Here is a 72,089-nt window from a genome sequence, read left to right as displayed (position 1 = left end):
CTAAAGAAGACAACAGACATCCGGATAATAACAACACAATAATCGGTTTTAAATTGTCGTGTTTACCCATTTTATTCATTCTCATTATTAAACAACAATAAATAAATATTGTAACAATAACGAAATATCCAATTGTATTCAATGAGTGTCTTTATCTTTATTCTTAACTCACTCAATTCTAGAGACTTTTGCTACTTTTCAAAATTGGAAAAAAAAATGTATTAAAAATGAACATGTGCATAGACAGTTTTATTCAACTATCATTAAAAGTACAAATTTACAACATTAGATTTGATATTACTCCTATAATTTGTCTCATAAAAAATGTAATAAATAGGCATGGGGTAAATGTAACCCGGTAAAAACTACGGATATAGTCGGTGTTAGGGTTGAGTGAGTTAAGACTGACCGGTGAACTTTTGATGACTTTACCGCTGGCCGTTTAGTTGGGGGGGGGGGGGGGGCATTTATTTATACTTTTAGATTGATTTGATTTGATATTTTAATTGAAGAATGAATAATTATACGAAACTTCACGCGTCATTTTCTTTTCTTTTTTTTTAACTTTATAAGTTTTCCCTAAATTGAATTCTTAACTTTATTTTGAATCAACATCAAATTTAAGTTTGGTCCCGATGAAATAGATAATAACAATACCCCAAAGAGAAATTTTTGGGGAAATCATCTTCAACTCAATACTTTAAAATTGGAAAATGCTGATAGAAAGCTTGAAAAAACCCTATTTGCGTTTAGTTGTTTTAACATAAACGGTCTACCTCGACGTTGATTATTTGCAGGTCTGATAACCCAATTCCTTATGGGCCCATTGTTGTAATGGAAATCTCAAAAAATGACGCAAAATTTTGTCCATTACAACAATGTTAAACTCAGCCCATTGTGGATTCGGATGACAGACTTGCATACATGTCTACCTCCATAATATTTTTTAATTAAACAAAAAGCACGCTCAACTTGGAAAATATCTAGTATGAACAAAAAAGAATACAAACAAAAAACAACTCATTAAACTCAGCAATTAAAATCATCAAAACGGAATTCTTGTGCGGCCCGGTGTCATTTATCCACGACCTGTACTTGTCTTTGGCTGAGAGCAATTAGGCTACAGAAATTATAATTTTGACTTGGCATAATAATATGATCTCTACAGTTTACAACAAACTGCTTAGTTTTTGACCACAGTCGTGAGCATGAGGTTTTGATTTGTACTTTTAAAAGTTGAATGGTGCCTGCAACGCTCTTTTGTTTTTGGTTTGTTTTTGTTGTAAATTTTTTATTTTTTTATTTGAGTTTTTCTTTTGCTTGTTGTGGGTTGTTTTTAAAAAAATATACTTTCGTTTGTTTTGTTTGTTTGTTTGTTTTTTTGGTGGGAGGTTGTTTACTTTTGTTTTGGTTTTTGTTGTCTTTTTTTTAAATGGTGTTTTGTGTTTATGTTATTAAAAATTTTACGGTATTAGCTCATAATTACATAACGGAGAGATTATTTACAATGAAATAAATATATCCCAAAACTAACTCTATAAATGTGACTGTTACCCTCTCGGCAAATGACTCCAGCAAGGGTCAGGACAAGACCAAGTAATCCCTTTCCAAGACAAAGACAGAGAGCAACTCAGAAAACAGATATTGGGGAATAGAAGACATAGCAAGTGGCTTTCTGTCCACCATGGGATGTCGAAAGACACCACCCAGTTACTCGTATAATCTCTCACCACACTCGAGTGTAAAACGAGAACCTAGTCGGTAGCAACGTTGTCTGTCTAAAAAATATAACAGTTCCTTACAGGTGTCAAATCTTCTTCTATATTTTGTTAGATGTTGCGTCTGGGATGTCAAAAGACCCCACCCAGTAACTCATATAATCTCTCACCACACTCGAGTGTAAAACGAGAACCTAGTCGGTAGCAGCAACGTTGTCTGTCTAAAAAAATATTACAACAGCTCCTTACAGGCGTCATACTTCGTGGGACCCCTTGTAAAGCGCTTTGAGACAACAAATGGATATAGTTCAAAATATCAAGCTCAAGCTTTGTCTAAAACGATAGTGAAATCAATGGATTGATGACCCGTATAAAATGGAAATCATAAAAAATAACTTTAAGCAGACAAAACAATTTTGTATCACATACTTTATTCATCCTTAAAATCGTATTTCTCACATATTATCGTTTATAATATATTGGTATCGATACCAAACGTGTGATGGCGATATGTTTATTTGGTTTTTGTGGTGGGGAAAAAAATGGGGGGGGGGGGGGGGGGCATTTGCAACATTCTTAGATCATTTCAACGCCAATAGAAAGGACGGAATGAGATCTAGCTGGGAAAAAAAGTAGGACAAATGGTACGGTACTTTTGTTTGTTTTTAGGGGTTTTACGACGCTAGCGATACTTGTAGGTCATTTCAGCGCTAGTAAAATGGAAGCTTGTCGGGGAAAGTTTGTAGATTAGAAGTTTAAAAACACCACAGAAAAATTCAGACAGAGAGGATTAGTTCAAATAGGGAACAGATCATTCCACGACAATTCAAACAATGTGCCTATTTTGATGTTAGCTAAAAGTCTCACTCAGGCACAAGCAAAGTATCCCGTTGTGAAGGATACATGGGAATGTTTACAAAGTACAATAAATCATTTTAAAACACTATTATAGTACATAACAGAGATAAGCTCTCTTTGTTTTTCTTTTTAATGGGTTTACAGCGCTTGCAACAGATTTAGGTCATATCAGCGCCAGTAAAAAGGAAGAAAATTGGACAGTGAAAGGAATCTAGATGTACAATATAAAGGACTGGAGGAAAAAAAGCACGACAAAGGGGAGTGGTTCAAATAGGGAACATATGTAGATTCCACGAGCACACGGTAATTGTACTTAGTTTGAGATCACCTAAATGTCTTACTCAAATATCAGAGCAAGATCCCATTAAGAGGAATACACTCATATGCTTACATCATACATTCAAAATAACATAACAATACATAACAGAAAATGTTTTTTTTTTTGTTTTTTTTTTTTTTTAAAGGGTTTTACGGCGCTTGCAACACATGTAGGTTATATCAGCGCCAGTAAAAAGGAAGATAATGGGATGGTAAAAAGTTCTAGAATTACAATTAAAGCACCCAGGAAAACGTAAGACATAGGGGAACTGGGAACAATATGGATCAGATATAGATTCCAAGAGCATACCACCAATTACTTAGTTTGAGGTCACCTATAAGTCTCATCCGGACACAAGTACAAAATCCAACAAAGAGGAATACACTTAAATGCTTACATTATACATTAAAAATAACAAATATAATAATACATAACAGAGAGATGATTAACAAGGAAAAAATATCATCTCCCAAAACAATAACTATGCATTTGACTGTTTCCCTCCCAGTCAGGACTCCGACGAGGGCCAGGAAAAAAACAAGTAATCTCATTCCAAGACAAAGACAGAAAGCATGTTGGAAAACAGATATAAGGGGATAGAAGACACAGTATGTACCTCCCTGCCCACTATGGGAGGTCAGTAACAGAAAAATTATTTACAAGAAAAAAAAAAAATAATTAAAAAAAAATAAAAAAAAAAAAAAAATATATATATATATATATATATATATATATATATATATATATATATATATATATATATATATATATATATATATATATATATATATATATATATATAATCTCCCAAAACAATAACTATGCATTTGACTGTTTCCCTCCCAGCCAAGCACTACGGCCAGGGCAAAACCAAGTAATCTCATTCCAAGACAAAGACAGAAAGCAAATTGGAAAACAGATGTAGGGGGATAGAATGCACAGTAAGTGCCACCCTTCCCACTATGATAGGCCAGGAACCCCACTCAGAGAGATATGATTTACAAGGGTAAAATATCATTTTTTTAAAAAAAGATACTATACATTTGAATGTCTCCCTCCCAGCTTAGGATCCCCACAAGATCCAGGATAAAATAACCGAGCAATCTCATTGAGATTCTCAATCATCCAAGACAGAAAGCAAAATGGAAAAGGAAAACAGATATGGGGGATAGAAGACACAGCAAGTTACCTCTCTGCCCACCATGGAAGGTCAGAAGACCTCATTCAGGACAAAGGCGACGAATTAATATGATACAAGGGAATCCGCATAAACTCAACATTCTTAGAGTCAACTTCTGCTTAAAGGCAACACATTTTGTTGGTCCCAAATTTTCTATTCTTTATCTAAGCGTGTTCCCTGTCCAGAGAAAGAACAAAACCTAGTAACCCCATTTTTTTAAAAGGGTTTTACGGCACTTGCAATACATTTAGGTGTAATATCAGCACTAGTAAAAAGGAAGAAAATTTGATAGTAAAAACATTCTAGATGTACAATTAAAAGAACTTGAGGAAAAAAAGTAAGACATAGGGGGAAAATTGTGCAAATAGGGAACAGATGTAGATTCCAAGAGCACACTTTCAGTGTACTTACTTTGAGATCACCTAAAAGTCTCACCCAGACACAAACACAAGATCCCATTAAGAGGAATACACGCAAAGGTTTACAAATCATATGTTAAAAATAATAAATAAACAACAGTGCATAACAGAGAGATGGTTTGGTTTTGTTTTTAAGGGTTTTACGGCGCTTGCAACACATTACGGTTATATCAGCACCAGTAAAAAGGACGAAAATTGGATAGTAACAAGTTCTAGAATTACAATTAAAGCACACAAGAAAAGGTAAGACAAAGGGGAATTGGTTCAAATAGGAAACAGATGAAGATTCCAAGAGCACACTATAAAAGTACTTAGTTTGAGATCACCTAAATGTCTCACCCTGACACAAGCACAGGTCTCCACTAAGAGGAATACACTCAAATGTTTACAAATCATATATAATACGTAAACAAAACATAATAAAGGACATAAGAGAGAGATGATTTACAAGGAAAAAAATATCATCTCCATACATTTGACTGTTTGACTGTCTCCTTCCCAGCTAGAGTATCCAGGGCCTGGACAAAACCAAGAAGTCTCATTCCAAGACAAAGACAGAAAGCAAATTGGAAATCAGATTTTTGGGGATAGAAGACATAGCAAGTACCTCCCTGCCCACTATGGGAGAACAGAGAGATGATTTACTGGAAAAAATATCATCTCCCAAAACTATAAATATACAATCGACTGTTTCCCTCCCAACCAAGGACTCCGGCCAGGGTCAGGACAAAACTAAATAATCTCATTCCAAGACAAAAACAGAAAGCAATTGGAAAATAGATACAGCGGGATAGAAGACACAGCAAGTACCTGCCTCCCTGCCCACTATCATGGGAGGGTGGGAACGCAACCCAGTAACCCCATTCTAAGACAGAGACAGAAAGCATGCTGGAAAACAAGTGATCTTCGTGTCCAATATGGGAGGTCAACAGACCCCACCCAGAGATGGTCACTGTCATCTTGTTTCAAAATATGTGCGGAATAAAGAAAAATTAAAAACAAACAAAATTAAAATCCAGGCAAAACTTTTATCTCTTAAATGGAATTGCAAAGCTTGTATATATTTCCCCAGTGCCGTTGATGATGACGATGACAATGATGATGATGATGATGATGATGATGATGATGATGATGATGATGATGATGATGATGATGATGATGATGATGATGATGATGATAAAAAGGATTTTGTTTGATTTTTTTAGAAAAATCATGATTCCATAACAATCCCGAGATTCTTTGAAGCGTTCATCACGCAATGAAAAATAACCACCTGAAAAATCATGTCAATAACATTGTACAAAAACAGATTAATTCAACTTATGAGATCATCAATATCGCTAAGATGAAAAGATCTATCAGTTATTGCAATGGTAATTCAACAATCGGATAAATTTACAGGCATTGCTCAACAACAATAAGTGATACAAAGAAAGTGGTAACAAGATTACATCCGTGTATAAGAACAACAATAACAAAAAACATTGTTACAGCAATTAGGCATAGCCTTTGAAAACTCATAGCCTAACCCAAAATAATATTAAGTCCCTATTTCCAGATGACAGCGACACCAAAAGAAAGTAAATAATAATAAGTTGTTTTCTAGAGTTCAACTAAATGGGACCATTTGGAATTCGATTCCTTGAAAACTACTTAAGTCGACTCCCTTTTCATTTTCTTTTGGTGATCGTTGTCTTGCATTGTGAAATAATTTCTAGGAAAGTGTTTTGTTGTTTTTAAGGGTTTTACGGCGCTTGCAACACATTAAGGTCATATCAGCACCAGTAAAAAGGAAGAAAATAGGATAGTAAAAAGTTCTAGAATTACAAATAAAGCACAAAAGAAAAGGTAAGACAAAGGGGAACTGGTTCAAATAGGAAACAGATGTAGATTCCAAGAGCACACTGTCAAAGTACATAGTTTGAGATCACCTAGAAGTCTCATCCACACAAGCACAGTCCCAACTAAGAGGAATACACTCAAATGTTTACCAATCATATAATATAATATGTAAACTAAACATAATACAATGCATAACAGAGAGATGATTTACAAGGAAAAAAATATCATCTCCCAAAACTATAACTATACATTCGACTGTTTCCCTCCCAGCCAAGGAACTCCGGCAAGGATCAGGACAAAAACTAAGTAATCTCATTTCAAGACAATGACAGGAAACAATTGGAAAACGGGTATGGGGGGATAGAAGACACAGCATGTATCTCCCTGCCCACTATGGGAGGTCAGGATCCCCACCCAGCAGGAAAGTGTCAGGCTATGAGTTAACAATGATTTCGGTCCCTCTAGCCCAATCTGGTATTATGTCAGATTGTTTTTGTTTTTTTGTTGTTTTTTTGTGTGTGTGTGCTTTAGGGTTTTACGGAGCTAGTCATTTATTTCCATGCTAGAATAAAGAAAGATGATGGAATAAACAAAAGATTTAAACATGGGTGAACGTCCAATGCTGTCTGTATCTTAATATAATATATAATAATAATAAAATAATAATCATAATTGCCTGACTCTATTTGTAAGTTCATTTTAATTTAAGGTGGCGGTACTTGTTTTTAAGTTAGCCTTTCAGGTAAACTGGCTTGACCAGGCAAATTGATCCCTTTAAACTTTCACCCCTCACCCGTGGATTTAAACTAGCATACAAACACTTATGAAAAGGTAAGACAAATGGTAGAAATGAAGTAGATCCAAAAGCAATCTATTCTTGTGTCTCGTTTGAAGCCTCCCTGCCCACTATGGGAGGTCAGGAACCTCACCCAGACATCACAACATAATACCAGATTTTGGTCACATTTCAATAAAAATTTGAAATTATGGAATCATAAATACTCTATACAAATTTCATACCAAACAAGAGTCAAGTTATCAACTTTTACAAGGAAATGAAACAATTAGCAATAACAGCATATAAATGTTTAAACACCTCTACCGTCCACAGGTAAAACCTAGTAACTGGTCCAAAGACACTTATGAGCTCAAAGAAGTTAACTTGCTGGGTTTTATTTCTGTTCAACCATTGCACACAAACAGCACAGTAATAAAAGTGATTGGAGATAACAGTTGTAACGCCTAGTAAATGAAAGTAAAGTGGTAAAACCTATAGAGATTGTGTTTTTATGTTTTAAGGGTTTTACGGCGCTTGCAACACATTTAGGTTATATCAGCGCCAGTAAAAAGGAAGAAAATGTGATAGTAAAAAGTTCTAGAATTACAATTTAGGCACCCAAGAAAAAGTAAGACATAGGGGAACTGGGAACAAATAGGGATCAGATGTAGATTCCAAGAGCATACCATCAATGTACTTAGTCTGATATCACCTGTAAGTCTCACCCAGACACAAGCACAAGATCCAACAAAGAGGAATACACTCAAATGCTTACATTTCATTATACATTAAAAATAACAAATTTAATAATACATAACAGAGAGATGATTTACAAAGAAAAAAAATATCATCTCCCACAACAATAACTACGCATTTGACTGTTTCCCTCCCAGCCAAGGACTCTAGCCAGGGTCGGGACAAAACCAAGCAATCTCACACCAAGACAAAGACAGAAAAGCATGTTGGAAAACAGATATAAGGGGATAGAAGACATGGTATGTACCTCCCTGCCCACTGTGGAGGTAGGGCCTATAGAGATTCAAACACTAGGTTTTACCTTTGTTTTTAAGGCAAATTTCCTCATGATACACCATCATACCAATCATGTACAGACTGTATAAGATATAATATCAAATATTCTCTTTAAAAAAAAAATAATAAATAAGATGAGAATATGAAAATATGATGAGTGGATAAAATATTTGTCAAATTTAAAAAGCTTTGAAGTCTGAGATATTTCCTCCCATGGCATTTCAACTTGTTTGAGTTACAGGTAATGCCTTAAAATATTTCCAAATCTACTGAGATTTTACCAATACGCTATATTGTGGAGTTCTCTCAAGTTCAAACTCATTTTTTTTAAATTAAAGAGTTACTGGGTTTTACCTTTGGGTGGTAGTTTTGTTTGTTTTTGTTTTTACGGGTTTTATGGCGCTCGCAACACATTTAGGTCATATCAGCACCAGTAAAAAGGAAGAAAATTGGAAAGTGAAAAGATTCTATATGTACAATAAAAACGGACTCGAGGAAAAATGTAAGACAAAGGGGAGTGGTTCAAATAGGGAACATATGTAGATTCCAAGAGCACACTATCAGTGTACTTCGTTTGAGATCACCTAAAATGTCTCACCTATACACTAGCACAAGATCCCACTAAGGGGAATACACTCAAATGCTTATATCATACATTCAAAATAACAAACCTAATAATACATAACAGAGAGATGATTACAATGAAAAAAATATCATCTCACAAAACTATGCATGACTGTTTCCCTCCCAGCCAAGCACTACAGCCAGGGCCAGGGCAAAACCAAATAATCTCATTCCAAGACAAAGACAGAAAGCAAATTGGAAAACAGATACAGGTGGATAGAAGACACAGTAAGTACCTCTCTGTCCACTATGGGAAGTCAGGAACCCCACCCAGTACTGAGATTTTTTTTTTTTTGTTTGTTGCTTTAGGTCTCTTCCAACACAATTGAGGTTATATGAGAGACCGCTGAAACAAAAAAACAAGCAATCTAACAAAAATAGTACAAATGTAAATCAAAATCATAACCTAAAGATATCATAAGCTAAATTATAAATAACCAAGAACAAACAGGCAGATTTACAGAAAGAAAAATATCCCCTGTCAAAAATACAATCACAAACCAAAGAAGCAGGATAGGCTAGTAAAGAGAAGAAGAAACGACATCACTATCGGATCGTACACCCATGCGAACATCATAGGTATATGATTCAAGGGTGATGCTCCCATCCAACCTACTGAGATTTTACCAATGCATTTATTGTGGAGGTCTCTCAAGTTCACCATAATACATTTCTGAATAAAATTCTTTTTTTTTTTTACTTAAAGAGTTACTAGGTTTTACTTTTGGACGGTAGACACTGCTCACTCCACGGTCATTAACATGCGACTGATGACTAGATATGACAAGTGTCTAGTTCTGAGCATCTTAAAGCATTTAATAACAAATCTGGTATGTACATCACAGGGATTTTTCTTTGGTCTCAACATTCATTTATGAACCATTTTATAATTTCTAGCTTCATTACAAAGTCGCATGAAACCAAAGTGAAAAATTAATAACCACAACAGTTGAATTTCCCATGATACACCATCAAGTGCAGACTGTATAATATATAATATCAAATATTCTCTTTTAAAAAAAACAAAAAAAACAACAAAACATGAAAAATAAGATGATATGAGTGGATAAAATATTTGTAAAATTTAAAAAGCTTTGAAGCCTGAGATATTTCCTCCCATGGCATTTCAACTGAGACATGCCATAGACAAAAGCAAAAATAAGCTCCCACGAGCAGTGCGGTATTGTTAATATAAATGTCTCTTTTTTTATAATGAATTCTCTTTTTTTTTAACATTTTGTCAAAATTGCGGGGAATTTAAAAGAAGACATAAGACTTGGAAGCACACAAACAAATGGACATATAATCACACAAAGACACATGCACACACATGGTGCTGACACACACACACACACACACACACACACACACACACACATGTGACAAATGACATGTTATATGAGTTATTAAATTATATTATATTAAAAATACATGTACACACTATATTGTATACAATGTGATACCAATGGCACATCCATAGTTATCTCTGCTTTAAAGGCACATCCTCATAGCTACACACATAAACGTTGTTGGTGTGTATCAACTGCCTTTCATTTAAAACATCATAAATTAATAGATTAAATATCTCCTTCTGCTCATTTTATGAATCAAAAGTAATGGTTAGTTCACACTAAATATCAAGCAAAAATTCAAAACATTAATACTTGTTTACACTGTAAATTACATACCTGTAAAAGCGTCTTAATGAAGCATCTGCTGTGCATATTTTGTTGAATTTTTTTAAAATATGCATTATTAATTTAAAATCAACATTGATAGCAGAGAAAAATGTAGAGCCAGATAATAAAGCAAAAATTTAACTTGCTAAGTAAGCGATATGTTTAGGATTTTTAAATGTAATTTTATGAATATTATATGAACATAAAAGTGAACTTTTATATAAGCAATATCCACTAAAAGTGCTCAAAGCACTTTACAATGGGTCCCTGACCAACAGCAACACATAACATATAGAACAAAGCATGACGCCTGTTAGACAATATTACAATTTTTTCAGACAGAGACAATGCTGTTAACAGCCAGGTACTCATTTTGGACCTGAGTACAGTGAGAGAATAAGAGTAAAGAGCCTTTTACAAGGACAAAACTATGCGCCGAGCAGGACCTTCCAATCCGAAAGCGAGTGTCATACCACAAGTTCACATAGCTGCACAGGCTAATATAAGCTAAAGCATGTTCTGTATGGTTAAAAGAGTTTAATATTGGTCAAAGTGTTATTAGTTTAAAATCAAAGGAAGCTCAGAAGCTTTAGCAAGCACTTTGAGCAAATTTAGTGATATTGCGCAAAATGAAAGCTCAGTTTTTTTTTAAATTCTATTTGTAATTTTCAATTTATTTCTTTTTAGGACCATTAAATTTTATACTCCTTACGAGCAAATGTTCTTTTACAGAGTGCGCTGTGCCCATAACACAGAAATGGCAAGGAAAATATATCAATGCTGGAGGTACAAAAATCACCGGATGGAAAAAACAAACATCTAAAGACCAACCTGACTCATCATTTATATGATAAGACATTATTTCTCTCTATTTATATAGCCACAAAATTTCCTTAAGTTTGTGCTGAACTTATCTAGATATTAACTCACTCAAGCCTAACACCAACTATATCTGTATTTGCACGGGTTACTTTTACCCCATGACTATTTATTACATTTTTCTGAGACAAATGAGAGGTGTAGTATCAAAGCTAATGTTTTAATTTCTACATGTTAATGGTAGTTGAATAAAACTATCTATGCAAAATGCTCATTTTTATACATTTTTTTCCAGTTTTGAAAAATAGCAAAAATCTCTAGGATTGAGTGAGTTAATGACCCTTTCGCTATTAAAATCATTAACCCTAACAGGACTTTTGAATCACGCAAATGAGTCTTTGACACAAGCGATGATAGATTGAGTACCTATCGGAAAGTTTGCCTCACTGTTTCCAAACTGGATAGACATGGTGGGTTTTTCAGAGCATTGACAAAGTTAGCAGTTTGTTATTGGTTTGAATTAAAATTCCAAATTTTGTTGTACGATGTACAGATAACCATTTGTATATATCTCTATTCAGTTTTTCACAATTCAAGATACAAATCCTGACAGGACTTCTAAATCACCACCCTGTATAATCAAAGAATCCATGACTTGAGAAAAATTCAGTCACAAATTGAAAGTTTCAAAGTTTCAAAAACTTAAAGTTTCAAAATATATTCGCTGAACATATACCCTTCCCTTCCCCCCCCCCCCCCCCCCCCCCCTCCCCCCCCCCCCCTTCCGTCCTCCTCCATTTCTTACTTTGGAAATCTGTTGACATCAAGATTGTTTAATTCCTCAATAACCCTCATTTATGTTTGACCCTCCCCACCCCTCTCCCCAATTCTGATACTCTCTTCCATCCCACCTCCCCCTTATAATGTAAGCAACAACAAAATTTCATATTTTATTTCCCACCTCTACCCCAAAAAGCTATAAACATAATACAAGTCTCAAATATTCCCTCTCTTTCATGATAATGTTTAAATAAAATGCATTTATATATATATTTCAACAGATCGATAACAGATTTTTAAATATCTCAATTGATGAGCATTGTAAAATAATTTCAAGTATATATAATAAATATACACTATATATCATACAATATTTAAGTAATACTATCAAAGCTTTGTATATGGACTTTTAGGTATCAACAAATCTTTAAGAAATAAAAAAAAATAGTGCACAATCATTCCAGTATTCTTATAGAACTTAAAAATTAAAACAACATAAAAACCTAGCTGTACACGTGGGCGTGTAAATTATTCAGACTCTTTTTCGTCGTTTCATAGGCCAAAAACAACGCACCAGTAGCTGGGAATGTTCTCATGACTGTTGCTCCAAGACCTGTATACAACTTTTTGGGACCTATGGAAAGAAAGATAAAGTTAACTTTTAAAAGTGTGTTGTTTTGGGGGTTTTTTTAAAATATCACAGTTTGCAAATGGAAGCTTGTAACCAAACAAAACAATAAATCTCAAATAAAACTGAAATTGAAAAGGACACTCTTCTCTTAAACTTTTCATCAAAAGTCTTCTTGATTAGTAAGTTATAACCTCAAGCTACAGGTAGATCAATATAACATTCCATTCTTACGATCCAGATCATGCATTCATAATTACAGAATACAATATTATATGAAACAGAACTAAAATTAAAATGGTAACAAAATGCATACTACGTAATAATCACATGCTTGTTTGTTTTTGTTTTGAAAGGTCTGTGACACATTTACGTCATACCAGTAAAAAGGAAGAAAAATGGGAGGGTAAAAAGTTTAAGAATTACAATTAGAGTGCCCAAGAAAAAGTAAGACAAAGGGGAATTAGTTCAAATAGGAAACAGATGTAGATTCCAAGAGCACGCTATCAGTGTACTTAGAGATCACTTAAACACCTTATCCTGACACAAGCATAGATCCCCGCTGAGAGGAATTCACTCAAATGTTTACAAATATATGTAATACAAAAAACAATACAGTGCATAACAGAGAGATGATTTACAAGATAACAAATATCACCTCCCAGAAGTCTAACTATACATTTGACTGTTTCCTTCACAGCTAGGGTACCCAGCCAGGACCAGGACAAAACCAAGTAATCTCATTCCAGGACAAAGATAGAAAGCATGTTGGAAAACAGATATACGGGGAAAGAAAACACAGTAAGTGCCTCCCTGCCCACTATGGGAGGTCAGGACCCAACCAGAATCACATTCTTAACAGGATGTAAATTTACAAGTAAAAAAATAGTACAATCTCCTACAAGCACGTGCACATCTTCATATCTCCTAGCAAGGACCCTTACCAGGGTGTAAAATTTATATAGTCTTATATCAGAATAACTGAAATTTATGTAGAATACCTACATTTGAATACAATGGACCTGCATATGTATTGAACATGATTGTGCTATGAATATTCTTACTCTCAATGAGTAAAGCCTATTAACTCTCTACTAACTGACCTTTTTCCAGGTTCACCCCGAGATTTTATACCCAATACCCACCCAACATAACAACAACTGATTTTTTTTTTTAAACTATTAACTCAAAAAGAATAAGTACATGATAGACATAATTTTCTTCAGAAAAACAAGCTGCACCACACAGCATTAAGTTCTTATAACTATAACAAAAAGATTTCTTCAATTTTGTGATGTACTAAAGAAATATGCATGAGAACAAATGTGACGATTTTCCTATAGCTGGTAAGGGGAGGGTTAAAAGTACAGTAATATTTGCTTGTTGCCAAATAGCTGCTGGGTAGATAGAGGGTCGGATAAATAAATATTAACACAAAATCTAACTGGTCCCGTTGCTTATTATCAAAACTCCTTGAGGACCACAAGCAAACAAATTGTTTTACAACTGTTTCAAATCATAATTTTTCCCATAATGTAGAAGATAGTTGGGTTTGAGTTTATAGTATCTTTACTGCCTTCTTGGTGAAATGAGTAAGATATTGATGTCCAAGTTACAAGGCACTTACTGATCTCTTGTTAAACATTGTGAGAGATGTAAAATATTATGGTTGATTAGTTTTATCTTTTAAATAATAAATCTAGCCTCTGAAATAGTTGAGATAAAGAGTTCAATGTGAGTGATACATGGTGTTGATTCATCAAATGGATACCAACACGACAATAACTCATGCTTTGCTGGATTATTTTGCAACTGACCTTCAGTCCGCAATATTTTCATGAAAGTCTCCCTGAATGTGGGTTCAACACCAGACACAGAGTAGACTTGTATTCTTGACTTGACAACGTCAGCAGGGAAGATGGCCACCCAGAGAGACACACCCCCTATGCCCCCACATACAACAGTCCTCAGGGATCCTGGAAACACAAGGAAGATACTAATACAAAATCTACAATGAACTATCAAAAAATTAGAAAAATTTTGACACTATGAGATAGTGATGAGCTATGATAAGTTTGATGATCAAAACATGATTGCTTGTAAGTGTATCACTAGGGTTGGGCAAATCTGGGTCGAAATTTCAATTCCAGTGATTTCTATGGCCAAATAGTGTGTAGAATAGGAATTTGGAAAAATTTTTTGAAAAAAATGATTCTTTAGGTTGGTTCAGAGCATTTTTTTGCAAAATGGCCGATTTTTTAGGCCAATTTTGATTTTTTTAGATAATGCCTTTAAAAGACGCTTTTTATGCTAAATGTAAAGAACAGGTGAAGCCAAACACAGAAAACAAAAAAACAAAATTAAAATCGGTTCAAAATTTCAGTTTTTATTGACTCATCATAATTTCCAAGATGGCCGCCGTTTTTAACAATTTCTTAAATAAATTTTTTTCCCCTTAACCAAATGTACAAGTGTGACACATGTCTTAACCTGTTTTTGAAAGGAGAATACGATTCTGGTGATATAAAATAGAAAATGAGTGATTTGGGTCTTTAAAATGAACAATTTCTGTCTTTTCTAAGAAAAAAGGGGAAAAGAATAGGGTCAAAGGTCAAGTCAAGGTCACCCATCGTCATCTTGATTGTCTACTTCAAATTTGTTACAGAATAACATTTGTTCCATTTATATTACTCAGTCCATTTTTTAAATCACTCAAGGGAGGCAACTCTAATTACTCAAAATTACATTTCAAAATGTGTAAACAATGTCTTGTTGACTTTCAGATGAATGAAAATCAGCCATCAAGATGAGTGCCGTAACTACAAGAAATGAAGCAAAAAAGGATTTGTTTGGAAAAACATTTAAAGAACTTTATGAGTTCACACCAACTGCAAGCTTACCCGCTGGCCATATTGTTATTGGTCGAATGTTGGCATTATGCAAAACTACCAAAGGTATCAAATCATACAGCCGTGCTGATGCCAGTAAAATAGTAATAGTAGCAAATGAGTTAAGAAGAGACTGGATTACAAAGAATGTCTACCCTATGAAAGAGCCTGCAGTTGCACAAAGAATCCAGAAAGATTATGAAAAATTTAACGCCTTAAGAAAATATGAAAATTCAAAGAAGATCAAGACTGAGAAATGGTGTGAAAATGCTGAAAACTTCAGAGATTCACTAACAAAAAATGCATATGACATACGATGTAATGATGCATCTTTCCAAAAGCAAATGGAAGAAGACTTTGGAGTAAAGATGACACAAGAAGATATTGATTTTCACCAAGATAAATGTTTTGGGAGTTATAAGTTAATGTGTACCAACACTGTACCCAAAGACTGGGAGAGAATGAAAAAGAGAAAGCAGTCCAGAGAGGACTCAGTTTAAAAGAAACGCTTCAAACAGTGTGAAGATTAGAATGAACAGAAAGAAATAAATAGAAATGAGTTACTAAATTCAGTGATAGGTGAGAGTATTGACTCTGGGAACCTTAATCTTCATTCAAAGAGAAGACTCTTTACAGACCCAACAAAAGTAAACGCATCCTCATCAAAACATACCTTTGAACATATGAGTATGAATAGAGAAAAAAATTCTCAAGATTCTCCCATAACATTTCCGAAGGTTAAAATAAGAAACACCTTTAAAGCATTAAATGAAAGTGTGATACGATGTCTTGTTCAGTGTCAAAGTGAGAGCACATGTTCAACAATGGAAGTTTGCAAAATAATGGTGAATGTTGCTAACATTGTATTTCATCAGGATTGGGAAATGCCAGAAAATAAGCATGAAGATGAATGTACCGAAAATGATAAAGATGATGAAACTTACTCATCAAGTGAAGAGGAGGAGCAGCAGGAGGGGGGTGAGAGGGATCAGAATGAGAAAAAGAAGCGAAAGTGTAAGAAAGATCTTGCTTTCTCTCTACCAAGTCGAAGAACAATAATGAGATACCTAGAAGATGCATCCTATATGAGTCTCAAGTATGTAGCTCAACAACTTTTGAACAATGAAGAATCTGTTGTTACTGTGGCAGCTGGTCATAAAACATATGACATTAAAACAGACCATATAACCATGAAAGGTAATTGTCAACCCAAAAAAACTCGCACAACTGGGTATATTGAAAATCTTAGTCATACTGGGGATGATGGAGCGGCTGCCTATAATCATAAGTTAAAGTGTCTTTCCATTTTAGCTGATTGTTCTGTGGAGGACTTAAAGAGCCATATAGATTTTTGGATGTCAGACAGAGGTTCTGATTTGGATGTTCTTTTGGAAAACTTAGGTGTGGATGATGAGAAAAGACTGAAATGCTGTGCTCATATAATTTTGTGTATAGACAATGCAATAGATAAGATTTTCAAAAACACAGAGCAAATGGTAGGCATCCAAAAAATCCTGCAACTCTCTGCTGGTGAGGAGATTTTCAAATCACCTGGTTCTTCCATACACACGCTTGGGTTAATTGCCATTGCAAAATTGCTCTCTCCAAGTCACGCCTCACATACTGTCTCACTGTACAATGAATACAAGTTATGGCTAGAATCTAATAAGATTGAACTTTCTAACACATTCAAAGGCTTTGTTAGTAACAGGTTTGGTCGTATTGCTGAACTTGCAAAGATTTTTATCAGCCACCATGACTACATTAAAGACTTTTTTGAGGCTGTCGTAGATGTTAACAGCAACAAGCTTGTTCTAGCCGTGGCCACATTTATACAAAACGAATGGTTCACTGCATGTGCCAGAATATATGTGAAAGTTGGAGAGCTCATTATATTTCCCTTAATGGAGTTTCTAGGCATTGACAAAAAGGGTCAAAAGAATGTAGAGAGAAGTTGGTCATCTGCAAAGACCTTCTTTGATCAGAAACTCTTTGTCTTAAAAGATATACAGTGTACAATTGAAGAAACAAGCCCAAATGGTATAGAGAAGTTAGAAGCTGCATGTTTAGGAGAAGTGATTGAATCTGTGGAGAGACAAATCAATATGGTTCTTTATTTTAGAAACGAGGAGAACAGCAATGTTGATACCATCAAGTTGGGAAGTGCACCACTGACAAATTTAGGATGCGAGTCAGAATTTTCCAAATTTGACCACAGGGTGAAAGTCGCAGGAGGAAGCACGTCAGTACAAACTCATTCAAAGAAGAACATTGTTGTGACAAATGGACTTCTAATAGACTCCTCATTCAAAGATTTGCCTGAACATGGAAAAAGACAAGAGTGGTATTGGGCCAGATGTTCTAAACAGCCTTCTGAAGTTCGAAAACTTGAAAAAGACTTTGTAGAAACAGTAAAGGCAACCAAAAAAATTGCCCTCATTAAGAAAGAAAAATTGAAGTTAGAAAAAACTAGGAAAACTTTGAATACTCTTGAGCAGTGCAAAAAACATGGTGGACCAATCACCCCTGGCTGCATTGAACTTCTTGAGCAATTGAATAACACCCAACTGATCTTGGAGATTGGATATTTGCGGCTCACTACTAGTCCACATATTCGCCAGATGAGGCGTGTAAAACAAAATGGAAAGTACATAATGCAAAAATTCACAAAAAATGAACTGTGTACATCCATAAGAAATGCAATTGCACCAGTAAATGAAGTAAATGAAGATGTTGAGTCATTGCTGAATTCTGTTTTCTAAAAAATAATCTGATGACCGTTTAATGCATTAGTTGGTTGTAAATGTTAAATCCCAAAGAAACAGTTTCAATTAAATAAAACTAAAGCTTGTTTTCCTTCTGTTCAATTGTTATTTTTTTGTTAGAGTGAATTTATATTGGATGTATGTTTTAATTACATAAGTTATGTGTCTCAAACTTTCTGACTTCATGCAGTTCTTGGAGAATTCAAGTTTTTTTTTAAAAAATATAGTCATTTTTTTTCTCTTTTCAGCCAGTGGAATGGCTCTAAACCAATATTGTAGCGTGCAATTTATAAAAATAATGTGATATTTGGTTTTCTTGACCCCAAAAACATATAGTTTGCCACAAAAATCAAGTTTCTAACCCTAATACTTTTTCTGTTATAGACCTTTTTCTACTTTCGGCCTTGAAAATGGCGGCCATTTTGAAAAAATGCTCTGAACCAACCTAAAAAAAATTTTTTTTCAAAAAAACTCACCAGATTCATAATCTACACTAAATTTGGCCATAGAAAACACAGGAAAATTTTGAAAAACTGAGAAAAAGTGCATATTTGCCCAACCCTAGTATCACACACCCTGAAAGATAAAGAGTAAATAATCTTTACAATAACTTCAGGATGTACAAGATCATGAACGCTCTTTCTTCATGTTTAGAGGAAGTGTATGGCCATTGCTGTGCTTTACAGTCATTTCAAAACCATCCATTCTTACAGAAACATGGAATACCTAAAACATTCTTCCAGGCACCCATATCAAAAGCTAAGCTGCCCGCTGAGCTTTTGCTTGAACTTACCTGCCTCTCCCACTTCACTTCTACTGTTCTACAAGTCCAGAGTGACCTACCTCTGTTACTCTTACCAGGATGAGTCTATCTTATAGTGTTTAGTGGGGCAATCCATTCTTGTTAATTCGTAAAACATGCTCAAGTCATTCCTATACGGGCCAGTATGAAGGCACTCTCCCATACTGAAACAAAGAAATTTTTACAACCCATGCTGTATAATCTGAGCAATCTTAATGGAACAACTCGTTTATCTTCTGTTTTATTTTTCCAACTCTCAGCCAGCACTTGGAGCTCTAAATCATTCAAGCCATGAGATGGAGTCAGTGGTTAAGTGGTAACGAAGTCAAACATTGCTGAGAGTGGTTTACTCCATTTGACCAAAATGTAAAGGATAACCTGTCTACTGACAGCGGCAGAATTTGTAAGATTGCTTATACAAACAGGATGCCTAAGTGGTGATTTGAACTATATGAGATGGAAAATTGATTCCCTGTTGCTTTCTGGTGGAGTAAACGTCTGGAAATAATCGTGGAAATAATCAACTATTCAATAAGTTGAACTCACCAATTTCATCCTTGGTTTTTCCCTCAGGTGTCAAAAGGTATCGAGAAATCTCATACCCTCCAAAGAAGACAAAATATCCAGGCATTTCTCTGAGGAAGGTGGCAGTTAGACCCTTGTACAAACCCCTAACCCCTTCTGTCTGGAGAATCTCTTTTGTCAAACCAAATGGTCCTCTAGATTAAAAGAAAATCATCAAATTTTATTTTAGATGCTAACCATAATAATAGAATAAAAAAGGAAAAAAAAAGAAAAATTGAAGTCAACCGGGTAAGGGTAGACAGTAAAAATGCGGTTCGTACATTTTTTAATGTTATTTTCTTTATAAAGACAAAATGGAATTTGTGTGTAATAATTGTAATTTTCATTAATTTTTTAATCTTAGAAAATGACAATGAGATGGATGAGAACAATTTGTCCTAGTTGTGGGCAACAATAGTTTTAAATGAGGTCCCAAATTTAGCTTCATTTTGCATTAAATGTAATTGGCGGTTGGAAGCAAACACACACAATGTAAGAAGGATGGTCAGTGGATAAATTAGAAGAATATCAGAGGAAGAATATCCTTGATTGAGACTGTGATTTGACAGAATTTTTTTCAGGCCCCTCTTACTAACATTATACTGACTGGACAGTTAAGTCCAATTATGATCTAGTGTAAAATACTATGTGATAGATCCAAATCCAGACACAGGGGATATAAATCAATGTTTATGATCTATTCCAGAAAAAAAAAAAGCTATTCTATAGATTGAACGGTTCTAAATATATTTTATATTTATGAATGATTTCACAACTGGACATAATCGCACAAGAAGTCAAAACACTATAACTTTATTTCTTACTTGATTTCCTTTATAACTTAAAGTATCGTGACAGTATAATTTCTCCATTTATCTCTATCTGCAAACAGTTTCTTTTTTATAGATAAAATCTCTCCTCTTCAAAAAAAAATAAAAAAATTTATTAAAATAATCTCATTTGACATTTGTCCGTATGTCGCCTTTAGTAGTACCTACTAAAATGCCAACAAAAATCTCATGAAAATGTGAAACTCACATCTTGAGCCTCTCTAGCCCACCCTCCAGCTGGCCTTTGGTTGCCATTTCCCGCATGGCCTGCAGGCGACACTTGATTAGTTCTGTAGGGCAGAGTGTGAAGGAGGAGAAGAAGGCAGCCATACCTCCAGACACAGCATTTTCCAAAGGGTTTAGATTTTCTACAGGTTTACCTCCTCTCACTTTTGAAACCTGAAAGTAAAAAAGGAGAATTATCCTAGAGTAGTGTTCAATGTTTCTCTCTTTCTTATCTTTACCTCTCCCATTGAAAATTGGAGAGCAGGCACTGGTGCAAGATAAAAAAAAATATGATAGGAGTTTATGATAAATGCCAGAAGAAGAAAAAAAATTATCCCAAAAAGTCAGCTTAGCTTTCCTGGCCAGCCAGCTGTTAGAAGTAGAAGACCTGAAATTTAATCCTAGTTGGGTCAACAACATTTTCTCTTTGAACGTTTATCAATGGGTTGTCTGCCACAAATCTTTTCAGATTGTTATCTTGTAGTAGTGCCTGCTCTCCACTTTCATGAGGAATTGGGTTACACTCTAGAATTATCACCAAATGGCAAATTTTTTGCACAGGATCCCCCCAAAAAAGGTGTTTTTTTGAGCATTTATACAGCGCAATATCCACTAAACATGCTCAAAGCGCTTTACAAGGGGTTCCTAACCAACAGCAACACTTAACATGTAGCACAAGACACAACGACTGATAGGCGATATTACAATGTTTTTTCCGACAGGTTAATGACCAGGTACTCATTTTACACCTGAGTGCGGTGAAAGAATGTGAGTAAAGGACTCAGTGATGTATTGATCAGAGCAGAACTCAAACTCAGGACCTTCAGATTCAAAGGCGAGAGTCATACCACTAGACCAAATAGCCGCAAAAAGAAATAAAAAAATAGTATTTTACTTACCAGTTTCTGGCAAACACCATAGAATAGAAACAAGACAGCATTTTCAGAAATGTTGGCAGCAAGAGATGGAACTGTTCCAGCATATAAACCTCTGACCAGTCCATCCTGTTTGAAAGTTTGTCCAAAACAGTGGAATGTGTTACGGTACAGGTTGGGAAATGTCTGCATCTTCACCTTCACTGTGTCCAACGGCTGCCCCACGTACACACTGGAAATGCCTCCTATTAGAAACAAATTTCAAACAGAAAATGAATCGCTATACTGAACAATTACAGAGTAGTACAGGATCATTTCTTGTAACAAAATCAATTGATACAAAGCATGGTCAGTGAAAGGATGGGTGACAAGTGACAATGACCAAAAAACTCTGGCCTCAGCAATGTATACTTGGGTAAAGAACCTTTTGTACATTATCTCAATCGACTCAGCTGTGAACTAGTAATTAACTAAAGAGAGATATTAAAAAGAAAGATAATACAAAAATAATGCCGAACAGGCAAATTGAACTCTTCACTGTGAAATGTGTTGGTCCATTTAGTTTCCAGGGTGAATAGATAAGTATTGTGATGTGCAATGAAACTTGTGAAACCATAGAAATATAGCTTTGTTACCAATTTGTATGTTTTAAACTAGAATTACAAATTAGGTATTTTGTTACCAGCCATGAACTTGTTCTGAAGCAACCATCTTGTCGACCACCTTTCTTGAGTGAAAACTTGTTGAAAAACATCTAAGTGTGCCATTTTACCTAGAGTCTGGTGCCAGCATTTCACACTCATATTTTCAAAATAATAGAAGCATACTATCATGTACTCATCTTTGTCTTTACATCTCGGTAGGTTTTTCATTTATGTTTTGTTGTTTTTTTGTTTGTTTGTTCTTAACATAACATATGGTATAGGGCAAAATAGGATAAAATCCCTTGAATGCCCTTAATATTAATAGTAATGCCATAAATCTATTGATTAAAGATTATAATAATGATACACAGGTAAAGATAGTATTTCAATTTAAATGTACTCATGTAAATGCGGTGTACAAACATATATCTTTAACCGTGACATGCAAAGCCAACACACACACACACACACACACACACACACACATATAGAAAATAACCATAATAATATAGCAATGCATAATATATACATACAAAAGCACTGTCAACAGTAGTGCAAAAAAGTATTATTCGTCATATATAAATCTTGTTTTGTTGTTTTTTGTTTTGTTTTGTTTGTTTTGTTGTTTTTTTTGTGTTTTTTTTGGGGGGGTGGGGTGGGGGTTTGGTCGGAGGGTGTTTGTGTTTGTGGAAGGGTAAAATAGAGTATCACATGTGTTTGTCTATCAGCATATATTTTAGTTTATATAAAAACAAAACAAACAATTAACCCAGACTTGCGATCTGCACCTCAAGTGATGAAAAATGTTAATAAATGAGCTAACGGAATTCATTGAGTTATGAAAAAATTCTTTAAAATTTTCCATTAAATAATTTTGAGAAAAAAATTCAGAGAGTCGGTGGAGCATGTACTTGTAATGATAATATTAAACCTTGGACCAGACCGGCTGTATCATGCACCAAGACAAATGCATAGATAGTTATAAAATTTTTTTTTTAATTGAGCTTTTTATATAGCGCAATATCCACTAAACATGCTCAAAATGCTTTACAAAGGATCCCTGATCAACAGCAACACACAATATGTAGAACAAGACATGACACCTATTAGGCAATATTAAACTTTCTTCCGACAGAGACAAAGGACAGTATGCAATTGCTCCTTTACATTCACAGAAATGAGGATTGAGTCTGCTTTCATAAACCTTACGGTCATGTGGGACTTCTTACCCATTGTTCCACCGGTGAAATCTATCACAGCATCCACAGCAGTAGATCTTGTCACTTTTTTCGTTACAGCTTCTGTGAATTCAAGAGGGGCCTCCATTCTGAATTGCAAACGAAAAATCAAAAACATTAAATAATTAGAGCATTTCTTTTTCCTATAATTAGCTTTCAATCACCAATTAAATGTATCATAATAATGATAATAACAATGAACATAAAGAACATCATTATTATTATTATTTTTATTATCATTATTATTATTATTATTATTATTATTATTATTAGTAGTAGTAGTAGTAGTAGTAGTAGTAGTAGTAGTAGTAGTAGTAGTAGTAGTAGTAGTAGTAGTAGTAGTATTAGTAGTAGTAGTAGTAGTAGTAGTAGTAGTAGTAGTGTTATTATTATTAGTGTTATTATTATTATTATTATTATTATTATTATTATTATTATTATTATTATTATTATCATTATTATTATTAGTGTTGTTATTATTATTATTATTATTATTATTATTATTATTATTATTATTATTATTATTATTATTATTATTATTATTATTATTATTATTATTATTATTATTATTAATACTATTGCAATCGAATCTGTCATAACAGAACCCTCTATAAGATTGGAATACCATCTTAGAAAGACGCCTTCCCTTCATCTATTTTGACTCTCCATATAACAGGACTTGTCAAATGCAAAATCGAACATCAAAACTCAACTCCCATTTTTAGCAAATCTCTCTGAATGATGAAACATCTTTTCTTCAGCTCAACATCATTGATCACTATATATGAAACGCTAAAAATATCTTAAGTTCACCATTTTTCTCTCAATATAAAAGAGATTCTCAAGTAAGCGGGAGAAAGACTCTACTTCCTGATATCGGACCCACAATTTCACACCTCTAAGCTGTGCCCCGTCTAATCCTGCACATACCAAATAAAGCTTTATAATCCTGGCCTGTGAGTTTTGTCACTGTTTCTCAGCTGTTCAAAAACTGTAAGAGTGCAGCTATTACTCATTACATCTCACCCTCTTTGTTCCGCCACTATGGCATATTTCTTTTCAACTCGTGAGTCAAGCTTCTGAAAGTTTTCAACTAATCACAAGCATTTAAATCAGTCGTCCAAAACTATTGTTATGCATAAAACCTGACACCTTTACAAGTCATATTTGTGGGTGAAAACTAGTAATAAATATCATTGAATTAAGAAAAATTTGAAAATCACACTGTTGAACTGATACAGCCATATGAAAACAGAATGAATGGCTCTCACCTATAGAAAATCAGAAAAATGTGCAAACTAGGCACAAGATTTTATACTTATACGGAATGCAGTTGAGGCAGAAGCATGATGGTTTATGGGAACATCAAAATATGAACTCTCACGCAAACTCAACATTACTGGCAGACAAAGAACAAAAGGAATTTGAACCCTTAGTGCAGGAGCTCTCATTGGATATGGAGGAATGATAACAATAATAAGTTACATCATTACATCACCGGCAATGTGGTGTAGTGGATAAAGCATTCACAAAAATATGCCATAGAATAAGATCCAGAATCGAAGGTTGTAGGTTCAAGCCCCCGTGCCGGCACCAATTTTTGAAAGTAGAAAGGCACCTAGGTGTTGTCCAGCCCCTTTTGTAACAAAAGAAGTAAAGGATTGAAAGACTCTCTGCTTTAGGTTTACTTGAGTTTCTTCTTCATCAAGTGCTGTGCATTTTATGACCCTTCAAGAAGAAATCATGTTTTCTCTGTACCCAATCTGTTCCACGGGTTGGACAGTGTTGTTATTAATTCATTTATTTGTCATACCATTTGCTCTCTCTCTCTCTCTCTCTCTCTCTCTCTCTCTCTCTCTCTCTCTCTCTCTCTCTCTCTCTCTCTCTCTCTCTCTCTCTCTCTTCTCCTCCACATCCCTCATTATTTGTCTAGAACATCCAAAGTGGTAACCCAGTTTCCGGGTAAATAAAGCAAGGCAGGGACGGTGGGGCATTTTAAGACCCCAAATCAACAACTATTATTATTCCAATAAAGTAAAGATAAATACCACAAACATATAAGGGGACATGTGAAATTTGTGTAGAGTTTAGTGAGAGTAGAGTAAACGTAAAATCTTAATTTCAATAACATAAAGCAATTTTTTTTTAACAATAAAAAACGTTTTCGTCCATGGAAACAGATTGTCGATCTTTTTTTTTTTCTCATTATAATTATAAATCTATCATAACTTTACATTATTATTGTTGGGGTAATCATGTTTTTAAAATAAGACATCCTTTTTTTTTGTTTGTTTTGGAACAAACTAGTCATATTCATCTATTATGACATAATTATGACATAATTTATGTACCTTACAAAATGCCTTTATGCTTAGTGCCAGGATTTGGATAAGTCTTGGTCAACTTTGGGATGTGGAGAAGAATAAAGAGCGTGGCGTAGTTTATGTCAAGCTGTTTCAGGTTCAGATAATGTTTAGATGTTTCACACGACAGAGTTCAACTGCCTATAGTAACGCCAATCACTGTAACAAAGTTGATTGAAATTTTCCTTCCGGGGGAAAAATATGATTCTAAGAAAATTTATGAGATTCCAGTACACGAGAAATGAAAACGCGAGAAAATGAAATAATGGAGCTCCTCCTTTCAGTTTCTTTTTTGCCCTCGGGAATGGAGATTAGAGATTAGAGAATAGCTTGTCAATGTAGTTGTCTCCCTTCGTGACCAGTGACCTTTACTTCCATCAAGCCAATGAGATTCGTGTAAAAATGACACACCTTCGTTGACTAACCTTGACCAAAATATACAGACAAGATATGAAGTGAGTAGAAAAGTGCCAGAAGACAATAGAGAATAAAAATTTTTCGCGGCGGTGGTGGGGTTTGAACCTGCGACCTTATTGGTACGACAACTCCGCCTGGCAGGTGAGAGCGTGGCTCTACCGTGTGAGCCATCCACGAACACAAAAACACTCGTCCCAAACCCAAGTCATTTCTAGATCCCTCTCTCACCCACTTCTTGAGACCGCGGATTCGTTCGCACACCACCATCGCGAAGTAATTTTGACCAGCAGTTAAGCTCAACAGCCAATATTCTCAACACAAACATATAACATAGAAACGATTGAGACATTGAGTATGCTCCGGTGTATGGGGTGAATTTTTAATTCAGAAAAGTGAGTGGAGCAGGCACTTATGTTGGTAACAACAAGATATGAAGTGAGTAGAAAAGTGCCAGAAGACAATAGAGAATAAAAATTTTTTTTTAGAGGGATCTAGAAATGACTTGGGTTTGGGACGAGTGTTTTTGTGTTCGTGGATGGCTCACACGGTAGAGCCACGCTCTCACCTGCCAGGCGGAGTTGTCGTACCAATAAGGTCGCAGGTTCAAACCCCACCACCGCCGCGAAAAATTTTTATTCTCTATTGTCTTCTGGCACTTTTCTACTCACTTCATATCTTGTTGTTACCAACATAAGTGCCTGCTCCAAAATATACAGAGTAATTCGAATTATTATAATCTTTGCCTTGACTTCTAAATAACACCTTTCGCTTGAATGGTCGAAAGGTATTCAAACCTCATAATATGTCTGTATTATTGATATACTCCTTATGAAAGACAAGCAAGCATTTTTTTAAAGGATTCTGTGAAACATTAATGCGGGAGAAACTACACAGGTTCTACTTATAAATTTGCGGCTAAAAAGACGATAACAACACTTGAGCTTAAGCTATATATATATAGAGAGAGAGAACTGGTCATGACGCCTGTGAGGGGACATTGCATTTTTTTTCGACAGAGACAATCTCTTAACGGCCAGGTATACTTTACACCTGGGTACGGTGAGATAATGTGAGTAGTGAGCCTTTTCCAAGGACTCAACTATGGCCGAGCCAGGACCTTCCGATCGTCCGAAAGCGAGTGCCATACCACTAAACCACATAGCCGCACAACACGACCTTTTTGGAAAGATATTTTTCATCCAAACCCAGAAGTTATTGGGTAGCTGAATCCAATGTGTACTTTTTGCAAGTCTGATAAGCTCATTGTGGTAATGGAAATGCCATTACCAGGGGCGGTTGGTCACATTGTATTTAAGGCGGCACAAATCCGAAATACAGAATCAAATTTTATTGGTCTAGTTAATTTAACTAAATTTGACCTACTTTGTATGAGTGTGTGTGTGTGTGTGTGTGTGTGTGTGTGTTGTAGTTTTGAAGTTGAAATTGAAGTTTTTTGTTTGGTTGACATGCTAAAAATATAGGGCGGCACAAAACAACTTCGCTCTATTGACACCGACCGCCAGTGTCCATTACAACAATGTTATTCAAGACCATAATTTGTGTACAGAGTTATCAGACTTGCAAAATATTATGGGCACCTGTGTTTGAGCCAGTACAAAGCAATTTTTATAACATGAGTTTCTATAAAGCGCAATATCTACGTTTTGTGCTCAGAACGCTTTGAAAAGGATCCCAATACTTATAATTTCTAACCCCGCCCCCTCCAGAATAAATAGATAAATAAATAATGTTTATTACTTTATTCTTTTGTTACTATGTTAATAACATAATTTTGTATGATAGTAACAATAGGGCTAGACGACGTGTAAATGCACACCTTGAGGTTAGAGAATGGGTTTGAGATAACTACTGACCATGATTAAGCTTGACACCTAGGATTGTCACCATTGTCTACTGATAGTGATATAAGAAGTCACTGATTGTCACCCATGTGACTCAGATGTCATATTATCAGCTCACCTTGATCCACAAATTACACCCTAGTCTGTGCCTTGATCTAAGGGGAGACATATTATTTTTTGGGAATTTCCTTTTTTTTTTAAATAGGAGCCACACAGACGATATATACCAAGTTGGAATGGATTGAATCAGAAAGCTCTTGTTAGTTCACATTGGATTGACTGTTGGTTCCATGGGGAAGGCGCGGACATATTAGTGCACTTTGCATTTCAGAACCGCTTATAAATTAATTAATTCATTTACTTATTTATCGACGGGTTTGTTTGTTTTTTTTGGGGTTTTTTTTTTTTGAACTGTTCTATTTAGGATTTGTTTATTTATTATCTATTTATGTATTTATACCAAGTAATTTGATGATTTATACTAACATAATAATATTGTAAGCCTATAATATAATAAACTATGAATCTTTTTATTTAAATAATATTTGTTTGCTTTTCTATTTATTCATTTATGTAGTTATTTAATCATTCAATTAAATAGTCATTTATTTATACTTTTGATATTGTTTATCATAAAATTACTGTTTTCTAAACAAAATGCTCCTTTACTCTCTGCTTTCAAAGTCAGATAGATGGAAGAGGTAGTGCTTCGCGGATCTGCAAGTCAGTGACTAGCACACTAAAAATAGCATAAGCGCTTCGCGGAACTATATTCCTTTCTATATAATGCGTGCTCGCGATTCAGTAGCAGTAGCAGTACACAAACCAATACTCATACGAGCACTGGAAGCAACCAGATAATATTATATTATTTTTTATCATTTGAAATTCATTGAAAACGAAAATACCGATTATTATAACAGATCATTGTTATATTAATTTGAGATGGCGTTTATTCCTCCTACTGGTCCTCTTGAAGTCGTGTTCTCCTTCGACACGACAGGTTCTATGTACAGCTGTCTGGAGCAAGTCCGCGGCCGCATCAATGACATGATCCAACGCCTACAGGCTGATATACCAGGGATAAGGATAGCTGTCATCGCTCATGGTGATTACTGTGACTCCAATATATATGTCACCAAGTGGGTCGACTTCACAACTGACGTTGCTGAGCTTTGTGACTTCGTTAATAAAGCCGAGAGGACCTCTGGGGGTGACGGGCCAGAGTGCTACGAACTGGTTCTCCATCAGACCAGGACTCGACTAACGTGGACTCCGTTCTCTCGCCGAGTTCTTGTAATGATTGGAGACGCAGAACCTCATGACACTAACTATCCAGCGAACAAGGATAAAATCGACTGGAAGTTTGAAACACAAGAACTGGCAAAGATGGGGGTCACCATCTACCCTGTCCAGTGTGGAAACTATGGGCACACTGCCACGGCCTTTTACAAAACCCTCTCCACCGTTACCAAGTCTAAACACCTCAAACTGGACGACTTCGGGAATCTTTTTGACGTGCTCATGGCCGTTTGCTACAGAGAAGGGGACGATGCGGCCAAATTAGCATCCTACGAAAAGGAAGTCAGGGCAAGATGTGGTTCAGCACCGCTCGCTCATGACATCAACGCCATTTTTTCTTCCCTGCGTGACGGAGATGGAGATACTGGCTCGGAGGCTTCGACTTCATCAATGGACACCGGATTACCTCCCGTCAAGGCTGTCTCGTTCATGGCATCACCACCGATCAAACCTGCCAAAGCCAAGGTTAATACTGGAGTAAGGAAAACACCAACGGCAGGGAGGCTGCCTTTAAAATCCCCATTGAGAAGAGGAAAGTCTGCAGTGACTAGCAGACGTTATGCCAAAAGAACAACCGTGTCTGATGTGTTGGATGTTTATAGAGAGGAAAACCTCAGCCTCCTCAAACGAGAAAACGTCACAAACACCAACTTTAAACTTCGTAACTTGAACTGGTCTCCATGGAAACTCGTTCTATCTCCGAAACTCCCAGACCAGAAGCCAAAAGGCTGGGTAAAAAGGAGAGGCTGTTTGCCCGGATACCGACTAAAAACTCTCAATCTAAAACAGAACCACCAAAACAAAATAGACAATGGTAAATCAGTGATTTTATACGAGGTATCTGTCCAAACCCCTGTTGGAGACCATCAGAGATCCCGCCGCAACGTTGTCTACACGTCCTTTTCGAAGCGATGCTTTGATAACTCCCAATGGGAGCGTTGCCTGTTAGCAAGGGTCAGAGGTCAAATAGACAGACTTGTGGCCGATGGCTGCAAGATATCTATGCGTTTCTACAAGCTTTCACTCCGTGATGACATTTCAAATTTGAGGCATGATCTCAGACGATACGACTATGCCTGGAAAAAAATCCGTAACATTCGCACACAGCCCAGAACTCTGATCAAGGCAGATTATTGCATATCAGCTTCATCGTAGGAAACAGACCGTAAACTTATATTTTGTATCTTCGTCGATTTGTATCAACGAATCATGAATCAGGCGTGGCTCTTATAAAGCATGGGATAGCAAAGAATTACTTCGGACAAACCTATGTGATTAACTGTGATTACATTATTCTTTTATGATGATAAAAATATTTCTATCCACTAACGGGCCCTTCATGCTGTCTGATTCACGAATATACCTACTCTGGTGCTAACTCTTGTTTCCTTGATTTATGGAAGTTTTGACCAGGCTGTATTAAAAGCAAATGTTGGTCTGAAGAATGGCAATTCCAAGCGAAAAAAAAAAAACAAACAATCAAATAAACAAACAAAAAACAATTACTCATTCATTTTGGAAGAATTCCAACGTGTAATTTGTATAATTTTGTACATAATTTTTAATGTCAACGTTTATGCCTATTTTTGTTTGTATTTCCATTAAAATTGTATGTATTGTGTTGGGATAATATACGAATACCTATAATCGCTGTGCGCAATGTGCAAAGCATGTGAGAGAAGGTGAATGCTCACTACAAATTATGTAAATTTACATCGATTTTATGTTTGATGTTGTAATTAAATATGTACCAAATGATGGGATACATAAAACGAATCCTCGAATGAATTTATTTATTCTTCTTGTTTAATGGCAAACACTTCTTGCAGTAATTTCAGTTAATGAAACTTGATTGTTTCTTAACATTGTGGCTACATGAGCTTTCACACAATTTCAATCAAGTCGCTGTTAAAATCATAATAATATTATGTTCTGTTAATTCATTGGGACAATCCCTGACTTGTCAGAAAGATCTTAACGGCGTATGAATACGTGTTGTTGAATGGTCGCTACTATTTATTCCAGATAACATACCAACTTACTTTAACTTTAACAATAAGGGCACAATTCTGGCGACTTGGGCCTTAAAGTTTGGAGTTTATGTCCATGGCATGGCATGTTGTATGAGTAAACAAAACACAATGAAGCGCATAGCGCGATGAAACCACAATTCATCTTTACATCTCTCTTTACATCTATTTACAACTAAGGTCAAGTTTAATTGTTAAACTTCCTTCATTATTGTTGCTCATTTAATAGCTTACCGATGGAGTCTTCAGACCTGGAGTTCTCTGACTTCCTGGGTGGGTTTGCTATCGATGTTATTTATTGACCCCCCCCCCCCCCCCGTACACACACAGCACTCCCACGTAGCTTTGTTTCCTTACCAAGTAACTAAAACAAACAAAGATAAAAACTAACAGACAGACCCAAACAAATATCGGGCATTTATACAGAGCAATATCCTGTAAACTCAACGCGCTTTACGAGAGGTCCCTAGCTAACAGCAACACATGTAGAACTAGACATGACGCCTGCTTGGCGATGTTACATTTTTTTCTGACAGAGACAACGCTGTTAACGTTCATGTAATCGTTGAAACCTGAGTATGGTGACTCAACATTCCACTGCTCAGATCGGGATTCGAACCCTTGACTGTCCATTCTGACGGCCAGTGCCATACCATTAGACCATTCGCCGCAAAAACAAGACTGATTTGGTTTTGCCCTGCATGCACATTTACAGGGCTGACACCCGAAGCCAATTATCATAGGCTTAACATTCTGGGATTTGCCACCTGTACCACAAGTAGGCGCTGTGGCTAAAGAACCCGCAAACGCAAAGCAGCTGGTCGACCATTGTGTTGTGACGAGGTTATCAGGCGGGTTTGCGAATGTACTCAATTGAGACAGCGAAATCACGCCTGGATAGATCCTCATAATATTTTAGTGTGAGACATTACCATTAGAAGCTGCTGCCACAAGAAGATCTTTTAAAAAGAAATAAATTATACGAATAAACTATTTGTAAATTTTTAAATAACGAAAATTGGTTATCACGATGTATCTTTGATTTGCTACTGCTGCTACTGATGTTTTCGGCTGGGACTCCATCTTTGGGCCTTGGCATATCCAGAGTGTCTTTCCAAATTTTTTGGAGACAATGGTGGGGAAAGTTTGTCAGTGGGCAAACTGCAAGTCAGACAGTCGACGTCCAGAAACACTGGATGATAAGCTCACTTTCATTCCATTCATCAAACCATCACAGAATCGGGAGAGGTGCCTAAAATGGATTGCAGCTTGTGGAAGACCTCTCGAGGAACTCAACATTGATAACATTAAACACAAATACATTTGCTCCAAGGTAATTCTACTACTACTACTGAATCCAAATTTCTCGACTGATGCTCACACTTTTTGAGGGCATTAAATTAATTGAAGGTCATTAATGCATTTTAATATTGCTATCTCCAATAAGTGATGGAAGCGAGTGTCATCATAACTAAGACGTCTAAGTAGGTACTTTGGTAAAAAATTCAAATTGGATTGAGCTCAATGAAACTTATATCATTTTAAAGTGCTTTTCAACACGATTCTAATGATACCAAAATTGTGAAAATCAGATAAGCAGAAAAAAAGTTATGTTAGTTTAAAGGCTGAAAAATGGTCTTCTATTTGCCTTTGTTATTTACTGACGGACTTTGTGACCTGAAAATTGTTGCATTTCCGGTAGTAACCACCATTTGGATTTCAAAACTGGTCTAAAATGGCCGCTAAGATTTGAGTGTACGGATTTTACTGGAACGAATTTCATGGATGCGGTATACAACTTTGCCCTGAATTTAATTTTATAAAAAAGTTAAGATGTTAAATAAACGTGCCAGCATGAAATTTTGATTTACCAAGGTCTAATCTTTTAATTATCCAAAGCTAAATTATACCCTATTTTATCCATAATCAAAAGTTATACTAAATTGTCATTGATTTTAAAATAAACTACACCAAACGATAGATTAATTTCTCCTGAAGAAAATAAGACATCAATCATTAAAATCCATCCATAAACAAAAAATCTATGGAACTTTTTCTGAGACCCATCACTCAAAAGTCCAAAAAATCGGGTCACAGCCACTAGGCCATTTATCGGCTCCCTGCTGGAGGGCCAAATGGACGTTTACCAAAGTACCTAGTCTAAGTTCTAGTCTAATAGTCTAAGACTAAGTCTAAGAATAAGAAGATTGTTATTGTTATTGAATTGTTATTGATTGAAATTAACACCAACACAACTACAACCATTTGACTTAGCATTTATATCAGTCTAGAGCTGTTACTGTTGTAAAAATAAAAAAAAACTTGACAGATCAGATTTTTTAATATGATAAATTATAGGTGATTATAATGCTCAGACTCAGACTCAAAAGACTGTGCAGTTCAACTTTTTGGCGTGTGCGTACTGTAATTGTAATTAGAGTTAGAGAGGCGACCCGTTGCTGTGCCAAATTTTTGCTATTTTTAATTTAGTACTATTACTTATTACCGCTGTAAGAGTAACCGCAAGACAAGCAAGACATTTATTCCATTTTGAATTACTTTGTTTCTGGGATTTTCAGCAGTTTTTTAAGCTATCTGTCCCATATTGAAAACTATAAGGAAGTGTCAATTGCTAAGGAGTCAGTCCTTGGTAGTTGATAGTTCATCAACTGCCAAGGAGTGAAATTGGAACTCTTCAGCTGCATGCGGTGATTTCAGTCGAGCCTCGATTTGCGCGCATACGAATCTCGAATCCCGTCACTTTCTTCCAATCATTCATTCCTTAGTCAATCGATGTGGAAAGGACCGAGTCTACACTCGTTGGCATTTGTTTTTAATTTTTATAAGTCTTTTCATGAATTCCAAGACGAGTTAAAATCATACCAAAACAAAATTTACTGTTGTTTATGGATTTAGCGGGTAAAAAAACAAAACCAGAAGGATGAAGTGACAAATCCCTGCCAAGTCCTAGATTTAAACAAAAGTATAGGATTTCCTTTGTTTTAAAGGAAATTATACTGCACACAGAAACAATTCATGTAAAACATTTTTGTAACAAGATCAATCCTTGGCATTTAATCGTAAATAACTAATAGACGATTTACCAACTGGCATGGTCTGAGGAAAAAAGAGGAAATGTGTGTGTGAGAGTGAGAGAGAGAGAGAGAGAGAGAGAGAGAGAGAGAGAGAGAGAGAGAGAGATGATGATGATGATGATGAAAAAGAAGAGAAAATGACAGAGAGAGAGAAGAGAAAATGAAGTATTAATTGATATTAATATTAATAACATCACTCCGTGGCAATACATCACTTCATAACACTAACATTACTCCGTGGCAGTAAAAAGTACACACGCGTAGTTGATGAACTGACACACGGTCCTTGGCAGTTGACGATTTGACAATTGTCAAGGTTATTGGCAATTGACACTACCTATTAAAAATAATAATAATAATGGTATAAATTTAAAGTGCGCCAAATATCCCTTCATCTGGAGGGACCTGGGCGCATAACAAAGATTAAACCCTAACACATTACACAAACAACGATGATTATACACAGAATCAAAAGAGAGCCTGTCTGAATAAAAATATCTTCAATCGACGCTTGAAATCCTCTAGTCAAGACGAAGAATGTAAACATACAGTAAACAGTCCAATTAGAGACTGTACCACAACATTATGCATTTAACCCTAATCATAATATATAACTATTTCAGGGAGGGGCTGCAATTTAAGTTTGAGGTCATGAATAGAGATCAAATCTTATTTTTTACCAATTTATTCATAGAATTCTCCTCTTGATCTCGATGGTGAATTGCACAATAAAATTTGTGGTATAAAGTATAGCATTTGATTGTTTTTAAAACCATGATTTTTCTTTTTTGTTTTCATTTTTGTTTTGTTTTCTGTTTTTGAATTAACACTGCCATTGTATCCATTTCGACTAAGAGAGCAAAGAGAAGAGATCTCATCTGTAGCTTCACTGAGACTGTTGAAATCAGTGACATATAATGTCCGGCTAGAGTACAAGTATAAGTGAACCTTGCCTATTAAAATATGATTAGAACAAACTACTTACCGATTTAATTGGTATTATATATACTGATTTTTTCCTATCCCAAATTGGCCAAATTTAGATTTTTTTTCCCAAAGGTTCAAATTTTTTCATCAAAATGTTAGAGAGGGAATTGGTTTAAAATATTGTCATTTTAGTAAGTAATGTATTGGTTACCAAGCCACAAGAAAGCAAAGAAAAGAACGGTAAACCTTTGGAAAAAATTCAGAATTTTAAATTTTGAATTTAACATTGCATCAATTTTTAAAAGTATTTTAAAGTGACAATTCATATATGTAGAATTAGAAATCATGTATTTTGTCGGTACAGATTTTCTCCCTCAAAATTCGGAATTTTTCTAATGATTTCCAGTTCTCATCTTTGTTCCATTTGGCAAGTCTGTAATTCTCTTTTTGTTGATTAGGGTCAGATGTTCAAAAGAATGTTATCTAAAATACTGGAATTGTTTTTTTATTTTTCAAAGCACTTCCAAGAAGTCGTTAATGGCAAACCATCAACCAAGTATCCAGACCCTACAGCTGATAGACCACCATCACATCATTCACCTAAACTTAGATCTAAAACAAGGTAGGGTATAATCCATACAACTGTGTATTTGTAAGTAGGAATTTCAGTATCTAGCTATTATCTTGTTTGTTTCTAAAATAGTACAGATAACATGGCAATGTTCAATCAGGCACGTTCATGTGAAAAGGTTCTGTCTCGAGAATTTAAGAACTTGCGTTTTCATGATTGTCCCAGTAACATGCTTTATAATTCCTGTTTTGCATGATTTCCGAGGTCGAAGTGCTTATTCGCAGTAGAGGGTGGCAGCCGAAATATTTGTTTTCTTACAAAAATATTCGTCATTCTACGCTGTGATTGACATATTGCAAAATAACTAAGCATCCATGTGTATAAATTTTGGTGATGTAAAATTCTTGACTCTAAACAAAGTAAAATAATAGTAATTTAGCTTGTAAAAATGTTAAGTCATTTTTGCATAGGTGTATATAATAAGAGTATTTACACTTGAAAGGAAAGTGTCTTTATATGGCTTGATGAAGGAAGAAATTAATTATTGCGAAGAGCATTCACTTTTTGTGAACTTCTGATATTCTGTATAAATGTGCATTTTTGTCTATGATGATGGCTATAGTATATATACTTTATGTAGAAAGATTATTAACAGTCACTTCACTCATTCTGGCAACACATTTGATTTCAGCTGTCAGCAGATATTTGTTTGATGGATTATCTATATTTTTATAAAGTGTGTAATTATTTTTAAAACACAATTATTGTTTGGGGGGTGGGGGAATATCATTACTTATAGTTACTTATAGTAGGTTTCCGATACAGGTCCTTTTTAGGCTCCTCTTCACCGGACTCAGTCATCTTTGGGTTCATTTCTGCCTCACTTCCAGTTACTTTAATTTTGTCTTTGAAGTTATATAACATTTCTTGATCTGACCAGAACTTATCAAGATGGATTTTAAACTGATCTATGGAATTCGCAGTTACAACAGATGTTGGTAAACTGTTCCATATGTTGGCGACTCTTAGGGCAAATGAATTTTTTCTCAGTGATGATTTAGAATGTTGATGGTAAATTTTCAGTGGATGACCTCTATTTCCTGTTCTTGGAACAACATCACTTGATATCTTAATAAATCCACCTGTTTCTTTGTTATATTTTCCCATCAGTATTTTGTACGTTTCTATCATGTCCCCCCTGGCTGTCCTGTAACTTAGTGTTGGTAGCTTCAACTTCTTCAATCTCTCTGCATAACTTAAATTCTTCATCCCAGGTAATTGTTTTGTTGAGAATTGATTATTTTATTTAAAAATGGAAGCAAACTTAAACTTAAATACACAACATCTATTCAAAATCATTTTATAGCGACAGTTCAAGTTCATGTAAATATGATAAAATTCTGCATTTGGGTTGATACTTACTTTCTTCTTCAATTCAGCCGGGGGAAAAAAACTAAACAGAAGGATGAAGTTACAAATCCCTGCCAAGTCCTAGATTTAAAAAAAAGTATAGGATTTCCTTTGTTTTTAAGGAAATTATACTGCACACAGAAACAATTCATGTAAAACATTTTTGTAACAAGATCAATCCTTGGCATTTAATCGTAAATAGCTAATACACGATTTACCAACTGGCACGGTCTGAGGAAAAAAGAAGAAATGTGTGTGAGAGAGAGAGAGAGAGAGAGAGAGAGAGAGAGAGAGAGAGAGAGTGAGAGAGAGAGAGAGAAGAGAAAATGAAAGAGAGAAAGAAAATCTGAGAAATAAAGAAAATGAGAGAGAGAGAGATAGTAATAAATATTAATTGACGTCACACCTTGGAATATCATCGATAGTTCATGAGTTACCAACTGGCACGGTCCGTGGCTAAAACTAAAAGATAAAAGAGGGAATGAGTGAGAGAGAAAGAAGAAAATGGAAGAAAGAAAGAAAAGAGAAAACAAGAGCCTTAATATCAATAGCAATGAGTGTGTGTGTGTGTGTGTGTGAGAGAGAGAGAGAGAGAGAGAAAGAGAGAGAGAGAGAAATAACAGAGAGAGAGAGAGAGAGAGAGAGAGAGAGAGAGAAAATGACAGAGAGAGAGAGAAAATGACAGAGAGAGAGAAGAGAAAATGACAGAGACAGACGATGAAAAAGAATAGAAAATGACAGTGAGAGAAGAGAAAATGAAGTATTGATTAATATTAATAACATCACTTCGTGGCAATACATCACATCATAACACTACATTACTCTGTGGCAGTATGTCTTCAATCGACGCTTGAAATCCTCTAGTTAAGACGAAGAATGTAGACATACAGTAAACAGTCCAATTACAGACTGTACCACAACATTATGCATGTAACCCTAATCATAATATATAACTATTTCAGGGAGGGGCTGCAATTTAAGTTTGAGGTCATGAATAGAGATCAAATCTTATTTTTTACCAATTTATTCATAGAATTCTCCTCTTGATCTCGATGGTGAATTGCACAATAATATTTGTGGTATAAAGTATAGCATTTGATTGTTTTTAAAATCGTTAAAAAAAAGTGCAAGTAATGATGCCCTTTTAACTTGATTTTTTTTACAAACTATATGTGTTTGTTCAGATGTCTTTGAAATTTTAAACCATTCTTACTTTTCTCAGAAATAAATTCCATGCTGACTCGGGTGAAATGAAGGAGGAAGTTGGTAAAGGACAAGGTAAGTTCAGTTCTGAGGCTTAGTTGGCAGGGCACTGGATTCACACACAAGTAGACCAAAGTTCAAATCTAAGACAATACAATTTTTTTCTTCTTCTCACACTTCTATTCAATGATGTTGTTGGGTCAAGGTCTAAATTTAATTCAGCGGAAAGTGCTTTGCAACACCAGGATACACTCTTTTTAAATACTGATACGGGTCATATTTGTTGTTGAAAATCAATGAGGCTTCATTATTTTTCATACAATTTGAGGCATTTACTGTTGTGCTACAAATTTGTGATGTTGACATTCGATATTCTCTCAAAACTGATTCATAGATAGCTGATCCAATAGATATTGATATTTTCATTACATTGTTTTATCATTTATCATGTAAAGGATATCTGTACTTCGCTTGATATTCCTTACATCAGCCATCTCAGGTTGGAGAATTTGAGCAGGGCCAGCATTTTTAGGGTTAAATTGAATGTAAAACTTAACCTATGAAATTTTAGTTAACATGCCTTCTTCAAGGTGAGTGAGTTTTATTTCCTATATTAAATTTTTTAAAAGAATTCATTTCCTAAATTTGATCATTTTGACTTTGAATTCAATTTTTCTTTCATCTTGTAATTCTAACGCAATAATTGACTCTGTTGATCACAATTTGTTTGTTTTAAAATTTTGTAATTAACATCACTACGCAAAAACTATTCAGTTCTCTCATAAGTTTTTGAAATTATTTAAAATTCATAGGGGGAAATGAAGAAAAGCAAGAGGTGGTCATGAGGCTGACTTTTGATGAATCGGGTGAGGGCATCAGTGAGGAAATACACACATCACTTACGAGAGGTAATATATTACAGCTTGTCATCTTCATGGGTCATCAGAGACATCATCATCATATTCATCATCATCATGTTCATAGTCATCATCATCAGTATGTTGACCTATTAAGAGTTTGTTTCAATATTGATAAATATCCTAAGTCCTTTGAGAAAAGTATAATAAATATATGGAGGTTTTGCAATTCCAAAAGGCAAAATCAAAATTTTGATGTTTTTATTTCAAATGATTTTTCTTTCAGACCAAGTGGATCTACCAATGGGGTCGTTTTTATTCCCCTTTAATTGTTGTCCTTTTCCAAATGGATTCCCTTTAAACTTGTCTTATTTTTCTTTGAGTCTGCGCTCCAGGAGCATTATGGACACTTTAACTTTACTTGTTTGACTGTTCTGTATATTATGTACAATCTAAATTTTCCCAAGTGTTGGTATGACTTAAAATCAGGGATGCTTTATTTTTTTGTCGGCTAACTTTGTTCGGTACTGGTGAGTTAATCTTTTTTAAAAGATGAATGCATTGGTTGTTTAAGGGCAACAGTTAAGGGTAAGGTAGATGGATGTGTATCCTTATCTATGATTTAAGGGCTCTGCACAAAATATATTCAAATATGCTCTTTACTTCGAGAACAATTTTCAGGCTTTTTCATTTATTTTTTTTTCCCCAAAAGGCAACCCTGAGTATCACAACCACCATTTAATTTTTAAAACTAGACATAACAACACTTCATATTTTAAACAGCTTTGATGAAGAATGAGACACAACTTTGTAACAACCCACGATGTGTGAACCAAACCAACAGCCTGATCAAGGAACTTCAACATGCTCTTTGGGTGGAACGGAAATTCAAGGAGAAAATTCAATACCTAAGACAAATTGCTAAGTAAGTCACTGGAAAACTCAGATCTGCCCCTTTAACAGTTGGTTATAATCAACTTTTGTGATATTTTCATTCTGAGATAATGGCCAATACATGTTTTATGCATTGCAATAGATTAGAATGAAAGTTCAATCATCTGAATATTCTTAGAATTGAATTTAACATATTGAAACAATTGTGATAAAAGTCAAAACACAGTTCTCAGTGCAATAAAAATACACAGTTCAAGATATATACAGTACAACCGCTCTATTACGACAATCGTTATAGCGACATTCTCTCAATAGTGACATGGTGGCCAGGTCCAGATTTTTTTTCTATATATTGATAGTAAGAAAATACTCTCTATAGTGACATACATTTTAGCAAAAACACTGAATAGTGATATTGAAATTCCTGGTCCGATGAAACTGCTAGCTGTTCTACCAATGAACTTTGTCCTCATAGCCAATGAAAAAGCTTGGGTCAATGATATCCCATACTTGTACAGCACATAGCCAATGAAAAATGCTTACTCTTTGACCAATGATATCCCATGTAGCCAACGAGAATGCTTGCTTTACAACAAATGAATGCTCTTGATAGGCCAGACAATGGACTGATGGTGTGTGAGATCATCTCCTCCAGACAAAGACAGGCGGCGATAGATGAATTTTTTTATACACACCTGAAAGTGACCAGTGTGTGTAAATATTTTTTACTAAAGAAAATAAAACAAACTATAAAATATAATTTAAAAAAAATAAAATTGTTTGTGGTCGTGTATGCAATTGCATACATGCCAGTCCTAAACCCGATAAACTATAGAGGGGAAAATGGAATTTCAAATATTTTCACGGTCCTGATGGTGTTGTTATAGAGAGGTTCCACTGTAGTTCTCTTAGTAATTCACCATGCATGTCAAGGTTAAAATTTATAGGCTCAGATGATGCTGTGTTTTCAAAAATGTATGACTACCTCTGATTTGACTGTCTTTTAGTGGATCATCACTCACAAACTTTATCCTTGGTGACCATGAAATTATTAATATTTTAAGTAAAAATGTTAGTATTCAGGTAACTGGAAAGTTGTACAGTGGACCATCAATCACAAACTTTTTATGCACGATAAAATTGTAATTAATTGATATATTAAGCAAAAAAAGAACTATGTTGTCTGTAATGACCCACGGCGGATCATCAGTCACTGTAATTTATTGACAGTTCCAGTGGTTGATGATTCACTGTACAACATTTCAATAAGTTGATTTCTTACATCCTTGGTGTATATCTGCTATGGTAGGTAAATGTAAGATATATTATTTATGTATGGGGAAATATAGACTTCAAATGTGTAATGTATATTACAGTAAATTATGGATGTGTTCTTAACTTTTGGTAAAGTTATGTATTGTTCAAAACTCTTGTTGAAAGTGGCATAACTATTATCGTCATCATCATTTGCTTTTACTTTACAGGGTCAATTTGGATCTACTCAGTATTTGTGTTGATGAGAAGAAAAATCCAGTGGTGAAAGAGGAGCTCAATAGAGTTTATAAACTGGTGCAAGCCGTGATAGAGGTAGGCATTTTGATCTTATCTCTTTATTGGCAAAACTCAATTTCTTTCAAATCATCATGGGGGGGGAGGAGTCTGTATTACTTCACATATAACAGATTTCATCAAGAGAAGATGGTAATTGTGATTTGCACATTACAATCTTCCCTTATTTACAACACAGTTATTGTAATTTGTACTGCTTCGGGGTTGGTTTGTTAGCCAAGCAAATTTTGTAATGGTGCCTGACAATTTTGTCCCATGTTGCCTGTCTTCTGTGCTTTTCTAGGAGGAGATAAATCATTTGTGACAAGGTCTTATTTCCTCGATTTCGTCCTAGTAGTCTAGAAATAGTACCCTTACGATAAGACAAATTTAGAACATGCTATAATAAATAATGATAATGATGATGATAATAATAACAATAATAATAACAATAATGATAGTAATAAATAAAATCCATAGGGAAATTGGTTTTACAAGCTCTTGTTGTAAAACCAATTTCCCTATGGGGATGAATAAAAAAAGTTTTGTGAAAACTCTTTCTGCATTAGACATCAGATTCTAGGTTTGGCTACTTTTTAAATGTATCACATCTATTCAATATGATCACCTCAGACCTGTAAATTGTGCGACAAATCTCGAATTTCCGACAATATTGCAACAGTTTTTCTACTATTTTCATCATCATCACCTTACGCTGTATTTATTGAAACATATTGACTTAAAACATGAGTGCCATATTTTTCGTGAAAATTTTTCAGACACGTTTGTCGGCTGTGATTTACAGGTCTGGCATCTTAATCTTAACGCTAAGAAGATAATCTATTTTTATAACCTTTTTTTCATTTTAATTTCAAAGATGCAGAATCTGTTTGACAATGATTTAAGCTGCAGCAATGACGAAGACGTTGATGATAGGAACCGAGGCAATTGGGCTGGTAGCTTGAGAGAGGTAGGATTATTTTATCTTTTTGGTATCTTCTTGAAAGGTAATCTGGTAGAATTCAAATGGCAAGTTTTAAGTTAGCGCTAAATTGCTCTCATATCTTGTCATAGAAAAGTAGCAAATATTGATAAATAATCTTGCATCTTTATTAGTTGGAAAAAACTTTACATTTCACACTTTAAAAGTTGCTATAAGACATTTTTTCTTTGTGCCTTTTTAAGATATGTTCGTTTGCTTAACCCTCTCCTTACCAGCCATTTTCGGAATTTTCCCCAAAACTTCACAAACACCCAATACAAAAACAGACATATCTTATTCAAACAGAAAAGCAATAAGTACATTCTATACATAATATTGTTCGACAATATGGGCTCTATTACTCTATTGCCAAGTTTTTATAGCTATAGCAAAAAGAAATGAAATCTGGATGAGAACAATGATGGCTGCATCATAACAATTGTGATGATTTTCCAATCGGTGGTAAGGAGAGGGTTAAACTATTAGTCATTTTGTTGCAAGTTTTTGAGCTCTATTACAAATTTTCAGCTTTGTAAAAAGACCACAACCTATTCTGAACATTAAGCTTAACAGACCTATGGTTAGTTCAGGTTCTTTATAATTGTTATTTACTACTGATAACTGACTATAACTGCATTGTAAATTCTAGACTGAATGAAACCACAGCCAATAAAAGTATTTTAACAAAAATGAATATAACAATATCCACAAGGAACAAGATAAGAAACAAGGAACGGAAACCTGCTTTATACAGGTTTGATTGGAATATGTATTTTCACATTTGGATTTTTCAAAATAAATTCCAAAGATATAATTGGTGTCCTTACTGTAGGTTTACTGTACAATGGATATGCAATTTAATTGAACCTGAATCAATTCTGATTCATTTTTGATACCCATTATTTTTAAAATTGAAATTAGAATTTTAGAACTAGGAATGCTGAGCACTTTACCAGTGGATAGTCAAGCTCTATAAACAAAAGTTATATTCACTATTATTTCAGGCTTATTTGTCTTAGCAAGAATAATTTATTTCCTAAAAAGTTTCTTGCAATTATGCATTGTTTTTGCATATTTCACTTTCACTTTGTATTAGTAAATACCAATTTCTATTGCAGACACGTCAGTCAAGGAAATGGCGGAGAAGAACCCAACACAAACGCTCAGAATCTCTCTCGGAAAATTTCACCATCAAAAAGGAGACAGAACATACAGATGAGCTGATAAAAAATCAAAACTATTCTGTGGAAGATTCCGATTTGCGAGATGTTGACTCCATAATGAATGTTGTAAATTCCTTTGCATTCAAGACCATTGAAGAAAATGAAACTTTGACACCCATAAAAGGTTTCTCGGATGGCAACAATGTAATACCCTTGTTGGATTTTAAAGACATTCCAATGTTGAATGTCACCAACTTACCCTGGGGTCTCAGTCTGGTCAACAACAGTCCGGTGATCAACTTGAATACAGAGAATGGGGCTGACTTATCATCTTCAAGTCTTATCAATTCAGATACATTGAATACTGAGAACGCAGCTACCAAAGCTAAGTTAAAGAAATTAAATTCATCAAACATACCAATATTAAACGGTCCATTACTTAGTTTTGTGAATAAAATTACTTCGCCAAAGCCAAAGCCAAAGAAAACCAAAACTCCTCCACAGAGAAAAAAGAGGAAGAGACAAGATGTCAGCAAGAGGAAGAGACGAGATGTCAGCAAGCGTAAAGTGAAGTATGCTGAAGATGATGAGGATACTGATGATTACGATAATTATACAGAATTATTAATCTCAAAAGAAAGTTCTCCACCTCAACCTCTTTCTCCCCTCCCTCCCCCACCTTCTCCTCCTAATCCTCCTGCTCCTCTTTCTCCTCCTCCTCTTCCTCCACATTCACCCTCACCACCTTCACCAAAAATTGAAAAACTCAAATTGAAAATAAAAACAAGTCCCACCAAGTCTACTAGTGAGAAAAGCAATAAAACCAAAGGAAGCAAAGCTGTGAAAATGGAGGTGGCAAAACCTCTAAACAAACGTCAGGACCCTCTCAGAGGGGTGACCGCCAGTCGAGTCATGTGTGAGGTGTGTGGTAAGCTGATCGCGTGCAGCAGCACTAAAAGCTGGCATTTCCAAAGTCACATGAGAAAATTTCACACTGGGGAGAAGCCTGAGAGGTGTGAGATTTGCGACAAAAGATTTCATGACTTAGCTGCACTTCGGAGTCATATGACTTACATTCATTCCCAGGGACGGCCTCATCAATGTGCAGTTTGTGGAAAGTCATTTAAGTCTCGGGAAAATCTGAGGAAGCATGGGCTGGTTCACACAACAGAAGGATCCCTTTTCACTTGTTTAGCTTGTAATAAGAAATTTAAGCGTTCAGACTGTTTGAAAAATCATCAGAGAATTTTTCATAAGAGAAAAATTGAGGGTGTTAAACAAGAACCATTTTTGTCTTCCTCCCCACCTCCACAGTTAGTATTACCGCCTCAACCACCGCCACCACCTCCTCCAACACAACCACCACCACACCAATCATCACCAATGTCATCTCAACAACCCCCTTCATCAAATCCCCTTCATATTCCCCCAGAGGCTCACTCCTACCCTCCCACTGCTAGTTCTTTTCTCCATGACCATCACCATGGGGACTCCTCACACGATATCCCTTGGGACGGTCGTGCTGTACCCATTCCACCGGTAACCATGTACGGACTACCAGGCATGCATCCAACCCATATGGAATTCCCTCCCTGGCATCCCCTGAAATAACCTAATGCAAATGTTGTTTTGAAGCTCGAAGAAAAAAATAACAGTAGTAAAATGGAATGGAAGCTTTCAATTTAATTAACCGAGACTGATGATGTGGATGTTACTCGTTTCCCCTTTGTCAACAAAACATGAATGAAACACAAAAGACCAATGAGAGATGAGAGGATGGTGTTGTTTAGATGAACACTGAGCCAACCGGAAAAGCCTTCAAACTACATCTGCATGATATTGAAATCAAAAACAACCATGAAGCTTCAACTTTATTATTATTTTTATTTTTTTGTGAAACCAAATTTCTTTCAAGGCATTACTCCAATTATAAGGTCAATCTTAATCATTTCACTACAAAACCAGAGGCAGTTATACGACTCTGTCTTCTGTTTTTTTTTTGTTTTTTTTTCATCAACAGAGCAATACCAGTCAGCAACATAACTGGGGCATCTGTTTTCACTATCTTACTTAGGCATCTGTTTTCGCTAGGAGTAACAGCATTGTAACTCAGGCATTTGTTTTCTCCAACGGTACAGAATTATGTCTCAGGCATATATTTTAACCAAGAGAAAGCTGTAACAGCAATGTGACTTGAGCTTTTCTTTTTACCAAAAGAGCAATAAGAGCATTGTGACTCGGGCTGTCTGTTTTAACTAAGTGAACAATAACAGCGATTTGTCATGGGTATGTTTTCAATTAGAAAGTATAAATCTTTGATGTGGCTTTGGACTTTTGCTTTCACAGAGTAATAACAGTTATGTAACCTAGACCTGTTTGTTTCTACCATGAGAGCAGTAACAACGAAGTGATTTTGGCTTGTATTATTATCAAGAAAAAGCAGTGACAAACAGTCTGAGCACAAAACTTCTTTGCTCTTACTGCTCTTTTGGTGAAAATGCTTGTGTAAAATCTAACTCATTCATGATGGATTAGACGAACAAATTGACCATTAACTCCATTTCTATCCCATTTTCAGATTTTTGTAACCATTACATCTCTTGTCAATGTTAGTGAAGGGGAAGCTTGAAACTTTCAAGTCATTTGGGTTGATTGACCTTTAAAAAGAATTTTGTTTTAATTTTTTTAATTTTTTTAGTTGGTCTTGTTTTGTCCTGCAAACTTTCAAATATGATCAATAGAAACTTGCGAGACGAAGTTTATAATAGGCTGTGATATGAGATCATATTTGGATGAATGATTTGTAACCAATACAAAAAAAAAAACAAAAAAATGCTGCTGTAATTTTTATCCAACCCCCCCCCCCCCCCCCCCCCCCCCCCCCCCCCCTTGTCTGTTTCCTGTTTCCTGAGTTTTGCCTCAGGGCTTAAGGGGAAATTATAATATGTTTGCTTCCATGGCAAATTATTAGAATTTACATGTCTTATAGTTTTTCTCTATGGCCATTTGAGAATGTATTTTCTGGCCAGACGTTTGATTGCTTGGAACGGGAACTATGTAGTCCCATTTATTTTAAGACTAGTCATAAAGATGGATTCCTCTCTTGAATTTACTTTTGATCTCTGTTGAACTCATCTCCTTTAAATTAACTTGGGTGGTTGTTAGCATGATCAAAGTTTTAAAACTATTCCATTATCTATCTTTTTACTGGTGCTGAAATGACCTTTAGTCTTGCATTTATTTAGGCGCTTGCAAGTTAGATCCAAAAGCTTTTGACCATCTCATTAATTTCCTTTTGATTGGTACTGAATGACCTAAAAGTTTTCCAAATTCTGAAAACCTCCAAAAAGAAAAGAGTGCTCTTTGTTGTATTATATCTAAGGTGTTTGGAAGCGCAGATGATCCCTAATTCTACAAATTATCATCAATCTCATCATCTAATTTTGCTGGCATTGACAATAAGATAATTAATGCTGCAAGCTTTAAAGACCATCTATGCATCGTAAACTTTTCTTATGGAACGAACAAAAAAAAACACAAAAAGACAAAGATGAAGAAGTCCAAAGCCATTCATACAATTCGCTAATGTTATACGGTTAGGCCACACTTCCCCTTCACTGCTTTGTTCTTATGCAAAATGCTTAAAACTGAAGATCAATTTATTCAACTGTTGTCCTTGTATCCAATTTCATAGTCCCAACCTCAAGTTTATGATTGAATTACATGCTGGTCCTCTTGAGCTTTTTTCCTGACTCAAGATTTTGATGGGGCTTTTTGAACTTGAACTAATATAATATAGCCAGATTGTTAATACCATCATCATCATCATCATCACTATTATCATTCTTACCTTCCTTTTCAATATGTCAATACAGCCTTTTATGTTATTTTATAATATTTATTGAATACTATGTTTTTGTCTCTTTTAATTTGTTGTATTTTAAGAATAATTATAATATTTTTTAACTTGTTGACTGCTTTACAATTTACAAAGGTGTTTATCATAACAATATTGCGTATACAACATAAGTATGTGTGTATTATATTAATAATATATATATATATATATATATTATATAAATTATATATATATATATATTATATATATTATATATATATATATATATATATATATATATAATATATATATATATATATTATGACACACCATCTCAAAACCGAATTATATCGGGATGATTTAGACACACATAAAAATTGATTTTATAACCAAAAATTTGAAACTTGTGTTAATTCTGTGTTTCACTAAAGACAATAGATGAAGTTTTCTAAAAGCTGACATGGCAGTTTTTTTGCACACAAAAAAATCCCAAATTTTGCAAGCTAAAACAAGCAAAATTTGCAAAAAATGTGCAAAAATTTGCGATTAATTTTCCTAACCCATAATTAGTTCATGAAAGAGAAAGGTAGGCTATATGTTTGTTTTTAAGGGATTCACGGCTCTTGCAACAAATGTAAGGTCATATCAGTGCCAATAAAAAGGAAGAAAATGAGATTGTTTAATTATCTTTCACGTTCTACATGAGCTATCAAATTAAAAGAAAAAAAATACGTCTTTTTTTTTTCTTTTTTAATGTTTTTCTTTTTTTATTTTTTTTTTATTTTATTTTATTTTTTTTTTGCATAATCTAGAAAAAAATGTTTTTAATTTGCAAAAAAGATTGCAGATCAGTGATATTTTGCGATTTTTTTGTAGCCGCAAGGGATACAAAAAAACTGCCATGCCAGTAAAAGATGCTATATCTTAAATTTCACATTTCTGGTCATTTTAAAGACAGAATCCTGGGTGGGGTTTCCTGATCTCTCATAGTGGGCAGGGATGCACACTGTGTCTTCTATCCCCCTACATCTGTTTTCCAACAAGTTTTTTGCCTTTGTCCTGGAATGTGATTTCTTGGGGTTTTTTTCCTGGCCCTTGGCTGGGAGGAAAACAGTCAAATGTATAGTTTTAGTTAGAGTTATGGGAGATGATATTTTATGTCTTGTAAATCATCTCTCTGTAATGTACTGTATTATTTTTGTTTTACATATATATGATTTGTAAACATTTGAGTGTATTCCTCTTCTTAGTGAGGACCTGTGCTTGTGTCAGGATGATACATTTAGGTGATCTCAAACGAAGCACAATGACGGTGCGCTCTTGGAATCAACACCTTTTCCATATTTGAAACAATTCCTCTTTGTCTTACTTTTTCTTGGGTGCTTTAATCACAATGCTAGAACTTTTAACTATCCCGTTTTATTCCTTTTTACTGGCCCTTAAAAACAAGAACAAAACAAATAAGGATAGAATAATTTTTTGACCACACCATCATCCCAACATAATACACTCGAGCACGGAAATCTCGATCAAGTCGGGACCGGTCCTCTTTGTTAGAGATAACGAGTTTTCCGTGTTGAGTATTTTACAAAGGATATGAGGGAGGTAAATCTGGGTGGTCTTGATATAAGTCATAATATTATAATGATAACTCTCCGTTATTGTGAACTCTGTCAATAGTCGAGAGTGAGACAATTCAATTTCGCGTCTTGTCTTGTTCAATTACAGAAATCTGGGTGGGGATCCTGACATCCCATAGTGGGCAGGGAGGTACATACTGTGTCTTCTATCCCCTTATAAATATCTGTTTTCCAACATGTTATCTGTCTTTGTCTTGGAATGAGATTACTTGGTTTTATCCTGGCCCTGGTCGGAGTCCTGGCTGGGAGGGACACAGTCAAATGCATAGTTATTGTGTTGGGAGATGATATTTTTTTCCTTGTAAATCATCTCTCTGTTATGTATTATTATATTTGTTATTTGTGGCTATGTGGTCTAGTGGTATGACACTCGCTTTCGGATCAGAAGGTCCTGGGTTCGAGCCTCATGCTCGGCGCATAGTTGAGTCCTTGAAACAGGCTCTTTACTCACTTTCACTCACCATACTCAGGTGTAAAATGAGTACCTGGCAGTTAACAGCGCTGCTTTGTCCGAAGAATTGTAATATCGCTTGATAGGCGTTATGTTCCATCCTACATGTTAAATGTTGCTGTTGACCAGGGACCCCTTGTAAAGCGCTTTGAGTACATTTAGTGGATATTGCGCTATATAAAGCTCAATTATTTTAAAAAAATGTATAATGTAAGCATTTGAGTGTATTCCTCTTTGTTGGATTTTGTGCATGTGTCCGGATGAGACTTATAGGTGATCTCAAACTAAGTACATTGGTGGTATGCTCTTGGATTCTACATCTGATCCCTATTTGTTCAATTTCACCTTTGTCTTACTTTCTCTTGGCTGCTTTAATTGTAATTCTAGAACTTTTTACTATCCCATTTTCTTCCTTTTTGCTGGCTATGATATGACCTTAATGTGTTGCAAGTGCCGTAAAACCCTTAAAAGCAAAAACAAACAAACAATTACAGAAATGGAATGACAATCCCCACTGCGTGTGTTTAACTCACTCAACCCTAACACCGACTATATCCGTAGTTTACCCGGGTTACTTTTACCCCATGCCTATTTATTACATTTTTATGAGACAAATTATAGGCGTAGTATCAACGCCAATGTTTTTAGTTTCTACATGTTAATGGTAGTTGAATAAAACTTTCTATGTTCATGTTCATTTTTAATACATTTTTTTTTTCAAATTTTGAAAAGTAGCAAAAATCTCTAGGCTTGAGTGAGTTAATAAAAAGACAAAGCCAGCATTTTGCATTATGGATTACACACTCAGCACGCAATGTCATTACCTACGAATCCGGTACTTATCTAAAATCACTATCACTCCTCACTTTGGGCGTTGGTTGCTTTGATTTACAGATAAATCTCACGTGGATTGAACAAGGCAACATAAAAAATAAAAACGTGTTTTTTCCCCAATGTACGCCAAGTGTCACAATATTATGTAAACAATTTTATCAGCCCAGCCCACTGTTTAATACTTCCAAATGTCTCTTAAGCAAGATTAAGGTTTAAAATGTTTGGGCGTTGGTTGTTTTGATATGTCTGTATTTGAACTGAGCTAAATAAAAAACATGTTTTTTCCCAGTCTACGCCAGGTTTACGCAAGTTTCACATTATTATGTAAAGAATTTTATCGGCCCAGCCGACCGTTCAATACATCCAAATTTCACAATAACATGTAAACAACTTTATTGGCCCAGACCACCGTTAAATAAGAAATCTTAACGAATTCAGTGGTTAAAGTCTTCCATATGACATCGTGTTGACTATTTGGTCACTGAATTTTTACAAATGTACACACCTGATAGATTACTGGTCTGTTGCACAGTTAATCTATTTTTAAAAAAAGGAATACTCACTCCACCAATCAACGGCTATCACCATCACCAACACCACAGTCATCATCATTATCATCATCATCATCATCATCATCATCATCTTCGTCATCATCATCATAATCATTATCATCACCATCGTCATAACCATCATCCTCATCATCTGAGGTTTTATTCGTAAAATGTCCCTGAAATTTGAAACTGAGGGTAGGCACGCCTACTTAACACCCTCGCACTCTTACCCATAGCAGGCTAAAGAGAGAGGGTATTGCTCTCACACAGTATCATCTATGTAATAAATGATAATGCTCTCACCCCACCTTCCCCACCCCTAATTTTTTGTATAATTTTTATACGTAACAGTTACCGCCTCCGGCAATCTGATTCTGTGATCACTGCCTTGCTAGTCTCCCTGATTGAGTGATGGGTGGTGTACATAAGATGCTGGTCAAACCTGCTACGCTATTCCCCCTTAGTTCAGCATGCACACACACACACACACACACACACACACACACATATATATATTATATATATATATATATTTTATATATATTATATAATTAAATAATATATTTAATAATATATATAGCGTAACACACTAACTAGACTGACACTTAGCGCTACGGGTGAGAGCGATGGCATCTTTCGTTTCCGTTCAAGTTCAATACAAACAACTCGCGAAAAATAATTTCAACGGACCACAAGGGAATGTCCAGTTTGTTTGAGATTTCCGTGTTGGCCCTGAAAAGTGTTCGAGATTTTTGTGTTGCCAATATTAATTAACAAAATAGAGGGATCAAAACAGGGAATTGTACCGAATTTGAGATTTCCGTGATTTCGAGATTTGCGTGTTCGAGTTTAGTTTGAGATGATGGGTCACATATAAATATGATTATGCCAAGGTTTAAAGTTAAAATAATAAAAGCTTTGAAAGTTTTAGGATTTGTTTTTTATCTTTTTTTTTTTTTTCAGTTAAGGAAAAAAATGTTTATTCTCCTCAATAAAGCATGTCATAGTTTTTATCTGATTTTTTTTATTTTTGAAATGATGCTAAGCTGCTAAGAGCTCTGAATGGTAAAAGTCGTAAACAAAAAGGAATATATAACAGCTTCAAAAATGAACAAAATACTAAACACAGAACAGCTGAAAACCCTTCTACTTCTGTGACGTATTTTTGTTTTAATTGGGGTTTTTATTTTTCATGGCCAAAGAAGGTTTTTGAGTCCAAAACATTCCATGTTTGGAATTTTGTTCTTTTTTTTTTTAAGCTGTTATATTCATGTTTGTGTATTACGTCTTATTTTTAGCTATAGATATACATTTTAGCATCTTGTTCATCCCGACATAATGACATCTTGAGTTGGTGGGTCATAGATACATTACATCTATATTATGACTATTGGAGTGGAACTATTTGAACCTATTGTCGGGACATGTCTAAGAAATATTCAAAACCAGGATATCTTTTGGTAAGGACGGATGTAACGCTTGTGATTTGGTGGGGCTTTTTGAGTAGTTGTGTGGAGAACAGGAAGGGTTGTCACATGGGTTGGTGGTCACAAACCCTTTATTGTGTTGTTGGTGATGTTATATACAGTGTACTAATAATGTTGCTCAGTTGTTTTAAATCCTCTGATCTTCTATCCATGGGTCCTACTTTTGTTGTTTTTTTTTTTTTTGTTGCTTTTTTTTTTTTGGAGTGTCACATTTATATCCAATGGATGAGAAATTTGTTCCTTGTGACTTTGAATTAAACTTTGATCATTTGATGTTTTCTGTTGACTCATTAAAGATGATATATATGCAATTTATTATCAAAGAGGATAGATAAGTTAATACAATAAACTAAAATAACATTGTAAAATTCGCTTTATTCATTCCACAATCAAGTTTCTTAACTCTCCCCATTGATAATTAAAACGAATTATGTGAGTAACGTTGTGACATATCGTACAAGATATGTAGGTCATCAAGTTGTAAAAACTTAACCCCGATGATACAAAATTTTTCACTGGGTGGGGTTCCTGGCCTCCCATATTGGGCAGGATGGCACGTACTGTGTCTTCTATCCCCTTATATCTGTTTTCCAATTTGCTTTCTGTCTTTGTATTGGAATGGGATTACTTGGTTTTGTCCTTGCCCTGGTCGGAGTCCTTGGCTGGGAGGGAGACAGTCAAAAGTATAGTTATTGTTTTGGGAGATGATATTCTTTTCCTTGTAAATCATCTCTCTGTTATATATTGTTATATTTGATATTTTTAATTTAAATGTAAACATTTGAGTGTGTTCCCCTTAGTGGGGACCTGTTCTTGTGTCTGGATGAGACTTTTAGGTGATGATGATCTCAAACTACGTACTCTGATGGTGTGCTCTTGGAATCTACATCTGTTCCCTATTTGAACCAATTCCCCTTTGTCTTACCTATTCTTGTGTGCTTTAGTTGTTATTCTAGAACTATTTACTATCCCATTTTCTTTCTTTTTACTGGCACTGATATGACCTTAATGTGTTGCAAGCGCCATAAAACCCTTAACAACAATAACAACAACAAAATTTTTCATTTCAAATGTATGATTTGAGTATTAATGTGTTTGTAATGTGGCTATGTGGTCTAATGGTATGACACTCGCTTTCGGATCGGAAGGTCCTGGGTTCGAGCCTCTCTCGGCGCATACTTGAGTCCTTGGAAAAGGCTCTTTACTCACAATCTCACCATACTCAGGTGTAAAATGATTACCTGGCTTTTAACAGCATTGTCTCTGTCGGAAAAATTGTAATATCGCCTAATAGGTGTCATTTCTCGTTCTATATGTTACATGTTACTGTTGGTCACTGACCCTTTGTAAAGCGCTTTGAGTATGTTTAGTGGATATTGCACTATATAAGAGCTCAAGTTTGTTTTTTGTTTTTTGTTGTTTTTTTCCCCCCATTATTTGGTATTGGCTACTGACAATGAAGTTCCTACCTCCCATATTGGGCAGGGGGGTACATACTGTGTCTTCTATCCCCTTATAACTGTTTTCCAACATGCTTTCTGTCTTTGTCTTGGAATGAGATTACTTGGTTTTGTCCTGGCTCTGGCCGGAGTCCTAGCTGGGAGGGAAACAGTCATATGCATAGTTATTGTGTTGGGAGATGATATTTTTTTTCCTTGTAGATCATCTCTCTGTTATGAATTATTATATTTGTTATTTTCAATGTATAATGTAAGCATTTGAGTGTATTCCTCTTTGTTGGATTTTGTGCTTGTGTCCGGATGAGACTTAGAGGTGATCTCAAACTAAGTACATTGGTGGTGTGCTCTTGGAATCTACATCTGATCCCTATTTGTCCCCAGTTCCCCTATGTCTTACTTTTTCTTGGGTGCTTTAATTGTAATTCTAGAACTTTTTACTATCCCATTTTCTTCCATTTTACTGGCGCTGATATAACCTAAATGTGTTGCAAGCGCCGTAAAACCCTGAAAAACGAAAACTGACAATGAAATATGAAAATAGATTTGCATTATGTGATCCTTATGATGCCGTAAGTCTTAGATAGAGTCAGAAGTTTATACGAAGCACAGAGATAGATCACCCTCTGTCATTTTATCCAACTATTACCTAAAATTTTTAAATTTCAAGTTGTAGAATATAATTTCAGCTCTTGTTAATTACGATACAAATTGTAGAAGTATAAGCCCATGTTCGGGGGCCCCGATAGCTCAGTTTGTAGAGCATTCACTTCACCATCAAAAGGACTGAGATCGATTCCATGTGCAGTTGAGATATTTTCTGGGGTTTTTTTTAAAAGAATATCTTGGAAGTTTTGCAAATTGTGTATGGAGAATGGTGAATAAAAAAAAAAATGTTGACGTCAGAAGAATGGAAACAAATAGAATTTTAGGAAAAAAAAATAATAAGTTCTATAAATTGTTGCTGTCTCTTCTACTCGCGAAATCCTGAATAAGAAGCATGTACAGATTACTTTGGAATCTATGTTGTTCCTTGATCAAGCTTGTCTTACATTTTCATATGTACTTGTATTTGCAGTTGTTTTTTGTTTTTTTTTTTTGTTTTTGTTTTTGTTTTATTTTAACTTCCCATAATCTATCTTTTCTCGGACATTGATATGACTTAAAATGAAACACTTCTTTTCAAGGCCGAAAAAAAAAAAAAATCATGCAAACCAGATGCACATAGATATATTTATGTAATTGTTCATATTACGTTCATTTCCTTTTTTTTTAAATACGAGTACGAGCACTAGAATTGCTGCGTATATCATTACAATTCCAAATACTTGATGTAGAAGTAAATTTCTGAAACGAAAGGGCATTCCAAAATTGCAAGCAACGAACTTAAGACCCAAAGGGCATTGCTTCTTTTAAAAAAAAAAAAAATTCTTTTCTAATCAGTTATGATCCTGTAATAACACGAGTCATTTGCATTCAGATTGAGATAACCTAAAGATTAAAATTATATCCAAGAAAAAGATTCCTTATTTAATTTCTGTTTTTTTAAAAATATATTATTATTAATTATTTTAAATATACATGATTTTATCATAATAATGAACAAAATATTTACAACTATTATCAATAATTGTTCATGCGGTGTACAACTGATATTGTCACTTTTTATCAAATAAAGACACTTTATAAAAACATGCCTTGTTTGTTTTTTTGCAAGCTGATAGTTCTGGGTCCATTCTTATTGAAGAGAACTCAGAACGTTGTCCTGCGTGGGGTTCCTGGCCTCCCACAGTGGGCAGGGAGGCACTTACTGCGTCTTCTATCCCCCTATATCTATTTTCCAACACGCTTTCTGTTTTTATCTTGGTATTAGATTACTTGGTTTTGTCCTGGCCCCGGCCGGATACCCAAGCTGGGAGGGAAACAGTCAAATGTATAATTAGAATTTTTGGAGATGATATTTTTTTTGTTTTTAAATCATCTCTCTGTTGTGCACTGTATTATGTTTTGTTTGTATTTTATATATGATTTGTAAACTTTTGAGTGTGTTCCTCTTTGTGTGATCTTAAACTAAGTACACTGATAGTGTGATCTATTTGAACCATTCCCCTTTGTCATACCTTTTCCTCAAGTCCTTTTAATTGTACACCTAGAATGTTATTACTAACCAGTTTTCTTCCTTTTTACTGGCGCTGATATGACGTAAATGTGTTGCAAGCGATGAAAAACCCTCAAAAACAAAGTCTTGCTCACTGAGTGGGGTTCTCGACTTCCCATGGTGGAAGGGGGGGGGGGGGGGACTTGCTGTGTCTTCTCCCCTCCTCCTTCACCCCCCCCCCCCCCCTGTAATGTTTTCCAATTAATTGCTTTCTGTCTTTGTCTTAGAATGATATTTCTTGGTTTTGTCCCGACCCTGGCCGGAGTCCTTGGCTGGGAGGGAAACAGTCGAATGTATCGTTATATTTTTGGAAGATGATATTTTTTCCTTATAAATCAAATATTTGTTAATTGCACTGTTATTATTTTTATTTTAAACATGTGATTTGGGAACATTTGAGTGTTTTCCTCTTAGTGGAATCTTGTGCTGGTGTCTGAATGAGACTGAGGTGATCTCAAACTATTTGAACCATTTCCCTTCGTCTTACCTTTTCCACAAATCCTTTTAATTGTACATCTAGAATGTTTTTACTATCCAATTTTCTTCCTTTCATCGGCGCGGATGTGACCTAAATGTGTTGTAAGCGCCTTAAAACCCTTAAAAGCAAACAAAACAAAAGTCTTGCATATTATATTGATACAATGTGATGGTAGCGATAAGAGAGAACAAATGACATGAAAATAGATAGACAGATAGAATATATATGGGTGAGTCAAAAAGTAATGGACTCTGCTTATTACTTTAAAAATTGAATCAATACCATGCACAATACCTCAAATTAAAGCTTGGCATTAGCAGTAGCTACTTCTCAATTTTGTCTCCGCTTCTCCCAATAGCCGCAGTTCACCTTTTTGTAAGGTCATGTATCCCGGCCTCGTAAAACTGAGATGACTGAACTTTGAGCCCATTTTAACTACTGTTTCATCTTCTTCATCGTCTTCACAGCTAGCAATATTCCGTCATTACCTCCTTCAGTGGACCAAGAAGTCCGAAAGTATCAAGTCTGATGAATTATTAATTAATAGTGTGAGACAGCGTTGAAGGCGTTTTCATAAAGAAACAATACTCGTTCCATCTCCAAAGCCGGTTTAATTCGACGAATTTTTGCTTTCAGTTGCTTCAAGGTCTATTTGTACCGTTCAGGATTGACAGTAGCTCGGAATGCCATCAAAAGCATTCTGAAGCCATCCGGAGGTCTTCAGAACTGTCCAGAGGCCACCTGGATCCGCATGTAGACATCTAGGAGCCGTCTTGAGCCTCCTAAAGCCGTCTGGTGCCGTCCGGAGTCATTTGAAACCTTGCAGAGGTCGTCTGGAGCCGTCCGGAGGCCATCTGAAGCCTTGTGGAGGTACCCGGAGACCCCCAAAACCGTCCTGAACCACCCCAGAAGCCTCTAGGGTTGTCCAGAGACCATTGAAGACGTCTGTAACCATCTAGAAGCTATCGGGAGCCTCCTTAAGCCGTCCGACCCGTCTGGTGCCGTTTGAAACATTGCAGGGGGGGGGGGGGGGGGGGGGGGAGGATGAGAATAAATCAAAAGTAATTTTATAATCCAAACTTTTTAAAGTTCACACTCCAAACATCGTTGAGTACTGATGATACAATTTATACTCCATTTAATTTTATTTGTTTTCAACATTTATTTGTTTATTGCTGTTCTTACGAAGGGTTTGCGCCCGAAACGTCCATTGTCTGTATTGTTCCCATCCGAAGCCTCTCCATTATCACTCTATCGTTAGAATTTTTAAACCCAAAGGCGTCAAAAATAATTAACACCCCCTCCCCCCCAAAAAAAACCCCCAAAAAAAAAACCCCAAAAAACCCCCAAAACAACAACAACAAACAAACCAAAAAGCAAAACAAAACAAAAACAAAGCAAAAACCAAACAGGCAGTGTTTGGATTAAAATAATCCAACCTGGTAACCTTCATTGACGATCACCGGATCAAAATGGCTGAGAGGGGAGTCGACCGATCAGCAGACGATAATCCATTTTCATTCAAAGCTTTCATAAATTGTAAAGAGGATAAAATTGCTGAAAAAGATATTTTCAGTGATGACGAAGAAGAACCCAAACCAAGCCCAGCAAATACGGTAACGGCAAGTTCTTCTACACAAGAACTGTCAAAAGAAGACTTGGATTTCGACTTCAATAGTAAGCTTTAGTCAAAGTCGCTCAGACGTTACATGATGACTATGAGTGTCAGCACTCCTTGTACTTATAGTTGTAGCTTTTTGATTTTTTCAAAATTTCCGTTTATTAAAGAAAAATCCTTTTAGTTTAGTTTTAGACTAGTTGATTTGACTTCATCCTCAATTTCATTTTTACAGCTAATGAAGTCAGTTCCGAAATCGAGCTTTCAATTTTTTAATTACGATTTTTTGAATTTGATAACATCACGTTAATATGGACATTACAAAAAAAAAAGTTTTTCAGAAAATTGTCATCTGCTTTAGAAGTTATAACTCAGTTGGTAGAGCATCGAGATTTTTTTCTGACCCTCCATCCACCGAACAGTGATTGGACAGCTGGGTATGTTAGATCTCGCGGAAAGTACTTACGATAGAATAGATAGCATCCTATTCAGAGGGCAGAAAGCAATGGCTATTGTCCGTTTTACGCTATAGAAACCGGGATATACTCCCGCTCTATGGGCCTAATGTCTCTGAAGGACAACTTTTGTGTTGTTGAGGCTGTTGGTCACAAAAATAAAAGTGACAAATTGATTTCAGTTATATTTTTGTTTGCAATTCATCAACAATTGTTTTGTTTGGAATTGTGTATTTTTATTTTTAAAAATTATTTATTCATTTTTGAATAAGATACAAATTCTCCAAGTTGTTTTATAAAGTACGAACACATATTTTTAATGACTTTTCTACGGTAATTGTTGGGAATTTGGGCAATATAAATAGACACAAAACAGCCTTTCATTCTATGTCAACTTGGATCAAGAATAATTTAGTTATTTACTTCTAATGATGGCCATTCACTACGTATTTGCATCCGTCAACTATTTAACAACCATCTCATTGTATTCCAAAACGGATCACAGGAGGACAAATTGTTAAAAATCAAAACAAATGGTACAATGGGCTGAATATAGAATGTTTCTCAAATTAAAAGATTCCAAAGTCAAAATTTAGTGATTTTGACAAAATCTTCATGAGCATCAAATTGTGATGCGATTTGATACCAACAAGGCTATCAAATATTACAATTTGTATTGCAATAACAATAAATAAATTGCACAGGGAGGAGAAGAGGAGAGAGGAGAGAGGAGGGGGGGGGGGGGGGGGGGGGGGGGGGGGGGAGATAGTGGAAAAAAAGGGAAAATCGCGAGTCAACATTTTTTTCATAAGTATCTATTTATAACAGGATTTAAAATGGGTAATGCTGATCAATAACATACATACTCCATACCAAAACGAAATATGGATACTAGAACATTCAAAATTAAATTAAATATGAACATTTATGTATAGCACACTCCATGGATTCACCATGCTCAATGCGGTTTTGTGGTCTTTTGATCTTTCATTCGTCATCTGACCTGCAGGTCCCTGTTCGAGCCTTGCTGGGGGATGCTTTTTTATGCAAATCTCTGTAGAAATAGTTTTCTCTTGAGTCACCATCAAATTGTATTATTGTCAATTTTAAGGTGAATGAACCTTTCCATTGTGATATGCTGAAGGCAGAATTATTTTTTTGTTAGTCATTAAGAAAAAGTTTTTCATTTGTTTCAAATTAGTTGGCCTGACATGGTCTGCTGACAATAATCTAACCAGAGAAATATATATCTAATCTCTTTTAGATAGTGATACTTGTCTGCTTTTACATCCTAGCAATCGGCAATACATTTACCTACCTATCAGAACCGTAGAGAGTAGGTTTTTCCTTGAGAAAGCTCTATGAAAAAGGCGAGGTTAGTACCCTTGGATTAGTGTATGCCTTTGTTTCTAAGAGCATTATGTTTGCAATAAACTTAGTATTATTTCAGAAGCGTATATATATATATATATATATTAACCTTATTTACAGCCATTAGAATGTAATAATTAATGGTCTTGAAATTTAACAGTTCATATGGCCTTGGTATCTACCATAATGTCCAGCTTGAAGACTTTTTCTGAGAGGGAAATAGTGAGATAGATTTATCTTTTGTCATTGTTAGGATCTTTGGAATGATGATTCTTATGTAACTTGTAACCATTCAAGTTCCGTCTCTTTTGGCAAAAATCCTATGGCAGTGTCTGGGTGGGCTCTTTTATCTGTTTTCCGAATTGCTTTGTCTTTGTCATGGGATGGGATTACACTCCAGCACTGTATCCTCAAACATGGTTTCCTCGTACTCATTCTAATGTCCTGTTTTGTTTTTCCTTATTGTTCTTCGTTATCATTCCATTCCTTCCTCGAACAAATGTTTACCCTGAACACAGTTTCCTTGAACTATTTTCACCCAGCCAACATGAAAAAAAAGTTTCCTTTATTCATCCTCATGCGGACATTTGACTTAGGATTTATTCAAAGGGGAGACTGGAATAATCCAGGTATCAGACGCAGCACAACACAGCAAATTTAGCTAGGGAGAGGTGGCTTGCTGACGGCCACATCACACATGAATATTCGAACTAGATATCTTTCGGGTACGAAGCAAAGACCATACCGCAGAGCCACACTACCCCCCTATCAAATGTCCTGACAAATATACGGTTTCCTCAAACGTTTTTGCATGTTTCAAGGAGTTCGAGGAAACTGCTGGAGTGTACATGATATGTAACAGGGTATTGGGATGGGGGTAAATTAAATCAACGGTGAAGTGCTAAGAATAAGCAGAGGGTTGTCCATTTTGCAAAACGGCGATTTGGGTGGGTAGGGGGGGGGGGGGTCTGCACGTGTATACAGTATACACACACCTGCAATGTTCTGTTGCCACTGTAGTTACACACATATGTAACATCTGCCAATGTCACAATAAATCATCAGATACATGTAAACAAACCTGTTCTTAATTACGTTGGCTTGGTGAAATTAGTTTGAGGAAAGCATGTTCAAAGTAATGATTAGTTTTAAGAAGGAATGGAATGAAAACAAAAATAATAAGGGAAAAATTTGGGCCATTTGAATGAGTTAGAGGAGATGGTTCTCAAATATATTATTATTATTATTATTATTATTATTATTATTATTATTATTATTATTATTATTATTATTATTTATTATTATTATTATTATTATTATTATTATGGTTGTTGTTGTTGTTATTATTGTTATCATCATCATCATTAGCATCATCATCATCATCATCATCATCATCATTATTATTATTATTGTTATTATTATTAATATTATTATTACTATTATTATTTATTATATTATTATTATTATTATTATTATTATTATTATTTATTATTATTATTATTATTATTATTATTATTATTATTATTATTATATTATTTATTATTATTATTATTTATTATTATTGTTATTATTATTATTATTGTATTATTATATTATTATTATTATTATTATTATTATTATTTATTGTTATCATCATCATCACCATTATTACTTTATTATTACTTTATTATTATTATATATTATTATTATTATTATTATTATTATTATTATTATTATTATTATTATTATTATTATTATTATTATTATCAGGGCTGGCGAGTCGGAGTCGGAGTCGGTAGGAGTCGTTGTTTGAGGGTGGAGTCGGAGTCGGTTTTAGAAGTCCCGACTCCGACTCCTTACCACTTTCAGACATTGCATGTTTATGGGTGTGTCTTTTTTACGAAACCCGATGAAACCCGACGAATCCCGACAAAGTTATGGGAAGTAGGTGGCAGTGGGGAGTGAACCTAGAACTCAGGGAAGTGTGCACCATTGGGGAGTGAACCTGGGACTGGGTTTCGGCGGGTTTCGTAAAAAAGAACTAGTGCTTTTTTACGAAACCCGCCGAAACCCGACCATATCCAGCAAAGTAGACAACTGTGGGGAGTGAACCCGAGACTCAGGGAAGTGTACACCAGTCGGGAGTGAACCTGAGACTAAGGTTATCGGCCGGTTTCGTAAAAAAGAATTAGTGCTTTATTACGAAACCCGCCGAAACCCGACAATATCCGGCAAAGTTATGGGAGTTTGGCAACAGTGGGGGGTGATCCTGGGAGTCAGGGAATTGCACACCAGGAGATGGATAACTGTGGGTATCCGAGCCGAACTATAGGAGTTTGGTACCAGAGGAGAATGAACCTGACACTATAGAAGGTGGGCACCAGTGGGGAGTGAACCTGGGATTCAGGGAATTACACACCAGTGGGGATTTAACCTGGGAATATGTAAAAAAGGATATCAGTGGGAAATAAACCTGGGACTAAAGGAGATGGATACCATTGAAATTTGAAGCCGGGTATGAGAGTTTGGTACCAGAGGAGAATGAACCTGACACTATAGGAGGTGGGCGCCAGTGGGGAGTGAACCTGGGACTATGTAAACAGGATATCAGTGGGAAATAAACCTGGGACTAAAGGGACATGGATAACATTGAAAGTTGAAGCCGAATACGAAAGTATGGTACCAGAGGAGAATGAACCTGACACAAAAGGAGGTGGGTGCCAGTGGAGAGTGAACCTGGGAGTCAGGGAATTGCACACCAGTGGGGAGTTAACCTGGGAATATGTATAAAGGATATCAGTAGGAAATAAATCTGGGACTAAAGGGAGATGGATACCATTGGGAGTTGAAGCCGGATTTATTTCCCACTGATATCCTTTTTTAGATATTCACAGGTTAACTCCCCACTGGTGTGCAATTCCCTGATTCCCAGGTTCACTCCCCACTGGCGCCCACCTTCTATAGTGTCAGGTTCATTCTCCTCTGGTACCCAACTCCTATAGTCGGCTCGGATACCCACTGTTATCCATCTCCCACAGTCCGAGGTTAACTCCCAATTGGTGTGCACTTCCCTGAGTCCCAGGTTCACTCCACACTGGCGCCCATCTCCTATAGTGTCAGGTTCATTCTCCTCTGGTACTCAACTCCCATATCCGGCTTCAACTTTCAATGGTATCCATCTCCCTTTAGTTCCAGGTTTATTTCCCACTGATATCCTTTTTACACAGTCCCAGGTTAACTCCCCACTGGTGTGCAATTCCCTGACTCCCAGGTTCACTCCCCACTGGCGCCCACCTTCTATAGTGTCAGGTTCATTTTCCTCTGGTACCCAACTCCTATAGTTCGGCTCGGATACCCACAGTTATCCATCTCCCACAGTCCCAGGTTAACTCCAAATTGGTGTGCACTTCCCTGAGTCCCAGGTTCACTCCACATTGGCGCCCATCTCCTATAGTGTCAGGTTCATTCTCCTCTGGTACTCAACTCCCATATCCAACTATCAACTTTCTATGGTATCCATCTCCCTTTAGTCCCAGGTTTATTTCCCACTGATATCCTTTTTACACAGTCCCAGGTTCACTCCCCACTGGTGTACACCGCCCTGATTCCCAGGATCACCCCCCGCTGTTGTCAAACTCCCATAACTTTGCCGGATATTGTCGGGTTTCGGCGGGTTTCGTAATAAAGCACTAATTCTTTTTTACGAAACCCGCCGAAACCGGCCGATAACCTTAGTCTCAGGTTCACTCCCGACTGATGTACACTTCCCTGAGTCTCGGGTTCACTCCCCACAGTTGTCTACTTCCATAACGTTGCTGGATATTGTCGGGTTTCGGCGGGTTTCGTAAAAAAGCACTAGTTCTTTTTTTACGAAACCCGCCGAAACCCAGTCCCAGGTTCACTCCCCAATAGTGTACACTTCCCTGAGTTCTAGGTTCACTCCCCACTGCCACCTACTTCCCATAACTTTGTCGTCGGGTTTCGGCGGGTTTCGTAAAAAAGACACACCGCATTTTTATATCATTCAATGTGTAATATTTTAGATACTAGATATAGATAGTATCCAGGCCTATAGAATTTGAAAAAAATTACATTGGTATTAGCTAAAGGTGAACTATGCTTCCAAAACCCCCTTTCCTCCCCAACCTTCATGCTCTCGTGCTGTACATTTAAGTTGGCATCAATGCCAATCACCCGTACCTGACTAGAGGGAGGGGTGGGGATGCTGACTCTTCAATGTTAAAGTTGGTTATTAGAAAGTGGGATAACCATAAGACCATAAGAAGTGACTTTATTTTAGTATAAATGGTTTCAGTTTCAATATTGTCTTAATTTCACTTTTCCTCTTTTTGTTGGTTTTAATGACAGTTTTATTCATATCTTAGTTTCAGTTTCCTTTTTGTCTAGTTTCAGTTCCTTTTTTGTCCTAGTTTCAAATATGAAGCGGCTTGTATTGTTATAATGCATATACTGGGGAAAAGCTAAAAGTAGCTGTGAGTGTTGGTTGCATATTATTACCTATTAATACTATGCTTGAGGAGTCGGAGTCGGTTTCAAGGCTGGAGTCGGAGTCGGAGTCGGTTTAAAAATAACCGACTCCGCCAGCCCTGATTATTATTATTATTATTGTTATTATTATTATTATTATTATTATTATTATTATTATTATTATTATTATTATTATTATTATTATTATTATTATATTATTATTATGTAACATAACAAATTTAATATCTTTTAATACCATCAGATCCTGATGCAAATTCTCAGACCGACAAATCAAAGGACAACCCTTTTTCTTTCAAAAAATTTTTGTCATCATCGTCTTCAGCATCAGTGTCTTCAGCATCAGCAACCACCACAACTAAACCAAAGCCAAAAACACCCTCGTCTTTCCATGCACCTCCTGATGTTGCCAGCGACATTCCATTATTTACAAATAACTACTTTGAGGAAATACACAATTCTGATACTGCAAACCTTTCAACAAAGCAACCCACATGTACATTGACTGATGTTACTATAACGAAAACCAAAACAGACTCCGTTAAGAAGAAAAAACAAGACACATTATCATCCAGAAATAAAAGTAACGACAGTCTTAAAAATTCACATAAAGATATAAGAGTGGATAATAACAGTTCCCTTCAGTTACCCTTATTTGATGATTCTGACGATGAATTTGAAAGCGAGGATACTCGTAACAAGGCAGCAAATAAAACAATCTCTCCATCTGGTTTACAATTGCCCGATTTCTTGTCGGATGGGCCTCTGGTTGGTGGAAAGCCTACCATGCCTTTAAGTATAAGTCGGCATGATGATAGAAATGCAGATGAGGATGAGGACATGCTGACCCAAATTCGTGCTGTGAGTATGTATGTATGAGTTGCATTGTACATTAGTATGGCACCTATAAGGTGCTATGCTACATCAGCATCACGGTAACAGGGAATCCACATAGTGGTACGATGATGGAACGTGCTGTGAGTACATTATAATAGCCCTTTATCATTGTGATATAGATGTTGCTGCTCGAAGCTCAAAGAAATGAATAACAATGTGAAATTGAATGTAAGCTTCAATTTAATATACGAAAACATAAAACTATATGTTCGCCTTTAGTGTATCATTCATCCTGTTTTGGAAACCCGAAATGTCCATTTGATCTGTTTTTGTATATTAATTGGAAGCTTACATTCAATTTCATATTGATATTTACTTGATCATTGTGACAAATTACAAATTATGTTTGGTGCATAGGATTGTAAGCTCTATATATGCATTAGATATGTATTATATATATAAAAGGTATTTTTACCAGGTGTGAGACGTTAATTTTTGTCTCAGACCAAGCACAAGTTCTTTCAGTAACTAACTTTACACAAAACAATCGTCCTACGATGTTCCTTAGGAACAAAGAGTGCTCATACTCATCCGTTCGTGCAGTCAACATTCACACTCACATGCAGAACATGCACAACACAAAATGTGTAACTCTATAAAGAACTCTAACATAAATACACACAGCCAAACAATCCGCTTCAACAGTCGTAACGTCACTTCCCTCGTAATGACGCATGGTAACTTAGTAACTGGCTCTAAACTATCGGAACAATGGCGGACGCCCTTATGAAATATTTCTCCGACGAGCATAAAAGCGTATCCAGAGGAAAAAAATAATTATAAATCTGATCTTGTTTTGACTTTTACACATTCTGATCACAAGACATATGAAAAGTTCTAGCCAACATGAAGAATAAAAGGTACGGATTGCTGGGCGACGTGACATCAGATTATTGAATCCAATTACATTCGCACATAGCCAAACAACTCCAATATATTACAATACATGTTACAATATAAATCAACTAATCTGAGGATTATCATTCTTTTTGTATTGTACATACCAATATTCTTTCCTGATTAGTAGTGAAAGTTTGTTGTACATTTTGAAAGTTCTAAATATTGCACTATAGTTTGATATTAGCAAGAAAATTGTCCCATAATTGGACAGTATTGACCAATAGCCCTGCCATTGCGGAGTGGCTATTGGTCAGTACTAAGAGCTGGTTCCGTTGTGTTTTTTTTTTTCGACTAAATATTTTGACTTCAACTATCCTTTTTTCAACTGGCACTACTAAATCAACTATGAGATTTTCATATTGTTTTTTGCAGAGTTATTAATTGTTAAAAAAAAAAAAATTATTATTATTGTTAACTTAAGTATGTTAGCTTCAGTATGATTGTTTTTGGTGTTCAAAAAAAAAAATTAGTTGTTTTTGTTTGGGGTTTTATTTTTTTTTGTTTCTTTCATTTGTTTTGTTTTGTTTTTGCTATTTGTTCGTCTTAATTATTTCTTCTTTTCAAAGATTTTGGATTATCTAGATAATAGAATTAATGGTCAATTGGAATAATTTGGTCAACTTGCGTAAGCATCACTGTATGTTACATGATATAGTCCATAAAATGAATGTCTGATGGGACTTGTTTAAAGTCGTAAAATTTGAAACTAAAGAAGAGAAAGGTCAATATTTGACAGAATTCGAGAAAATAACAGAAAATAAGAAAATGGCTTGAAAGTGTTTCTGTTTTTCTATTCATTTAGAATATTTTTACAGTTAATTCCTATCACTACGCCTTTAGATTGTAAACAACACAAAGCCTGCCCACTGCCCACTGTCCACGCCATCCTCAGTTCGCCATCTGACTCTCGATCAGACGATCAGCAGTCGCGAACGGTTGTGTTGACCTGATATATCAATGAATATCATGCTTTGCAACTAAAATTAGACTTCTTATTAAATTTTAATTTAAATTGAGCTTTTATATAGCTCAATATCCATTAAACATGTTCAAAGTGCTTTACAAGGGGTCCCTGGCCAACAATAAAGATAACTTTCAACATAAGATCTGACACCTTGACATTAATTTGTTAGTTGGATCTATAACATCTAGAGAGAAGTGTTTTGCAATAAGTTTGCAATTGAAAGTTGCTTCCGTCTGTTTATAGCTGCAGAAAGCAGAGTGAACTCCGGTCTCTAAACTCTTATGGATTTAAAGGTCTACCTTGCATTTCCTTTATGAAGACTTTCCCTTGAATTATTATTTTTAAAAAAAATGTATTACTTATTAAAACTGAATATATAAAAAAATAGTCCCTTGAATTTTGGTTTTACATGTTTTAATGTAGTGCGGTAGTTATGAAAAGTCTTTATACTTAGAATTACACCCTGTTTTAGAATATATGGTTTAGATTCAGGTGCTGCACTTGGGATTAAAACTGCAGAGTTGTACTTTAGGGAGATTTAACAGGGAAAATAATGCTGTTGAAAAGCTTTCAGATGTATGGAACATCTGAGTCTGACTAACACTAATACACAAATTGAACACAATTCCACTCTCTTGTTTTGTCTTTTTTTTTCAAGCCTTATTTTTCCATAAAGCAAGGGTTGCTGGGACTTAAATAAGATCTGATATTAAGTGCCTTTCAAAAAGTAAAATTTGGTCCAGACAATAGCAACCATTTGTGGTAATTCGGCTTATGCATTTAGAATTGCTAATGGATGTGCAATACTGAATCAATCTTTTTTTTTTTCTTTTTTTTTTTATCAGTTGCAAGAAGAAAACAGAAAATTGCAAGACAATCTAACAAGAATGAAACAAAAATATGAGGACAAAAGCAAAAGGTGAGTTTTTGTTATCTTTAGGCGTCTACTATAAGACTGCTCTGCTCTTTTATCTTCTTCTTCTTATTCTTCCATTAAGGCCAAAGCTTCAGGCTGACGATTGTATGTCAGCTTTTTCAGTAACAGGAGTTTTAGAGGGAAGCAGGGAGCGATTTAAAAAAAAAAAAAAATTAAATATGAATGTAAAGACCAAAAAGCTGGACATCTTTCATTTTACCTAGTATTTTTTTTTTTACAATTAGCATAAAAGTATTTTTCTGCTGCTATAATTTACAAGGAAAATCAACTTAAAATCAGTGAGAGAGTGGGAGGATTATTCTATATCATTATCATATCTGAAAGATACACTCCAACAACACACGAAAATAGAAAATAAGAATCTGAAAATGAAAAATAAAGAGCCTACTGAGTTATGTCATTTACAATTGATAAAATTATCATATAATAAAAATTATGCTACTTTCAAGTGATAAGATTATAAAAATTAAACACTCCTTTGTCACAGAGACAGAACTATCTACGAAAAAAAAAAGAAAAAGAAAAGAAAGATAAACATAAAATCATAATTCATTGATCTTTAAGAAAAATGAGTCCATTCATCATCATCATTGCCCTTTTCACCCTGGGTCAGGGTATAGGCCACAGACAAACAGTTTCCATCCTTCTCTATCCTGAGCTAACTTTTTTATCTCATTCCATGTCTTACCACTTCTCTGTAAATCAGCTTCTTTAATTGATTCCGAGAGGCTGTTTATAATTCTGTCATCTGCATTTTTTGCCAAATTGGGACCTAAAATTTGCCAAAAAACCCCCCAAATTTGCCAAGAAATTTGCCAAAAAGACCAAAATTTGCCGAGGAGAACTAAGCGTTTCAGTAAAAATTAACACGCGATACAGAAAAAAATATATATAAAAGACAATGTATTACATTTAAGGAGGCTACATTTATTAATTTACACAATAGCATTGTCACAAAGATTTTAAAGGATCATTATCCGTAGAGAGTAGCTTCCCTTGGTTTGGGCCCAGGCAAAGCTGCAACATTTCTCAAGTTTCGCACTTTTTTTCTCGTTATTTTGTTTTCGCTTCTTTTTTTCCCCAAAATTTGCCACGCGATTTGCCAATTTTCCCAAAATTTGCCACGATTTGCCAATTTTGGGAAATTTGCCAAAATTTGCGGATCGCCCTGATATTTGCGGCCCCAAAAAATGCAGATGACAGATAATTGTGGTTTTTGCTTGCATCTGTTCCTGGGTGTGGGACAAAAGAGCCAGATCATCTGCTGTTGTCCTTCATAAATTCTGTCATTCCAGAAACTCTTTGGTCGCCCAAGCTAAAAAAAGGATTTGGTTTGTCCGTCTGCGTTTCTGTATCGATTTGAGTTTAACGGAAAGGGGTGTTAACCCTTTGCCAACCCCCAACCTGGAGGACCAGGTGACTCAAAGATGGGGGAATTACACACCATTAGTCGCCTTTTACGACACGCTGGCTTGGCGTTGGGCTATTCTTGACCCTCTCTTTTGATGGACCCCGGGAGAGTCCATTAGTATGTTATTAATATTTTCCATGTAGCATAGCCTTGACCACAAGATGCTTGTCCATCTGTAGTCTTAGCTAATCTGCTACAATACATCCGTACACAGTCAGAAGCCTACATTAGTCCCGTGTGCTTGATTGTGATGGTAGTGGCAGTGAATGTGAACTCTTGTTTTCACTTTAATGTCTTGGTATAGAATTCAGTATTTGCTATCTGCTTTAAAGTGAAAAATTAGAATCCCAAAATGTTGTGCGGCTATGTGGTCTAGTGGTATGACACTTGCTTTTGGATCGGAAGGTCATGGGTTCGAGCCTCGCTCGGCACATAGTTGAGTCCTTGGAGAAGGCTCTTTACTCACATTCTCTCACCATACTCAGGTGTAAAATGAGTACCTGGTCATTAACAGCGTTGTCTCTGTCCGAAAACGATTATAATATTGCCTAAAAGGTGTCATGTCCCGTCCTACATTTTAAATGTTGCTGTTGGCCAGGGACCCCTTGTAAAGTGCTTTGAGCATGTTTAGTGGATATTGAGCTTAATTTGAAAATGTTTCAATTTTTGCCAAGGGGTACAACGTTTTATCTTACAATGTCAAGTGATATTAAGTTTCATTAGTGTATTTAAATGTGGAAAGGATGTTGTGGTAGATAAGACACACCCCTTACTTTAGAGCCAAAATCTTTTGTCAAATTGTTATTCTAGTGCTTAAGACTCAACATCTTTTCTGCACCATGTTTGAGGTTGGTCTGTATTCAAGACATGGCCATTTTGTATTTCGTTTCCTTTAGGTTTTGCTATCATGATACTTATGACTATTATTTACATTACACTGTTACACTGCATTTAATATTAGTCATGGAATCTCAGGCTCTTTCAAGGCATTGGCAGTTATGAGTATTTTTATGATTCTTTATTATATTATGTCATATTATCATGTGTAAATAAATATATATAAAAGAAAAACCCCACAGAAACAACAAATCATAAAGATTCCAGCTTATTTATGAGTATTATTAGATGGCACTTTGTAGATTAGAAGCAGGGTGACTTTGCACGTTTGATTTTCAGGAAAAAAAAATAATGTAAATGTTGCTGCTCGAAGCTCGAAGAAATAAATAACAATGTGAAATTAAATGTAAGCTTCAATTTAATATATACGAACGAAAATAGATAATATGGACGTTTCAGGTTTCCCCTTTATCAACAAAACAGGACGAATGAAACACTACAGAGGAATGAGAATATGTGGTAGTGGTGGTGTTAAGATGAATCAACAAAATTACTATTTCCTGCCCATCAATGTTTTTGTTTATTTATCTTAACAAAGCCACTAACACATTATCTCATTTGTCTGTAGTGTTTATTCATCCTGTTTTGTTGATAAAGGGGAAACCTGAAACGTCCATTTTATCTGTTTCCGTATATTAAATTGAAGCTTACATTCAATTTCAAATTGATATTATGTCAAAAAATATACAACAGTAAATGCGGTAGTAACCAGATTGGTGACAGTGTGATCACAAAATTCTGTCTCCAGCATTGTGTCTTTGGATAAGATTCTTTACACACATTACCACATTTAAATTAGATGGGAAAGAGTGCCAGACAATAGGCTGAATTTGTAATAGCTCTTGGACACCCAATGGTTAATTTGAAATTGAGATTAAGTTTCGTCTATGGTTTGCTGGAATAAAAAATGAAGCAAGCTTATGCACTTTGAGCATTGTGAAAAATCAATCTATGTATTTGATATAAATGTAAAATATTTCTTTTATATATTAAGATAATTTGATATAATATTTGACAGGATTATTCAACTAAAAAGAGATCTAGAACAACAAAAGAAGAAAGAGGCAGAAGAGACTGCAGTAATGGAAAAGGCAGTATTACAAGTGGAGGAAAATCTTGTCACCACCAC

The 72,089-nt window shown here is 35.4% G+C and overlaps 5 protein-coding genes across 6 annotated transcripts in view; 4 read left to right on the top strand and 1 right to left on the bottom strand.

The window, feature by feature from the left end:
• The window catches only part of LOC144976160 (cysteine-rich secretory protein LCCL domain-containing 2-like), a 20,985-nt gene extending 20,853 nt beyond the window's left edge, over positions 1–132 (top strand). For both annotated transcript variants that reach the window (XM_078920343.1, XM_078920342.1), the window contains exon 9: positions 1–132. This exon is cut by the window's left edge and continues 103 nt beyond it. The gene's annotated coding sequence lies outside the window, so the exon portion shown is untranslated.
• Positions 133–12,095: 11,963 nt separating this feature from the next.
• LOC144976812 (mitochondrial ornithine transporter 1-like) lies at positions 12,096–26,176 on the bottom strand. Its single transcript, XM_078921289.1, has 7 exons — positions 25,859–26,176; positions 23,499–23,596; positions 21,650–21,870; positions 20,734–20,924; positions 19,678–19,850; positions 14,494–14,652; positions 12,096–12,682 (listed from the first exon to the last, which is right to left on the bottom strand). Exons 2-7 carry the CDS (start codon positions 23,593–23,595, stop codon positions 12,552–12,554), a joined length of 972 nt encoding a protein of 323 aa, XP_078777415.1. The 5' UTR covers position 23,596; positions 25,859–26,176; the 3' UTR covers positions 12,096–12,551.
• A 2,795-nt stretch (positions 26,177–28,971) lies between these two features.
• On the top strand, positions 28,972–31,227 carry LOC144976811 (uncharacterized). Its single transcript, XM_078921288.1, has one exon. It carries the CDS (start codon positions 29,095–29,097, stop codon positions 30,604–30,606), a length of 1,512 nt encoding a protein of 503 aa, XP_078777414.1. The 5' UTR covers positions 28,972–29,094; the 3' UTR covers positions 30,607–31,227.
• A 1,308-nt stretch (positions 31,228–32,535) lies between these two features.
• On the top strand, positions 32,536–47,674 carry LOC144976810 (uncharacterized). Its single transcript, XM_078921287.1, has 8 exons — positions 32,536–32,814; positions 36,022–36,125; positions 38,707–38,762; positions 39,500–39,595; positions 40,328–40,469; positions 41,923–42,025; positions 42,864–42,956; positions 44,087–47,674. The coding sequence occupies exons 1-8, from the start codon at positions 32,614–32,616 to the stop codon at positions 45,740–45,742; spliced, it is 2,451 nt and encodes an 816-aa protein (XP_078777413.1). The 5' UTR covers positions 32,536–32,613; the 3' UTR covers positions 45,743–47,674.
• Positions 47,675–58,482: 10,808 nt separating this feature from the next.
• Positions 58,483–72,089, top strand: part of LOC144976809 (uncharacterized) — an 18,856-nt gene continuing 5,249 nt past the window's right edge. The window contains exons 1-4 of the mRNA XM_078921286.1: positions 58,483–58,702; positions 65,199–65,815; positions 68,561–68,634; positions 71,979–72,089. The exon at positions 71,979–72,089 is cut by the window's right edge and continues 1 nt beyond it. Coding sequence (XP_078777412.1) covers positions 58,498–58,702; positions 65,199–65,815; positions 68,561–68,634; positions 71,979–72,089 — 1,007 coding nt within the window. The 5' untranslated portion in view covers positions 58,483–58,497. The remainder of the gene's footprint in view (positions 58,703–65,198; positions 65,816–68,560; positions 68,635–71,978) is intronic.

The sequence above is a fragment of the Berghia stephanieae genome, chromosome 7, assembly GCF_034508935.2.
Source record: "Berghia stephanieae isolate SIO BIC M18660-M18661 chromosome 7, UCSD_Bste_1.3, whole genome shotgun sequence".
Lineage (NCBI taxonomy): Eukaryota > Metazoa > Mollusca > Gastropoda > Nudibranchia > Aeolidiidae > Berghia > Berghia stephanieae.
The sequence above is the reverse complement of the archived record's forward strand: the minus strand, read 5'-3'. Positions and strand labels throughout refer to the sequence as shown.

Coding starts and splice junctions, on each gene's coding strand:
- LOC144976810 (XM_078921287.1), top strand. CDS start 32,614: ATGGTGGGGAAAGTTTGTCAGTGGGCAAACTGCAAGTCAGACAGTCGA. Junction 32,815..36,021: donor ACAAATACATTTGCTCCAAG/GTAATTCTACTA, acceptor TATTTTTCAAAG/CACTTCCAAGAAGTCGTTAA. Junction 42,957..44,086: donor GGGCTGGTAGCTTGAGAGAG/GTAGGATTATTT, acceptor TTTCTATTGCAG/ACACGTCAGTCAAGGAAATG.
- LOC144976811 (XM_078921288.1), top strand. CDS start 29,095: ATGGCGTTTATTCCTCCTACTGGTCCTCTTGAAGTCGTGTTCTCCTTC.
- LOC144976812 (XM_078921289.1), bottom strand. CDS start 23,595: ATGGAGGCCCCTCTTGAATTCACAGAAGCTGTAACGAAAAAAGTGACA. Junction 21,871..23,498: donor TTTCACCGGTGGAACAATGG/GTAAGAAGTCCC, acceptor TGTTTCTAATAG/GAGGCATTTCCAGTGTGTAC. Junction 19,851..20,733: donor GGGCTAGAGAGGCTCAAGAT/GTGAGTTTCACA, acceptor CTTTTAATCTAG/AGGACCATTTGGTTTGACAA.